This window comes from Sprattus sprattus, assembly GCF_963457725.1.
Source record: "Sprattus sprattus genome assembly, chromosome: 1".
Taxonomy (NCBI): Eukaryota; Metazoa; Chordata; class Actinopteri; order Clupeiformes; family Clupeidae; genus Sprattus; species Sprattus sprattus.
In genome coordinates, this window is record NC_137920.1 from 7383901 (window position 1) to 7455989 (window position 72089).

The 72089-nt window shown below is 41.6% G+C and overlaps 1 protein-coding gene across 1 annotated transcript; it reads right to left on the reverse strand.

Moving 5' to 3' along the window:
* Nucleotides 1-17823: 17823 nt before the first annotated feature.
* Nucleotides 17824-58346, reverse strand: LOC308371207 (uncharacterized protein; the record flags this gene model as incomplete). Its single annotated transcript, XM_080846053.1, has 7 exons — nucleotides 17824-17876; nucleotides 46117-46122; nucleotides 46378-46383; nucleotides 49438-49872; nucleotides 54180-54404; nucleotides 57264-57446; nucleotides 58088-58346. 7 exons carry the CDS (start codon nucleotides 58344-58346, stop codon nucleotides 17824-17826), a joined length of 1167 nt encoding a protein of 388 aa, XP_080702179.1.
* Between the last annotated feature and the right edge of the window lie 13743 nt (nucleotides 58347-72089).

Genomic DNA, 72089 nt, shown 5'->3' on the forward strand with positions numbered 1-72089 from the left:
ATGTTGGACTCTCTGACCACAAGTCCAGGTGGCAGGGTGAGTCTGGCTCGGTCTGGATCCCCTACAGGAGCTGGGGTGTCGTGGATGAAGTTAGGGGGACCATGGACCCCACATTCATCAAGATAGAAAGACTCACAGTCCTCACAGTCTGCAGAAAACAGGAACAAACCTGTGATTCATTTACATTTTTATGAAACCTGAAGAGCAAAGATTCTGTTGTAAAGAAGAATAGCCATCAACTGTGAACATGTTCATTTAAAATATCTGTAAGCAGTAAGGAGTCATCAGCAGATCAATGTTTGGAAGGGGGGTGTGTGTGTGTGTGTGTAATAGAGCATGGCAACCCGACCGAAGCCCGACGGGCCTGGTCGGAACCCGCCGGGCCGGTCCGGGCCGGGCTCGAAAAAAAAATGAATATCATATCGGACTCGGGTCGGGCTTGATGCAATCATATAGTGTGAAAATTATATATATATATATATATATTTTTTAAAGCAATTGAATAAGCATAAATGAAAATGTTGAGATTATTCTTCCTGGATCAAAATGCACGAATACATTGATTGTTCTTTTATGGCCGGAAATGGTAAGCCTATACGTAGCTGTATTCAAAATGCAAACAGAGCGGGAGTTACCATTGACAGCCTTAGTTTGGATGCTCACTCCACCAGCCGATTCAGAACGAAATGGAAGCCGAGCCAACTTGCTGGGTAGCCGAACTACATTGCTTTCTTAATAATATCCAAAATTATCAGTTGTCAGTGAAAATGGTGTATGCCTTCTTGGTTTTCTTGAAGGTAGAATATAATTATAAAATGACGACGCTTAGTAGTCAAGGCATTCGCCAAAGGAACACATATGCAGTAGCCTAGCCTATGGGCTAACAAGAAAATCATGGATAGCAGTAAGAAGATGCACACAGACGCTACGAAGTCGAACAATACAAGGTATGGGCAGAGGTTTACTTAAATCATGCGTCAGCCGTGGCATCATTTTGATATCATGTCCTTCACATAGGTTCTTAATTGTTGTCACTTGTTAGTTATTAGTCTCTGTCTGGCTAACCGAAAGAAACAAAACGCATTTTTCACGTAGGGTATGCTAACCTTTTTAGCTGGTGGTAGCCCAAGTTATGACAGGGCTGCTGAAGTTATTTCTAACGTTGCAACTCACTAATCATTCGAATTGACTGCTGGTCTTGCTGTCATTGTACAGTAGCTGCCTGTCTTTGCATTTAGCTTTGGTTGGCATAATTGGGCTACTGTTCTGAGCTGGGTCACTCTCGAGTTTCTACTGTTTTATTATTAGTCAACTTTCCCCCTCTGTGTTTAGTTTAGTGGGTGTTTATTCTGGTGTAAGAGTGCGTGTGCCTTTGTTATGGTGTACCGCTATAAATGTGTAGGCCTATGTTTTATAATGTATGTATAAAGTTCGTTGTCACCAATGTTACTGAATATGGTGCGCCGTCACCAATGTTCTTGTTGGATAACGTGCACCGCGCGTGCGCGCATCTCTACTACTGTGAATCTTCTTTGCCTATTTCTACCGCCCTATCCTGGCTTTTTATCACGTCATGTATTGAATATGGAGCCCACCTTCATAATCTTGCTTACGCTGCCCATCGCACTTGTCTCGGGCTTCGATCGGGCGCGGACACAAATATGTTAATTAATCACGGGCCGGGTCGGATTCGAGCACTTTTCTGTCGGTTGAGGGCCGGGCTCGAACAGAAAAAACCGGCCCGAGCCACGCTCTAGTGTGTAAGAGATAAAGAGAGGCAGCAGTAAGGGCAGCTCACAGAGGCGATCTTCATCTTTAGGCTCCTCTTCCTCTGCGTAGCTCACTCTGGGTCTGTTGCGCAGGCTGCCTCCACGCTTGTGGATGTTCAACTGGTCTTTCTGCTGTTTCAACCACTCGCTCTTTGACACACCTGACACACACACACACCACACACACACACACACACACACACACACACACACACACACACACACACAGAGACTTGCTGTTTGCCTTTACTGTTCATACAGCAAACTGTTATCTGCCTAATAGTGTGTGTGTGTGTGTGTGTGTGTGTGTGTGTTCACTCTCATGTGTAAACCCTCTCACCTGGTCTCTCTGCTGTTGGGTCTTGCTCTCTCCCTCCCTGTCCATCTCCACTCTCCACAGGGTCTCCCCCTCCACCCTGGTCCGAGTCCGCTCTGGGAACCTGAGGAGGAACAGGAGCCAGTTCTGTCAGAGAGTTTGATCATCAAACACCAGTTCTGTGTTCAGCTTGAGGATCTGGAGCTCCTATTCTGTTCATGGTCCGATGTGATTCTATCCAAGATCCTTAAATCCAAGATGGCCCCGCGCCCACGGGTCCAGCGGCTCCTTGCTCTCCAGTTTTGAAAAGCAAACCAAACCACGTCTACAGCCGCCAGGACTTAATTGATTAAGGATTGCATCACAAGGTGTATGTAAGTTTCAGTGGTCTCACAACATATCGTGGGATATAACACATCTCACATCTATCTATCACTCGGTTGCACACTACTGTAAGAAATATACTGCAGAGAAAACTAAAGAGAAAATAATTTCCTGACAGTGCTCAGGAAAAGAGTGTAACCCGATGGCGGCCATTTGCAGCTCCACCATCTAAGGCGAACTGCATTTCAGCGTGGCGCTGAGGTTGCACTGCGGCCCTCCAAAGGGTCATCAATACAGCCCTCTGTGAGTGACCGCCGCGGCCAGCCACGATTAGGGATGTGGACTTGGAGATGGTGGTAAAAGAATTGCCGGAGCAGTGGTTTACGTTTCAATGTAAACAATATTTATTTTCTTTCCAGTTTTGGAATTTTAGCAAAAACAATAATAAGTACAAACTAAATACTTTAGAGCAAAAACAAGCTTCAATAGCAAAAATACAGCGTAACAGGGTTACCTTGAGAACAACTCCTCACAACAGGAAAGCTGTCCTACTCCTTCAACCTCCTGAATCACACCGAGCTAGCCTCTTAAGAAGGCCTACCTTTTGCCACTGATTGGCCTAATAGGGCTGACTCATGAATATGGGGAAGCATAACATCTTGATTATATAATTCACTAAACCATTCAATCATGAATTATACATTTGAATAACATATCTCTATATAAATCACTCCAACACTATTTAACACAATAGCAAATCACCCTACAATGCCTAGTAATTAAAAGGTGAAATGTGAACATGACAAACACCCCTGTGACATAATGCCCTGCTCCCTCCACTGGTGACACAATGTAAAAGTGACATTCCAACGCGAGCGCGCTTTCGCGATGGGACCAGTATGTGCATGAGCGTGAGAACAAGGAAGTGTGAGTACATGTTAACCAGTTTATGAATCCTATTGCAATGCACATGATAAATGAATGAGATGGTGGGTAAACAGTTTGTATATCAGTATAATTGAGCAACAGCAGGTATGCAAATATCATATGAATGTGGTATATCGCGACAGACCAAACAATTCACCAAATTCGCGGTAAACACCCGACACCATTACAAACTCACACAGTGGAACAAACAAGCACAACAAACCCACAAAACACTCCCCAACACTCTCAACAATGTCCATGATTCACATATTATGTGATCTCCGGGAAAGATGCTGTGTAATGGTGGCTGCGTGCGTGCGTGTGTGTGAATGAATGGAGTCACCATCTCTTAGTCCCGCATTTCGCAGTAAAACATTGCGCAATGTCTGAAACAGTGAGAAGGGAAATGTTCAGCTTCTCACACATCACTGGCTGCTCACTGCACCTCCAAAGGGCCACATCACAACCAGACCACCACCTGTTTACACACACACACACACACACACACACACACACACACACACACACACACTCCTGCCCTCTGGCAGACGGAGCAACCTCGAGAGCAAGGACCACACGTCTAAAAGACAGTTTTTTTCTCGATGGCTATCAGAACATCAAACTCAGACTTTCACTAAAATGTGAAATTTCAATGTGCATTATTAACACAACAGTCACATTATATTACTGCACATCACTTATGCTGGACAATTTCTGGTTATTATCCCTTTTTTAGTTGTATGCATACAATCCTTTTCTATTTATAGTAATGGCCAAAAGAGTCTTGCTATTCACCTGAGTCGTCAGGACAGGAGCTTGACGCTGGCTGCGCCTCACGGAGCCGACTCTGGACTCAGCTGGGGTTCCTGAGGGAGATGTGAAGGCACGAGAGGCTGGAGGAGGAGAAAACATCATCAACTAAAGTCTTTGTGTTTATTAGAGATGCATTTTCACAAGAAAATGCAAAGAGTGATTACTCAGCAGGAGTAGAGGATGACTAAAAGGAATCGCATGGATCAGACATGGGAATGAGAGCAGTGTACAGAAAATAGTGACAGACTTGTGTTAAACAAACTGTAGATGAACACAGATATATGATCTCTAATGTCATCATTACATAGTCACTCAACATCAGCCAGCGTCTTCTATGTAGAGACAGGGGTGCACATGCAAGTATACAATAATAGACTAACGTAGCACCCCATTTAGTGCCTGCAGTCGATTATCAAAGGGAGGTGCTCTCCTTTGAGTTCCCACTCCAACAACACACGGTAGGCACTGAATGGGGTGCTAAGTCAGAAACCAGAAGAAGAGACTGAAAGTCATTTTCTACAGTTTCTTTAACTGACCAACTTCCTAAAACTGTATCACTTCACAAAACGTAAAGAAAATCCATCTTAGTAAACGAACACAGTTCCTAGTGTATCAGTGTGAACTTACTTTCCTGCGGAGAATCACAGTCTTGGTGTTCCTGCTCATCCTCTTCTTTCTTCGCCTCAACCCACACGGTAGTCTGCAGTAAGTGAAGGGGCCGGTCATTTGAGATTCATAGTTAATGAGGATATGCCATAGCCAATAATTCAATCTTATTTAAACCTAGTACAAATGTGACTCTTATTTGTATCTAACTAGCATGTCAGCATTTTCCTGGGTGAATATACTTGGTCTTGACCTGGGAGAGAGGTGTGATATTGCTCTCACCTTCCTCCTCCAGGTCGAGACAAAGGGGCCTTGTCCCAATGGCCTATTTGAATAGATGGTAACACCCCTTAATATCAGTGTATAAAACTCACTCAGTGCGGACACATGTGTCCAGTTTCCGAGCGTAGTCCGGTTTCAATCGAAGATCCAATTCATGTAACTCCCCAAATCTAGATTTCCTGTGTCCGACTGAAATCCGATGTACACCCCCAGATAAGTGATCGGATTACGCTGGAAATCGGACAACGCGCGCATGTAACTCTCGAATCTAGATTTCAACTGGACAACAACAACTTTTGCGCATGCTTGAGATCCTGTCCATAGACATATACATGCATCATATATGTCTATGATATGATAATCGCTGCTAGACGCTCACTGTTCTTATGCTCCCTCTCATTCACGTTGAAATACTGAAACAAAACTGAAACTGTTTTGGAGAGAACGCGCTACCACTTGTTAGTCATGTAATCCATTCATATCGATGTGAATCAATCAATACTAATACAACTTTAACTGTGATGTGTTTTTGTTTCATTGCACAACTTATTTACTGTATAATCAACGGTAGCAAATGCCCGCTTGTAAACATTCCACATTTGATTTGAACTGACGCGGCCTAGATCTGGATTTGTCACTGCCATGTACCGTGAGATAACGCAGTTAACCCCCCATGGAGAGAGAAGTCGGGGTTTGGCCGAAATCGGGGTACTGCCATCATGTGACCGCACTGAGTATCTCACAAGGGATAGGCAGATAAGCTTAGGTGAAACGCTGTGAGTGAGTGTGGAACTTCAAGCCTCAGTCTCAACATTTGTTCTAGAATAATTCTAGATCATGACTGACAAATCCAAGACTGAGTTTCAAACATATGGTATAAAACTAAATACTATCATAAGTCACTGTAACTGATGCTGGGTACCTGGGATGATTCATCACAGCCAAAGGTGGACCGCAGCCCAAGATTCATGTTAGCAACCGACTGAAGAGTAGTTGGATGTCGAATATCGAGCTTCCTCTATGTTCAAAAAAGAAAAATGTAACGTTAATGACTTTCAAGCTCACATTTCTACCTCAAACTGGATAGAGCATAAACATAGCAAAAAGGTGTTATTTCTTCTTTCTTTGGTATATTACTATTGAAATAAGCAATACATTAGGCTTGGGGTTAAAATTGCATAAATAATTGGAACAAAGAAACCCAGTGGTTTTCAATCTTTTCATGGCATTCCCCACTTCGGACAAGGGGGCCTTTTCAAGCCCCATCTGTCCCTCATCGCTCCAATAAAATGGTCATATGTATTGTCAAATCTATTGAAATTACGTCAAGTTCTAAATCTTACATCAGTTCAAAAATAGAGAAAATCAATAACAAACAACATCAAAAGGTTTGTTTTTCCTATTATCCCGCTGCAACTAATTCGCCGACGTAAATAAAAATGTTCGCACTGGATCCAGCTCAGATTTCATCCGGGTCCCCCATCTAATGTTCGTACAGTGTTGTATAATGGTGCGGCTCCTTTAAGAGCAACCGTAGGCTACAGGGTGGGTGTGGTAGAGCGAGAGTAAAAACAGTGACGCCAACGGATAGATCCAACGTAGCGAACAGAGCAAAGTTATGTTGCTGTAACGGTGAACTCTGTGCAACCAGTGTTGAGAATAAACCCTCCGACTAAATCAAGTTGCAATTAATTTGCTCATCAACCGCAGACCAAATGGAAGGGGAGATAACCCCGGAGTTTAGAATATATAGGCCCACACTTGGCCCCTGGAGCAATTTAAAAAGGTCCCCGTAATCTCCGACTGCAGTCAGGGACACAGCAGGAAAGGTTAACAACAGGCTAAATAATATAATACTGATTTATCTGTTTGCGTGTAGTTGTTCAGTGCGATGGGCGTGTTATCGTTATTGTCTATAAAGGAAGGCATTGCAACGGAAAACTACCCGTTTATCGCGTTCATTCGCGCCCCACCCTTCACGTCTCTGCGCACCACACTTTGAGAATCGCGGGAGTAACCCCAAGAGTTATTAAACTTTATTGCATTGTCGCAGTCTCTGGATCCTTTGCTAGTCTTCTGATGATCAATGATATAAATGAATCAAGGAATAACTAAGATGTTATAATAGTTTAAGAAAAAACATACCTGCAGTGCGTTCGAACGCTGAACTCTTCTTCCTGTTTTAATCCCAAAGTACACACGTTTGTAACGGAACAGTGTAGTCTCTTGAACCAACAAGAATACGGCGACATACTTCCACCGTGTGGACTGGAGTGTGTGTGTTTTTTTTTGTGCATCATTTTGTAAAATACCAACGTGCTCCTGTTTTTCAAGTCTTGTTGTGTTTTCTCTGCGTAGAACCACTCTCGTGTGTGATCTCTCTTTAGCAGTTCATATGATAAAATCTTACAAATTAGTCAGATCTGTTGGATAATCAACGACAGTATTTAACAGTCTACTCCAGACAGGACAGTGGAATACAAATGCAGGCTGTGAAAATACTGAACGGTTTATTTCAGAGCGGTTAACTACTACTGAGCGGGTCAATGGAGCATCTCCTACCCTTTGTGGCAAGAGCAATCTCGAACTAGAATCTAGATTTATCCTCTGTTATATCATTGTTTTTGCCAAGTTGGCCATATTATTTCATGATGGTGTGACTGCTGTGAAAGAGGCTATTTTGAAATATGCGGTGGTATTATAATCTCAACCAGGGGCGAATCTAGGTTCCGACTTTTGGGGGGGCTAAGCCCCTAGAGAAATCCTATTATTTTTCCTGTAACCCAACAGAACTAGGGGGGTCTGGGGGCATGCTCCCCCAGAAGATTTTTTTTGAAAATATTCTTTTAAATAGTGTCCTCTAGTGGGTTTTAGGTGAGAAATTAACAAATTTAGATTTAAAATATGGCACAACAACATATTGAAGACATCTGCTGAGAGGTGCTTATTATACTGTAGCATAATCATATAATGAAAAGAGACAGATTAGTTGCAGTTGTAATGGGCGGGCCTTGTTGTGTGTGTATTTACGATGAAACGTACCTTGTGATAAAGGCAGTCCGAGTACTTTTCTCCGGCGCTTTCTCCTTCCAATCCTCAGTATAATTCAAACTATTAACATGGAGCGGCATCAACGGTTAACGTTGTAGGCTGGAATTCACTAGCTAGTTATATCTGGCTGAGCTACTGAGTAGGCTAGCATACCCACAGGATCAATGAACCGGCATGATCTAAAGAGCCACGACATCAATAATAAATCCGCAATGATTTCACCATTTCGTTTAGTTTACCATTTTAAACTTAATGCGCTATATATAGGCTACCTTTGTATCAAGCAGCTGATTATGGCAACTTTCACAGCTTTTTTCCAGCTTGAGTCGGACAGTCGCTCCCAGTCTGTTTATTTGACGTTGTCTTGTCACCGTCTGTCTGCACGCTCTGTCTCACTCACTCACTCACGCACGCAGGCACGCACGAACTTATTACGTTCACAAAATCGGTTGATAGGTGTGAGTTTGACGATCTCAGAATAAAAAAAATTAAACCATTTTTGTTTGGGGGGGCTAATGAAACTTTTGGGGGGGCTCCAGCCCCCCCAAAAAGGGGCTAGATCCGCCCCTGATCTCAACAGTGTTTGTTTCATCTGCAGATTCAAAGTTTGATTGGGTTCAAGCTCTAGATGAGTTACTGGTCAAGTTACTTGACCATAAGCTGCCACCACCACCTTTAATTAAATCTCGGTCTGGTCCGGTCAAAGCACTCCGAACAGTCAGGCGATCTGTATCAATAATAATTATCTTCATAGTTGATAGAAATAGCTCACGTCGGCCTATACTCGCAACACATAACTTGTCTTTGCTATTACTGAAGAAATAACACATCACAGGTGAATAAGTTCTCTCCCCAAGCATCTACCCAGTCCGTGTGAACAACCAGCGGCTGCTTACAGCGTGCCCTCTCTCTCGTTTTCCGACCATTTTCCCTCCCCTCTATTAAAACCATCAATCTCATAATTTTCAGGTGCGTGAAGCCATAGCTGCAAATTAACGACCGCAGCAATCAGTGCAGTGTGTCCTGTCACAGTCAATCGTTCCATTTTCACGACAGAATTCAGCTTCACTCATACATTTCACCTGACAAATCATTAAAGGAGCAAGGCGCTCATTACGTGGCTTGTGTAATGTCTGTTTTCCTACGAATCTGGTGGTGTAAAACACGTAGCGGGTAAAGAACAGACAACATCCTCTTGGTTCGCTCACTTCAAAGTCAAACCAGTGACAGCGTCCCTCTGCACCCTGTCGCCGCCCCTCTACACTGAATGGTGTATGGTTATGTTTTGGATGTCATTTTTGTCCAAAGCGAGTTACAAAACATTACAAATACATCAAAATGACAGATGTGGATGTTTAGGCTCAACTTTAAACGTATCTTACTTCATTGATGAATAAGCGAATTTGGTGATTACAAAACCTGTTTATTCTTTCATTTTGTGCCTTTGACCTCGATATTTCTTACCCTCCCAACGTTATGATCAGTCTACAGGAAATGTAATTGAATCAATCAATTTTATTTTTATAAATAAAATACGGAACAGCAAATTTCACAGGGCATTTCACGTAATTATTAATGTATCATGATGTAATTAGCGCGTCCAATCCCAGGCGGCCAGGTTCGAGGGCGCATTGGAAAACTTGGAAATGTATTTTCACTCTTCTGGGAGACGAACATAGTATTGATAATAATACGAATGAGTTTGCAAATATATTTTTTTCTCAAATTAACAAAATATTGGTGGGGACTATTTTGTCTTTCCCAAACTTTGGTTGTGACCTATGGACCCTATGCATTGCAAACCTACGCCCTTGCATGGAACATTGTAAGAGAAGTCATGAGCATTTATTAGAAATCACAAAGAAAAGAGGACATCGTCTGACAGATGAATAAAGACAAGAATTATGACTGGATGTCACTTCCAACAGCTCCAGAGGTGATGCTTGAGCTGGTTCACTGCCCCTGCAAAAACTATGTTTGCCTGCAAGTTTAACCAACTTTGACAAAATGGTTATGAGAAAATGGGCAAAAATGTATGGTAACAACATCATCCCAACTGCACCTGAGTGATACCATGGCGATCAGGGCCGTTGCTAGGAATTCTGGGCCCCCTGAAAGAATATTGCTGTGGGCCCCCCCAACTTGTCATCGCCAAAGATCAATTTGACACAACTTTTTTTTCTTAGACTACTGTATATGTATTATAATTTGTTCTTAATTTTTCTGTTCCTCTATGTTCTTGGCAGTGCCTGACGCAATGCACCCAATTCATTTTTTTTTCTTCAATTAACCACTCAACAAAGAGTCACTGGGTATTATTATGTCCCTGCTTAAGACTCATGTCAATAGGCTACCATAGCAGTTTAGTTTTAGTAAACACTCATGTAAGAATGGAAAACTGTGTCCTACTGCTACTGGGATTTTATTGACAGCGTATTATAACGTTTGGCGAATTATAACCTTACTGATCTTTTCTTTGGATGATATTTAGTGATTTTGTACTGCCTTTCATTTTGTACTGACTTTCATTTTGTACTGACTTCTTTATGTTTTGACCTTGTGGTCAGCATCACTGATATTCAGGGTTTGCTTCAGTATCTTACGCCCCTCGTCCTTATCCGACAATGAATGGCAGGGAATAAAATCGGAGTACGGACAACTAATGCCCGTTGAGGATGCAGATTAGAGCGTGGATCGGGCCGAATTTTTCTGTCAGAGCCTGGCCCGGTCCGGCAGAATAGTAACCGAGCCCGGACCGAGTCCGACAGCCATTAAAATATTGTGATATCTTGTGATATTGTGTTCTGTGCCTGTTAGGTTTCCTGAAATGTTGTGTGCCTTTTAGGGGGATTTAGGGGGTGGAGTTAAGTGTGTGCGCAGGAGTGTGTGCGTGTGCAGGTGTGAGAGTGAATGCTCTCTCACACAAAAAGCGCCTTTAAACGCACAATGGTGCACAATAAGGCCAATAAGCATATTTAAATGAAATGATTCACATTGCAAGAACGTTTAGTAAAATGGTGCGGCTCCTTTAAGAGGAACACGTACAGGGAGGGAGAATGGTGACGCATAGTTTGGATGCAGCGACAAAGATTTATGTGCTGTAAAGGCCTTTTTACACTTCTACGATTCTCTCCGATTTAGTCGTAGAGGGACACTTTGGCACGCCTTGGCACGCCTTGGTAACACCTTCACCCAGGTGTTGACGCCCATCCGAGCCGTCGGAGAGCCGTCGGAGAGCTGGTTGGAGACAAACGCTTTTTTCAAACTTTTCTTAAAGAGTCGGAGAGAGTAGGATACTCCCTTGGCTGTGATTGGCCAGCTTACGGCATCATTTCCAAACTACATCATTTCCGTAATCACACATGTCAGGACCTCACATTTCCTGTTTTCTGTCAAAATGTTTTAGTACGACTTTGGTAAACTACAAAGCCTCACCGCTTTACCGCATTACGGCTACCGTATTTTATATAAACCCTCGAAAAGTACATTGCTCCCGACCACTGTTGGTCTCTTGGCTGGTGGCTCGGTGTTGAAAGTGCCTTCTCCAACCAGCTTGAACTGACATCTAACGTAATTTGCTACGGAGTAATGCTGGCAGCATTACTTTGCATCCATTAAATAGGAAGTGTATTTCATGTATGTGTAGAACCTATTTAGAATGTCTGACTTTACATAAAACGGCATGTGAAAGCCCTTGAGACAAACATTACCGTTGCCTCAATGAGGGTGGCGTGTGAGAGCATATATCAGCACGATAACATTGTACTTGTTAGCACGAGGCTAGCTAGCTACTATGGGTTTCAATGGGGTTTTGAGCATTAGCAGCACACTTTTGAGTGTTATTGTGAATACGCTAACGCTTGATTTAGCGGAAAATCTATTAAACGTACATACCACCTGCGCCTCTGTCTCCTGTTCTGTTGTTGTAGTTGTCGCCCAAAGAAAAATCGCTACAAGCACGTCCTCTGCTAATAACTCAAAGTCCAGCTCCACCATCAACCGCATTGTCTAGTTGCCATCGTTCGCTGTATGTGAGGATTGTCGGGAGGAGGTATTTATACAATAAACGACTACCACACACACAGCGATTTCTCTAAGATCGTCTTCTTGGGCATTAAAGGTGTCCAGGGAGAGGATCATAAGTAAGTGTGCTCCTGTATGTGTTTTTCAACATATTCATGGTTGAAAAGGCAGTCCCACAACTGTATGTTGAGGTATGCATGCTCTTGCTGTGTGTCTGATATAACTATAACACTGCATGTTGATTGGTATGATGAATACCGTGGGTTTATTTTTCTGGCCCTGTCCTCAGAGTTTGGGGGGTAATTTTGTTCGAAGTGTGCATGCTTTGTTTCATAGTGACACATTCACGTTACCACTTTTTGACAAGGGCAACCGTCTCGTGGCCAATGAGTGCATTGTCATAGCGTTGTAGTCAAAGCCATAGAAAACAAGGTTACCCAGCGATCATTGCAAATATGAATGTGACAAAAATACCAAAGAAAATAAGAACGTATTCATTTTATTGGATCGTTTTATTATAGTTTCTGTATTGTATGTAAGATAAGCATATTGTTTTGTTATAAATCGCTACTATGTTTTTGACAAAAAAAATGACCTCCACGATGGAGATACATTTGCCTTCTCAAGTGAATATATAGCATTAGCCATGCTAACATTGACTGAGCTAAATGTCTCCAAGGCCCATGTGACGACACCTGCCCGACAGGTCCAGAAGCAGCGTCTGTGTCATGTCATGTCAGTGACAGTTGGGTGGGAAAACAATCAATGACTTCCAATAAAGAGGTAATGGGGTAGCTACGGGCTCGACAAACAGTCGTTACCCCACCCAGCGGTCCAGGGTTAAACAGGCTTTAGGACGCATAGCCGTCGGAGTTGTATGTAAGCCCGACCAGTACGTTCAAATTTTTCTGCCCCCGCCCGCCCATTTTTTTTTCGAGGACGGAGAGGGATGCAGAAGTATATTAAGGCCTTAACAGTGTTAACCAGTATGTGAGTAACGTGAGTTTTAATAAAGCATAGCGTGTGTAATGTGTAGCTATTTCATTCCGTTTTGTAACTTTTCCTGCTGTCTGTAAAGGGAAGGAAGGTAAAGGAAAGGGAATTAACCCCGAAGTTAAAAACATTTAACTAATCTACTGAGGCCGTGGAGCATTTTACTCCCCTGCAATCCCCAACTACGGTCAGACAGACAACGGAACAAACGGAATGAAAAAGATACACATTACACACGCTATGCTTTAATAAAACTCACGTTTTATGATACACCAACGGAGGCACAACAGACAAATCTTACCATTGAAGATCTTTTTGCACGTCAACTTTCGTTATGAAACTATACATCCAACCATTGAGAGTTGTATCAATCATATTTCATTAAAACTTCACACTTCTTACATTGGACATATCCAACAGCCTAATTAGAATCTGCATCGTCTATTAAGCAGAAATATCTCCATACAGTAGATTTCCCTTCGTTTAGTATCATTTTAAACTCTCCATATGACAGTTTCTCTTTAACTTGCGCGAGTGTTAATGTGCCTATGGACCAAACCATATTTAAAAAAAGGGGGTTATTGCTCGGAAAAAAGAATATTTTTTAAAACATTTTGCTTGATTTTTTCGCTTTGTTTTAACTCTGATGCATTAGTATGAACATAAGATATGCCTATACATAATAATTTAGTCATAGAAAGGGAAGCTTACATAATAGGCTACTGGGGTTTTTGTGGGCCCCTATAATTGTCCCCACCTTTCACCCCTTTACGACGGCCCTGTCGGCAGGACAGAACAGTTGATTCGGGCAAGAACGGAGGAGGTGGTGTGTGTATCCTGATCAACAACCAGTGGATCCGAAAAAAAAATCGTCCGGCTGCTCACCTGACCTCAAATATCTAACGGTCAAGTGCAGACCATTCTACCTGCCCAGGGAATTCTCTGCAGTCGCTGTTTACGTTCCACCCCAAGCTGACACCTTCGGTCACATCCCACGCCTTCGCCTGCTTCGTGTTTGTCATGTCCTGGTACATGTCATGAGACTCCTGGCTATCCCTAGCGCCAATGTAAGTGGCAGCTTTTTCATGTAGCTCTGGTGTTTTGTATTCATGTATGTATTGTTTGGGAGTTGTATATGTACTGAGGTGTGTTTTATACTGTTCCCACACTGTACTCCTCTAGGAGCATAGGCTGGGTGTTGTCTTTTCTCTCCTACCCTCCCCAATGTTATGCTATAATTCTTCCCTATCTTTAGCCAGTTTCACTCTGGCAGGAGGACTGCCAATGGAAACTAGCCTTTTGTCTACAATTGGATGCATTTACATTTTAATGTTTTGATGGAAATTGATATAGTCATATAATTACCATTGCATACATGTATGCTCTTGTGTGTGTGTGTGTGCCATGTGTATTCACAGTCTGGCCTCACCCTCACTCATGGCCCATGTAATACACATCACCTTCTTACCAGGGTTCCTTTGGGTATGCATGTTCTGGAACATTCGGTGGGGGGGTGGTGGTCACCTCAGACCTTTGATTCACCTTGTGGTTCTATTGTCTGAAGTTTACTAAAAGATTGGCTAAGTTATTGTTATATCAGTTTATTAATGTACACTGTCCCTCTTCATCAAATAAACAAATCCAATCAAATCAAATCAAATCAAATCAAATCAAATCAAATCAAATCAAATCAAATCAAATCAAATCAAATCCAAATGTATTGTGTTGTGCTGATCTGTGTCGCATTCCAGGATCTCCTGCATGTATTGCGTTGTGCTGATCTGCGTCGCCCTCCAGGATCTCCTGCATGTATTGCGTTGTGCTGATCTGCGTCGCCCTCCATGATCTCCTGCATGTATTGCGTTGTGCTGATCTGCGTCGCATTCCAGGATCTGCTGCATGTATTGCGTTGTGCTGATCTGCGTCGCCCTCCAGGATCTCCGGCATTTATTGCGTTGTGCTGCTCTGGGTTGCCCTTGACGATCTCCTCCAGAAAGAGAACCATCTCCTCGGGCGGATCTCTCTCTGAGCGGCACGATCCTCTTCTGCTCTGGCTTTTTTCTCTTCCTTTGCCTTCTTTTTCTCTTCCATTTCTTTCTTTTTCTCTTCCATTTCTTTCTTTTTCTCTTCCATTTTTTTAACTTTCTTTTTCTCTTCAATTGCTTTCTTTTTCTCTTCCATTGCTTTCTTTTCTTCTTCCATTGCTTTCTTTTTCTCTTCCATTTCTTTCTTTTTCTCTTCCATTGCTTTCTTTTTTTCCATTTTTTTAGCTTTATTCTTCTCTTCAATTGCTTTCTTTTTCTCTTCCATTGCTTTCTTTTCTTCTTCCTTTTCTTTCTTTTTCTCTTCCTTTGCTCTGTTTTCCTCCAGTTTTTCAACTTTCTTTTTCTCTTCTTTTACTTTCTTTTTCTCTTCGATTGCTTTCTTTTTCTCTATTTTTTCATCCTCCTCTTTGTCCTCAGCCTGCAGCCTCTTAAGCTCTTTCCACTCAGCCTTCATGATTGTCTTATACATCTCCTCAAACTCCTTGGTCTTTATGGCTGCAGCTGCCCTGATTTTCTCTTCCTCTTTTGCTTTCTCTGCCCTGAGTCGTTTCATTATTTGCCCAGCTTTTTGTTCAATCTTGAGCTGCAGTTTGTGGTTCTGCTTAATGATCTTCTCAATTTCCTTGTGGCAGTAGAAGGTCTAAGAACAATAAAAGGCATAATAGTTCAATGATTTTAATACTCAATACAAGCAGTTTAATTATAACTTTTTTGTGTGATGAGGTACCTGGTAACTATCATTGAGGCAAGCCTTGTTATTCTGGAGCTTCCTCCATTCCTCCCTCAGCATCCAGGTTCTGAAAACCAGAGGGGCACCCTCTTTCCTACCGGTCTCTTGGGTAGAGGCGTTATACTCCTTAGGACCACACACACGCACGCACGCACGCACGCACGCGCACACACACACACACACACACACACTAGTCAGGGTGTCATGTGTAAGGTGTGTCTGTGTGTGTGGGTGTCACGTGTAAGGTGGGTGGGTGTGTGTGTGTGGGTGTCATGTGTAAGGTGTGTGTGTCTGTGTGTGTCATGTGTAAGGACAGGGGCCACGTCTTACCATCCACTTGCCAGCTTGGTGCTTAAGCTCCTTCATCAGCTTCTGTTTGTTGAGGACTGTCGTCACTGCTGTTGTCAGGGTGGCGTTCTCCATCTTCTCGGTCCACCTGTGTAAGTTGGCAGCGTCGGCAATAAATTCCTCTGTCTCCTCTGACCTCCTCTTGTCATAGGCATCGTCTTCCTTCAGCTCTAGAAGAAACCGCAGTCTCCTTTGCTCCTGCTCCAGGGCATACCTCTTGTCTCTCATCTTCTCCTTCTCGTCTGTCACCCTCTCTACCTCGCGCTTCATGATGGAGAGGGAGTCACGGCACTTCTCCTGCTCTTCGACTCTCACAGTCTTTGCAGCTGCTTCAAGCCTCTGAGTCTCCTTCTGCCTCTCTTCTCTCTCAGACTTGATGGTGGCCTCCAGTGTCACCTGGTCCAGCAGCATCTTCTCCATGGTCATCCTCATGGCCTGCTCTTTATGCCCGGTCTCCTCCGCCATGTCAGCAAATACCACCTCCAGCTCCCTTGCCAAGCTCTCGCTTATGTCTGACCTCAAAGCCTCACCAAGGCGATTCATTATGGAAATCTTGAGAAAATTAAAAAGTCAAATATTATTATCTTATTTAGTAATTGAATTACTTATAAAGTCTTTCTGTGGCCATCTCAATCAATGGATTCATTCATTTCTGAATAGCACCCCGGAACTTATTTTACAATTAACCACCCGTATTTTACATACAAAAAAACGTACAGGCATTAATTTGATATTTCCCCATACTGTAGCCTATGTGTATTTGAGAAATTAAATCCTGCTTAAATAAGTCTTGCTAGGTATTTAATGTGAACTACCTGTCAAAAGATGATCTAATCTCTCGTAGTCCTGATGAAATGCTATACTGATCCGATGTGCTTTGGTTCCGTCGTGAGTATGTGCTCAAAAAGATGATCTAATCTCTCGTAGTCCTGATCCGATGTGCTTCCGTTCCGTCGTGAATATGTGCTCAAAATGATGATCAATCTCCTACCTGCGCTTTTAGTCAAACGTGACGCAAACGTAGAACGTGACGCAACAATAGCCTGTTGCACGCTCGCATCAATCCAATCATTCTAAATGTACAGGTTTGCGTTATAGAAGTAGGAACGTTACCGTCCATGTTATTATTATACTAGTTATTATTATTAATACTAATTATAATAATAATAATAAACGTTATTTGTAAAGCACCTTTCATACAAACCAATGCAGCTCAAAGTACTTAACAGCAAATCAATGACGTGCACAAAGAAATTACATGCACAGTGATACACAAAAAATATAGGCCTACATCAAATAAACATAAAGACTAGATATGCTAAGTGATGGTCATTAAATATCACAAAAACCTGTCTTTTTCAACACCACACTAATACCTTGGTTTCATGGGCGAGGAAGAGCGCTTAACCTGCAACCATGCCATCAGTTTGTTGAATGAATAATTCCATGAATAATAACTAGCCTGTAGGTTATACATGATTTCAAGATATTTTGGCAACATCACTACATGTTACATAAAGTATTATTACTCTCACTTTCACGATATTTTATTGTCTAAAACTATTACAAAGTTGTGCGATATCGTTGTACAGTAGCCTACATTGCAGAACGGCACGGTACAGCGTCGTTGTAGAGAATCGTTGTGAGTCCTGTGTATAGAAGCGGAGATAGGACACAACACATCACACAGAAAACTGTATTTCATTTGTCAAGTTCATTTTTATTTAGTGGTTGCAACGATAAAGCACCTTTGTAGCCTTTCGTGAAAGCAGGGGCGGAGTGGGACACAAAAATCCACCGGGACAATTCTGACTGCACCGGCCCACCACCGGCCCACAACGTGCCCAAAACTGGCCCAACCCGCATCCCCTCCACCTCCCATATCAACTACACAAACAAACGGGCGGCTTTTGATCATTATTGTTAGATTTAGTGTTGATGTGTGGGTGACAGACATGACAGTGACAGTGACAGTGACAGTGTATTTGTATATGTACATTTATGGAAATACGGAACAAATCGCGTCCCGTATTGGCTCAAATGTTATGCTAATTCGCAACAATGTGTCCTGTCAACTCACTCGCATTTAGTTGACGGCTGGTTGAATAAATCCGTAATTCTTGTACATTTTGATGCACTTTCCTCAAGCATCCGCCTCTTTTTCAGTCTGGCCTTTTTGCCCCCTCCTTTCTCCTTTCTCTTATGTCCCTCAATCAGGTCCACTTCACCTGCTCTCTCTCGCTGATAGCCGCTAATTTATCTCCCTAGGTTCACTTGATAAAGGCACAACGATACGCATTTCCCATGAGGCAATTTGCTCCGACCATTCTACATTCAACAAAAAACGAATTCAATCGCTGGCCAATTTATATTTGTGGTCATGAAAGTAGCCTAATGAAGCGTCTGAATAAAAAAGAATTACATCAATATAGGAGGCTAAACAAAAATCAGAAGGTTGGATTAATGGGAGTGAGTTTGACACACACCATAGGTGTGATGTACAGAGACAAATAGAGCTATAAATAGTGGTTGGACTGCTGAACCACAGAACTCTCAGAGAATTTAGAGATTTTCACGGGACCATGATTTGACGTACATGTAATCTCGATGGGCCGCTCATGAATTTGACACGACGGCTGCGAAGGCCGGTCTGCAGGCTGGTTCTCGATAGATTATTGGCCGACCGGCCTACCGGGAAAAATCCCGGTCCTCCCGATGGCCACTCCGCCTCTGCGTGAAAGGATTCAGTTTGAAAGGTGGAACGATGTCAAACCAACAGGAACTCGGTGCTGCAAGGTACACCTCGCTGCCCTTCTAAATCAGGTGCCATGGTATGATTTAGCTGAAACTATACAGTTATCTTGCCTTTGCCAGTTGAAAGTAGACCTAGTGCAATATTATGTTTCTACAACTGTCAAAAGAGACTACAAGAAAGAGTGAATTCCAGCATCCTGACTTCTGACTACATTCTAAAATGGGACACAGCATTTTAGACAAGTTTATAGCTAAGTTAAACACATCCAAACCTTAGAACTGTTTACATATCCACTAGAGTACAGTAAAGATCAAATTATTTAACTGAATTGTGCTGCTGAGCTGCTTTGCCAATTAGCGGCTGGCTTCACTGTCTGTCGCGACGCTGCTTCACCGTCGGCTGCTTTTCTGCTACACGGCTTGTCTTCATTGTGCTCAGTGACCGTTGGTGCTGAGCTGAACCGGAGACGGTTTAAATATTAAGATAGCTGATAAAAACGAGTGGGAAAATAAGGCACTAGCTGCACTAAATGTGTACCGTAGCTGTTTAGTGTTAAAATATGGAAAGCCAAAAATGACATAATTAAAAATAAATACATATGGAAAAATGTGAGTCATAAATAAACAAAATGACTAAAAATGCACCAAAGAAAAGCATTAGAAAAAATATATCATGCAGTTATGTGAATGGAAATGGAAAATTAGTCCTTTTTATTTACTGTTACATTTATTTACGCTTACATTTATTCCCAAATACATTTCTTCCTCCTTTTATTTTTCTATTTACACATTTTTTACCGTACTATTTCCCGTACCGTATTTATTTCTTCTCGCGCCTTTTTACATTTCTTTCTCCTACATTTACATTTCTGGCTGCATTTATTTCTGGCTGCATTTATTTCCGTATTCATTCTTGTCTCAGTATGCAAATGAGGTTGGCTATCATTGGCCAGCGCACAGTGTCGCTCATTGGTCTCGCTAGGCCTCTGGCCTAAGTGTTGGTGAGAACTGAGAAGCTGTATGGTATGGAGAGATCGGAAGAGATTGAAAGCTATTTTGATGCAATTTGAATCACTATTTTTTTTAATGAATCCACCGATCACTTGGAGTATGGTGGCGAGGGAGCTTCGAGGCTTCGCAGAGATGGCTGAGCGTAATAGGATGTCTATGTGGCTGAGACCTTGACTCCAGATTTCTTACCCTGCTCGCTCGCTACAATACGCCATACTCAAACGAAGATTCCCGCTACCTGTTGTGCAGTGGGATGTAGCAACAAAATAGGGGACGCAAACGTCTCATTTTATAGCTTTGGTGTATAGTATTTTCATTGTAGATGCACGACAGTTCATTTCCACGAGGGATCAATAAAGAGACTATCTATCAACTTTTTGAGAAAGTTAAAGAGCTGCACACATTGCCTTAGAGTTATTACAATCCTCACGTTATGTGTGGCCTGATTTCATGGGTTTGGGTGACAAATCCAGCGATTTTTTTCTCACTTGTCATTAGGGGGAATATTGTGTTGACAAAGCTCTGCAAAAACTATATATCACGTCCTGCCGTTCACGTTACAACCGAGCTGACGAGAGCGGACAAGGATCTCAACTGCTGATGTGCACTGGTTGTGGTTAACTGGCTAAGCTTCTGTTAGCTAAACTAACGGTGCACTGTTTAACTTGGTTAGCTTCCGTTAGCTAAACTAACTGTGCACTGCTTAGCTTCCGTTAGCTAAACTAACTGAACCATGGCAAGCAAAACGATAAACCTCATACGTTAAGGTTGACAGCTTGGGTATGATCAGTGTGTGTGAAGGTGATATGTGTGTGTGAAGGTGACTAACGTGAGTTAGCTGGTTAGCTTGCATAGCTTTGGTTATAAGAATACAGAGCTAGGGGAGAGTGGGGTAAGCAGCTCGACCAATGAGAGAGACGGTGCGCTGGCCAATGATAGCCCACCTCATTTGCATACCGAGACAAGAATGAATACAGAAATAAATGCAGCCAGAAATAAATACAGCCAGAAATGTAAATGTAGGAGAAAGAAATGTAAAAAGGCGCGAGAAGAAATAAATATGGTACGGGAAATAGTACGGTAAAAAATGTGTAAATAAATAGAAAAATAAAAGGAGGAAGAAATGTATTTGGGAATTAATGTAAGCGTAAATAAATGTAACAGTAAATAAAAAGGACTCATTTTCCATTTCCATTCACATAACTGCATGATATATTTTTTCTAATGCTTTTCTTTGGTGCATTTTTAGTCATTTTATTTATTTATGACTCACATTTTTCCATATGTATTTATTTTTAATTATGTCATTTTTGGCTTTCCATATTAAAATGCCCACGCTTTGTGCACCAACAGGCAGAGGCACGGGAAGTCAGATTTTGTGATTTTTAGATGCAATTTCCTGCATTCTAATACATTTTAGGGTGAGGAATTGTGAATCCCATCTGATTTACACCCTCAGATTTGCACAGTCAAGTTTACCGCAGACATAGGCATTTTCATTATTATTATTAGGAATTGTGAATCTCCATCTTCTAACTCGTCGCATTTTTGCCAAAATACTCCAAGTTCGTCTACGTTTTTCTTCATCCGTTACAGTTCCAACTTCAGCACACACACGTGAACCTCATAGCAAGATCTCCATGCATACCTGTGATAACTAAAAACTAGCAAACCCATTTGTTTAACATTTATTTTCTTACCCAAAGCAAAAATATGAGTTAAACCGTTTTAATATATATTTAATACATAAACATTAGTAAGAGCTTTATTTATTTTTCCCTGCCTGGAGCTAGGGGGTGCTGGAGCACCCTCAGCACCCCCCCTTCCCGTGCCCCTGAAGTGAGGGAGGAAGGACTGTGCGCCTGGTTGCCATTGCCCTGCTTATTCCGTTGGTGGCATAAGTATGTGAGATACAAGTTGTTTCAGAGTGTTTTTGTGGACTACAGTACTACAAAATAGCAGGCAGGAATACAATTGATACAAAGCCACCAGTGTGGTACCATTGTACTTAAAAAGCTGGTGGACAGCATGTCTTTGGACTAGACAAGGCCAGAAGGAAAGGATGCAAAGCCAATTAGTCAAATCAGGCCTACTCTTGATTTGAAAAACTACATTCTAAATGCTGGGCCTACCATTTGGCCTTTTTTCCCCCTCAATTACTAAAGCTATTGGTTATTATTTGACCAATTTACAGCTGCAATTGTTTTAAGAAAAATTAAGACACAAGACCAAAAGTGATGCATCATGCTCTGAATCATTCACTAACATCCTTTCCAAAATATTAAACAACAAGTAAAAAAGGCAACAAGTAAGAGAACATTATTTTTCACTAACTATAACATGGGCTGTTGTTGTGGGTAGACGATCGATTGACTCCTAAAACGATCGGTTGACAACCAATCAAAATTCTAGAATTCGTCTACGATTTAGTTACCAGGCAGGAACTGAAAACACCATTTATTTGATTGACTATTACCAGGACCTCTACTTTTTTCACTTAGCTGCAACGACTTTGCCTGACTTTTAATGGTGTGACACGCTTAACGCTGCTGTTAAACATTAAAAGCAACTGAATTACACTTGTGTTAGTGTAACAGGTTTAATTCTCCCCACTTGCCATTGCTTGTTGTTGGTAGCTGTAGCTGTAGCTGTAGTGGTGAGTTTGGTGTGTTAGAGCTCCCTCTATGGGACTGTAGTTGTAGTATACCTGGCATTGCCGCGTCCTCTCCTCAGTCTGCGTTTACCCTTACTGAGAGAGGTACGTACCCAGAGCAGGTGGATCATAATGTACACTTTAGTATAGCTTAAACATGAGTCTGAGTGCTGTAACAGTGTTTTAGTGTATTTGATAATTAGTATAACAGTATAGTGTATTTCGGAGTTGATATCTATATTTGTTAAGTGTATTTGAGAGTTTAGGATTGCTAGCTTTGCTAACCATGCGGTTTTGTTTCTATGCTACTGTTATATCTCAATGAAAAGCTGCTTCAGCTTAATTGTCTCTTTCTCATGTTAGGCTGTCGATCTGGGGATGTGTGATCACTTTGCTCTGTGTTTTGTATTACGTGTCAGGTATGTAACCAACTCATTGCCATGTAAATGAAATAGTTTGTATTTTTCTTATAAGAGTACGTTTTCTATTCAATGTTGCTGAATAGCACAGGTTAGCATAGAACAGTGACCATGAACACCATGAGGGCAACTCTCCGGTGTATCTATACTCAGTCTGCGTTTACCCTTACTGAGAGAGGCTGTCGATCTGGGGATGTGTGATCACTTTGCTCTGTGTTTTGTATTACGTGTCAGATGTCCTCAATAAACGGCTGGGTGCCAAAAGAATCACCGTGTCGGTATCAAAATCACAACGCAAGACAGAGTACTATACCGCTACATTAGGTGTAATGTGTAGCGGTAAATAACATAAACGACAATAACGTGAGTGCTTGATAAAGGATACATGTTACACTTCACAAACACACATAATCGAGGTTTTTTTTTTTTTTTTTTTTTTGTGGGAAAGTTATTCAATTGGTTAGCTTAAATAACTGTTTCGTACGTGAGCTAACTGGCTATCGTAAGTGTTAATTATATCTGTCCTATAGGACAGCGTGTGTCATATTAATCCATTAGTAAACTGAGCAAGCATGACGATTGTTGATTCATTATTTAATTCAGTATTTTTACTGTTTAACTGAATGGCCGATGTGTGACAGTCTGATAGCAGACATGGCTACGCTAGCTACTGTACTGTGTTTGGTAAACTTAAGCTAGTACTCTTACAAATACACACACACACACACATAATCGATGTATACAATTGTTTATTGTTTAGCTTTAATTACAGTAATGTATGCGAGCTGACTAACTAGCTATATACTGGCACCTGCTGAGTCTGTCACCCTATATACGTTTGATACAGCCCGCTAAACGGTTGAGCACTGCCTGACGTTACCTGAGGGAAAATATAACTGCAAGATTGCGCGCCTAAACTTTATCGATTATATTTAACACGACTCATTCACGCAAATGCTGTGACACGGAGGCTAACATTTCCCCATGCTATTGTAATTGATTTTCCACAGGGGGTGCATCTGTGTTTTTCCCCCTGTTATTTCACTTACTAGAGCTAACTAGCTATATGCTGTACAGTGTTTTGATAAGGTAAAGCTATCATGCACACACACACACACACAGCCCACCATGGAGTTTGCTTATTAAGTCATTTGGTTGGCCCTTAAAAGGGCCATTTTTGTGGCTCAGAGGACTAAAGGACTACATTTAAATGTTCAATGATGTTAGCCATGAGCAAGGCGTTACCCGAGGTGTTCAAATGAACCCCGTCTTTACGGTAATGTTTTTGTGAGCCATACAGCTCATGCCCGACTTAAAAAGCTGGTGGACAGCCCGACCAGTATACGTTCAAATTTTTCTGCCCCCGCCCGCCCATTTTTTTTTTTCGAGGACGGAGAGGGACGAGAAGTATATTAAGGCCTTAACAGTGTTAACAAGTATGTGAGGAACGTGAGTTTTAATAAAGCATATAGCGTGTGTAATGTGTAGCTATTTCATTCCGTTTTGTAACTTTTCCTGCTGTCTGTAAAGGGAAGGGAGGTAAAGGAAAGGGAATTAACCCCGAAGTTAAAAACATTTAACTAATCTACTGAGGCCGGGGAGCATTTTACTCCCCTGCAATCCCCAACTACGGTCAGACAGACAACGGAACAAACGGAATGAAAAAGATACACATTACACACGCTATGCTTTAATAAAACTCACGTTTTATGATACACCAACGGAGGCACAACAGACAAATCTTACCATTGAAGATCTTTTTGCACGTCAACGTTCGTTATGAAACTATACATCCAACCATTGAGAGTTGTATCAATCATATTTCATTAAAACTTCACACTTCTTACATTGGACATATCCAACAGCCTAATTAGAATCTGCATCGTCTATTAAGCAGAAATATCTCCATACAGTAGATTTCCCTTCGTTTAGTATCATTTTAAACTCTCCATATGACAGTTTCTCTTTAACTTGCGCGAGTGTTAATGTGCCTATGGACCAAACCATATTTAAAAAAAGGGGGTTATTGCTCGGAAAAAATAATATTTTTAAAACATTTTGCTTGATTTTTTCGCTTTATTTTAACTCTGATGCTTTAGTATGAACATAAGATATGCCTATACATAATAATTTAGTCATAGAAAGGGAAGCTTGCATAATAGGCTACTGGGGTTTTTGTGGGCCCCTAGAATTGTCCCCACCTTTCACCCCTTTACGACGGCCCTGATGGCGATGCCACCACACAAGTAATCTAATGATTCAGTTCAATTATGATTCTTTGGTAGCGATTAGCCTTATCGTTAGAAATACAATAATCATCCAAACTTTAGAAATCCATCGAGGGGGTTGACTTTTCCTCTTTGATCTGGAGCACTCACACCTAATTGTAAGCCCTGTCAGACCCTCATCTGAAATTGTGATTAACATTAAATAAGCGTTAAATACATTATATCAATAAGACACAGCACAAAATACAAAAGTAATTAGGATGATTAGTGCAACGGCCCAGTGTTTGAGAAACACTGCACTAGGACATCAAGTCTGAAATGCCATCAGCGGTTGCACAGTGAAGAAAAGCCACGTAAATGCTTGAATTCTGAAGTCTGCAGTTGTGAAATGCATATGTTGATACTCATGCCAATGTGGAAACATTTCTAAACAAGCTGGGTCTTTAAAACGTCACCTGAATGTACATGGCAGGTTTGGTCCACATAAATGTGCCTGACTTCTCATATGTTTACAATATGAAAAGGCATTTTCACTGGCATTTTCACATGCAAAAACATACTATGTGGGAAAACATTTACAAGGTCTTCAACTCTGTTTGTGTGTGTGTGTGTGGAAGAGAAGACAGGAGAGAAGCCTCGTGAAGGTGCCCAGTGTGTGCACACTCACACTCACACACACACACACACACACACACACACACACACACACACACACACACACAGGCCGATAGCACAGAACAGGATCCCAAATGAACCTTCCCCCTGTGGTAACTATGGAGATCTCAATCAAATTAACCTTCACCCTGTGGTAACTATGGAGACATCAATTACATAAACCTGTATTTCCTTTGTGGTGTGTGAAGCTGAACTGGTACTATATGGTAAGAACAACATGGGTTTGGTCTCCAGAATGCGCATCAACAATGGTGTCTTCTAATGAAACAAAGGCAATGTGAATATGGAGTAGAATATCTGTGTCAGTCCTGTGGTACCTATGGACACGTGCCAATGACCAAAGGTATACTCTACCTGTACAGGAAGTGGTTTGGGGTCAAAGGTATACTCTACCTGTACAGGAAGTGGTTTGTGGTCAAAGGTATACTCTACCTGTACAGGAAGTGGTTTGGGGTCAAAGGTATACTCTACCTGTACAGGAAGTGGTTTGGGGTCAAAGTGTCTGATAAGGAAGCAGAGGCAAGGTGAATGTAGAATGCAGATTATCTCTCGTAGTACTACACCTTGAAATGTCACAACAAGGTGATAAATCATTTAAATGAATGCTTTGTTTGTTTATGTTTAACTTTACCAGGATATCGTTGATGGCAGGAATGTGTATATTAAACGCTCCAAAGTGAAAATAAATGCATAAGGCTGTGCTGTGTTTCATCACTTGTTTAGTAACAATTCAATTTGACATCAGCAATGAGAATTCCACAGATTAATGACAATTTACATGACAATTCCACAGATTAATGACAATTCAATAGGCAAACAAAAAACAATAACAAATAATAAACAATACAAATAATTGAATTTCTAACATACACCCTATTAAAACGTTTAAAACATTTTTGTATTAGATTTCCACACAGCAAATGTTGATATGATTTGTCTCCTATGTATAATGATCACTAAGAGTTGATTTGTTAGCATGTGCTTTCCCCAACTGTGCACATAAATCACTCTTTACTTGAAAGAAAAACATAACGGAGCACTTTGTTATATCACTCAAAAGCTTCTCATTGATTTTCCACCTGTGTACTTTTGTTAAGTTGATTTGCTGTCATGTGCTTTCCCCCACTGAGAACATGCTTTACTGTAGGATTCAATTCAAGAACAGTAAGGATCGGTTTGTGTATGTAAATGCTTTAAATCACAGAGATTGTTAAGTTGATTTACTGGCATGTGCTTTCCCCCACTTAAGGCTTATACTGTGTGATCTTAAGTTTATGTTGCTCCTCTCCAGTGTGTATTCATATATGGGTTTTAAGATTTGAGAAGGTTCTAAAGGCTTTTCCACACTGGGCACATTTATGAGGCTTCTCTCCAGTGTGTACTAGCATATGGTCTTTAAGATATGAAATGCGTGAAAATGCTTTTCCACATTTGGCACATACATGAAGCTTCTTTCCAGTGTGTATTAGTATATGCCTTTGAACATTTGAGGAATAGCAAATGATTTTCCACAATGTGGACAATCATGAGACTCCTCTCCAGTGTGTATTGACATATGTGTTTTAATTGCTTTGCATGAAAATGCGTTTCCACACTGGGTACATTGATATGTCTGTTAAGGTTATTAAGGGGTGCAAATGTTTTCTCACATTCTGTTCATTTATGAGGCTTTTCTCCAGTGTGTACTAGCATATGTGTTTTAAGAATACTAATGCGTAAAAATGCTTTTCCACACTGAGCACATACATGAAGCTTCTTTCCAGTGTGTATTAGCATATGGTCTTTAAGATTTGAAATGCGTTTACATGCTTTTCCACACTGGGGACATTTATGAAGCTTCTCTCCAGTGTGAAATAGCATATGTTCTTTAAGATATCTAATGTGTAAAAATGCTTTTCCACACTGGGCACATTTATGAGGCTGCTCTCCAGTGTGTGTTAACATATGTTTTTTAAGATATGAAAGATTTGAAAATGCTTTTCCACACTGGGCACATTTATGAGGCTTCTCTCCAGTGTGTATTAACATATGGGATTTAAGGATTGAAATCTGTGAAAATGCTTTTCCACACAGGGCACATTTATGAGGCTTCTCTCCAGTGTGTGTTAGTATATGCCTTTGAAGCATTGAGAAACATGTTAATGCTTTTCCACACTGGGCACATGTATGAGGCTTCTCTCCAGTGTGTATTAACATATGTTTTTTAAAATGTAAAACCCTTGAAAATGCTTTTCCACACTGGGCACATTTATTAAACTTCCCTCTAGTGTGTATTAACATATGTGTTTTAAGATGTGAAACGCGTGAAAATGCTTTTCCACACTGTACACATTTATGAGGCTGCTCTCCACTGTGTATTAGCATGTGGATTTTAAGACTTGAAATCTGTAAAAATGCTTTTCCACACTCGGTACATTTATTAGGCTTTTCTCCAGTGTGTATTAGCATATGTGTTTTAAGACTTGACATCTGGGTAAATGCTTTTCCACACTGGGCACATTTATGAGGCTTCTCCCCAGTATGTATTAATATATGCCTTTGAAGACTTGAGGAACATTTAAATGTTTTTCCACAGTGGGCACATTGATGAGGCTTCTCTCCAGTGTGTATTAGCATATGTCTTTTAAGATGTGAAACATCTGAAAATGCTTTTCCACACTGGCCACATTTATGAGGCTTCTCTCCAGTGTGTATTAGCAAATGGCTTTTAAAAAGTGAAACGTGTGAAAATGCTTTTCCACACTGGGCACATTCATAAGGCTTCTCTCCAGTGTGTATTAGCATATGGCTTTTAAAAAGTGAAACGTGTGAAAATGCTTTTCCACACTGGGCACATACATGAAGCTCCTCACCAGTGTGTCCTTGACCTACCATATGCCGTCGAAGATTTGAGGACCATGAAAATGCTTTTCCACACTGGACACATTTATGAGGCTTCTCTCCAGTGTGTATTAACATATGGTCTTTAAGTTTTGAGGAGGTGGTAAATGCTTTACCACACTGGACACATTTATGAGGCTTCTCAAAAGTGTTCTGCTTTTGATTAACACTAAGAGTGTGTGTTTCCTGGTGTTTTTCGAGTTCTCTCAGGACCGTGAAACTCTCTCTGCAGACTGTGCAGTGGTACGGCCCTCCATTGAGTTGCTGGTTGAGTTCATCATTCTGTCCATGGAGCTTCTGTTGGGTTCCATCTGAATGTTCTGCACCTGAAAGAGATTCATATGGATTTAGAATGACAGAAAGATGTTCTACAGGCAGCAATTCATTGTTACCCGATGAGGAGATATTCCATTGTTTGAATATTCTGATACAACTAGAGGAGTTAGATTGGTCATTCAACTTGCTTTTCTGGCTCTGCATGGGAGTGTGTTTGTATTTCAACCCCCTTCACTAGTAAAACAAAATAATTTTCTAACTCACATTGACTGTGCGCTTACATTTGGCATAGTAACCACACCATTTGGCATAGTAACCACACCATTTGGCACAGAAACCACACAAATGTTTGTGCTTGTGTGTCTGTGTGTGTGTGTGTCTGCGTATGTGTCTGGGGTGTGGTGTGGTGTGTGTGTGTGTGTGTGTGTGTGTGTGTGCGTGTCCATGGATCTTCAGTGGAGTTGTGTTGGGATGTTCTGATGCATCTGGAAGAGTTACCACATGTTCTGATACGGTTTCAATTTCATATACAGTTCAAAATAAATGCTAAAATAACAATCAGTGAGTGTGTGTGTTTGTGTTTGAATAAGAAGCCTGTTCTGTGCTGCCTGTGTTTGTGTGTGTGTGTGTGTGAATAAGAGGCCTGTTCTGTGCTGCCTGTGTGTGTGTGTGTGTGTGTGTGTGTGTGTGTGTGTGGTGTGGAAAAAATATATGACTGCTTTACCTGTAACCACAACAATTTGGCATAGTAACCTCATCAATTATTTGATTGGTCTTGCCACTACTTAAAGCAACTGTGCATTTTGGTACCACTTTACAATAAGGCTCCATTATAAAAGATGAAGATCCCCATCTTGGCAACCCACTGTCTATCCCTTAACTTGCTCATCTTGGCAACCCACTGTCTATCCCTTAACTTGCCCATCTTGGCAACCCACTGTCTATCCCTTAACTTGCCCATCTTGGCAACCCACTGTCTATCCCTTAACTTGCCCCATCTTGGCAACCCACTGTCTATCCCTTAACTTGCCCCATCTTGGCAACCCACTGTCTATCCCTTAACTTGCTCCACTAGCCCAATTGCACACTCCCTACCATTCTTGTATCTGTTACTAGAGATTAAACCCCAGGACATTTTTATATTTTTTCGCAGGGCATCTGTTTATGTATTATTTTCAAAAATCAGTTTGACGGTATGGTCGTGGGAAGGACACAAACACAACTGCCATCCCCAGTAGCCGCGGTGCTGTGGTCCGAGAAGGAACTCCCCTATAAATGTAAGTAAAGCTTGGTAATACTTTACCTATTATTCCTCACTAATTCATTAATAATGAAATAAATAAAAAACATCCATCTCCAAGTTTCCTCTTCAACACAATTTCCTGACTAAAAAAAGAGTCACAATGTAGCCGTCCATCTGTATCTGCATCAAATGAATGATATATAAAAAAATACACTTCTTTGATTGGTTGTGAAAGGTCAGGCTTGGTCAGTGGCCTTCACTGATTGGCTGTGAAAGGTCAAGCAGGGTCTTTGATTGGTTGTGAAAGGTCAGGCTGGATCAGTGGCCAGGATACTGTTCGGCGTAGCTCGCTAAGCGGTTTAGCGAGCTAGATTCCAGACTAAAAAAAGAAAATGCCCCTTTTTTTGGTTTGGCGAAGCACCTTCTAATTAATTACCATAGTAACATAGCACTAAGCACTAACCTGCTCCAGGGCAGGCTAACCTAAGTTTAGCTGGCTAAGCTTGCCACACCCCCGGCAAAAGGAGGGATCCCATTGACCAAAGAGTCATGTTAGATAGTTTGATTAGCGTAGGGAGTGAGTTATTTGCGATCGCCAAGATCCATTTTTCCATCATGATGAGTTCTTGTATGAACGCTACCGATTCAGCCGACAAAGATTCATTATTTTAAAAGACCTTCTTGATTCATCACAGTCGAACACCACAGTCGAACATTGAATGTCTTCACTGGTCTGCGAGTGGTAGGCTTCACTTTTGTAATGTCGGGGATGTGGAGAACAAAGCATTCATAATTATATGACCATGGTATTAGTAGGGAAGACTGAGTACAGTTGATACACCCGAAATAACTTGCATGCGCAGCAATCCTGAGACGTGTTTTTCAGTTTGCACATGAATACTAACGTCTTCTTTGATCCCAGGAAAATTGAGCACATAACCCATCTCCCTTACGGAGATATTGGCGAAGTTGTTATACCTACTTTAACTTACGTCATTGCAAACTTCTAGTTTTGCAAACGTGTCTTGATTTTGTGCAGTAGTAAATAAAGTCTCAGTCTACTACACCATACATAGCACATACATTTTGTAGAAAATGATTAAGGTGGATGCATGATAAGAAGAGAGAAATACACAATTTCTTTTCATTGCTTCAATTTATTTAATTTCTTATTAATACATTTACATTCAGTCATAGTCATTTTATTCAAAGCTATATACAAGGATATGTAAAACTATAATTGATGCGGAAGTGATCAAACTGGCACTCTATTGAGTTCAAACCATGAGCTCTATCCACTGCACCAAAGTCACATAATCCTTTATCAAAAGATATCACCCAGTACACAGCCAATAGACACTTTCTTGTATTGCTCTTGCAGCGGCGGCAATGTTGGATTTTTCCTTGATAATGGTCTTGAATTCTCCATAACACGTTCATGGTCATCTCCTGCCTTAGCGTAGACAAAAATTAGTCTTTTTCTTTGAGTTTAGGCTATTGTACCGTTAAAAAAAACATGGTTTTGGTGATCAACCCTTCCTGGCTTTTGAAGCAGGACTGCACGCGCAATTTAGCTGATGAGTATAGCCTCTGGGACATTAGCTTCACGATTAAGTAGTTTAGCACCCGTCGGCAGATTGGTATAGCCTGTTCTCATTTAGTGTGCTAGATTTTCTCACTTAGCGAGCTATATTGATTAACTTAGCTTCCGTTCTACACCGAACAGGGCCAGGAAGAAGACAAATAGACATGGCCTGTGATATTGGTTTTGTTAATCCTGTGTGAGGGTTAAGACAAACTCGCACAAACACACAAACACACACACACACATTGTATAGCAAAGGGTGGTTAGACTGTCAGATGCTTCTTGCTGTGCATGCTGGGAGTCGGAGGCATGCCAAGAGGCTTTTCCTCCCTCTCTACCTCTCCCTACCTCCGTCTTTCTACCTCTCCCTCCCTCTTTCTACCTCTCTCTCCCTCCCTCCCTCTCTCTCTCAGCCTCTTTCCCTCACTCTCATTTCCTCTCTCTTCCTCTCTCACTTCCTCCCTCTCTGTCTACCTCTCTCCCCCTACCTCCGTCTTTCTACCTCTTTCTACCTCTCTCCCTCCCTCCCTCTCTCTCTCAGCCTCTTTCCCTCACTCTCATTTCCTCTCTCTTCCTCTCTCACTTCCTCCCTCTCTGTCTACCTCTCTGTCTCCTTCTCTGTCTACCTCTCTGCCTCCCTATTCCTGTCTTTCGCTCCCTCTCTCTCCTTCACTGGCTCCTTCTCTCCCTCCCTCTGCTCCCTCTCTCTCTAACTTTCCGGAAACTTTCCATGGGAAGTTTAGCTGGGGGATTTTGCATTGTTTCTGCTTAATAGCAGTCGTACATAAGCCAGATTGGAGTGCACTACCATGTTTTATAGGGCTGAATTTGAGAGAAATTGTATGGTTCTACACATCGCATAATAACCATTCATGGCTTAAATTAAAGAGGGCACTTGGGCCATCAAATGCAATCAGTTAAAGTGTTTTATTATGTCATTTAAGTTTACATTTCAGAGCGGAAAAACAATTGTCAGAAAAAAAACATAAAACGCCTAGTGTTTTTTTATGTTGCAGTGTAGAACTGGGTTTTGAATGCCATCGGAAACTAACAGTAACATTTCCTGATGCACCAACATCTTGGCAGTGTGTGTTAAAATTGGAAGCGTATTGCCAAAAGTTTACAAGTGTTACACATCAGATTCCATATGGTATCTTTAGACGTCTCCAAATGCTTTTCCACGCTGGGCACATTTATGAGACTTCTCTCCAGTGTGTATTAACATATGGGTTTGAAGATTTGAAATGTGTGAAAATGCTTTTTCACACTACACACATTTATGAGGCTCATCTCCAGTGTGTATTCGCATGTGGATTTTAAGATTTGAAATGTGTGAAAATGCTTTTCCACACTGCACACATTTATGAGGCTTCTCTCCAGTGTGTATTCGCATGTGGATTTTAAGACCTGTAGTCTGTGAAAATGCTTATCTCGGCACATACATGAAGGCACATACATGAAGCTTCTTTCAAGTGTGTATTAGTATATGGGTTTTAAGACTTGAGGAACGAGTAAATGTTTTACCACACTGGGTACATTCATGAGGCTTCTCTCTCGTGTGTATTAACATATGGGTTTGAAGATTTGAAATCTGTAAAAATGCTTTTCCACACTCGGCACATTTATGAGACTTGTCTCCAGCGTGAATTAGTATATGCCTTTGAAGACCTGAGGAACATGTAAATTCTTTTCCACACTGGGCACATGTATGAGGCTTCTCTCCAGTGTGTATTAACATATGTGTTTTAAGATGTGAAATGCGTGTAAATGCTTTTCCACACTGGGTACATTTATGAGGTTTATCTCCCGTGTGTATTAACATATGGGTTTGAAGATGTGAAATCTGTAAAAATGCTTTTCCACACTCGGCACATTTATAAGGCTTCTTTCCAGTGTGTATTAACATATGTGTTTTAAGATGTGAAATGCGTGTAAATGCTTTTCCACACTGGGTACATTTATGAGGTTTCTCTCCCGTGTGTATTAACATATGGGTTTGAAGATGTGAAATCTGTAAAAATGCTTTTCCACACTCAGCACATTTATGAGACTTGTCTCCAGCGTGAATTAGTTTATGCCTTTGAAGACCTGAGGAACATGTAAATTCTTTTCCACACTGGGCACATGTATGAGGCTTCTCTCCAGTGTGTATTAACATATGTGTTTTAAGATGCGAAACCTTTGAAAATGCTTTCCCACACTCGGCACATACATGAAGCTTCTTTCCAGTGTGTATTAGTAAATGGATTTTTAGACTTGAGGAACGAGTAAATGTTTTTCCACACTGGGTACATTCGTGAGGCTTCTCTCCAGTGTGTATTAACATATGGGTTTGAAGATTTGAAATCTCTGAAAATGCTTTTCCACACTGGGCACATTTATAAGGCTTCTCTCCAGTGTGTATTAACATATGTGTTTTAAGATGTGAAATGCGTGTAAATGCTTTTCCACACTGGGAACATTTATGAGGTTTCTCTCCCTTGTGTATTAACATATGGGTTTGAAGATGTGAAATCTGTACAAATGCTTTTCCACACTCGGCACATTTATGAGACTTGTCTCCAGCGTGAATTAGTATATGCCTTTGAAGATCAGAGGAACATGTAAATGCTTTTCCGCATTGGGCACATTTATGAAGCTTCTCTCCAGTGTGTATTACCAAATGGGCTTTAAGACTTGAGGACCATGTAAATGCTTTTCCACATTGGGCACATTTATGAGGCTTCTCTCCAGTGTGTACTAGCATATGGGTATTAAGATATGAAATCATTGAAAATGCTTTTCCACACTCGGCACATACATGAAGCTTCTTTCCAGTCTGTATTAGTATATGCCTTTGAAGACTTGAGGAACGTGTAAATGCTTTCCCACATTGGGCACATTTATGAAGCTTCTCACCAGTGTTCTTCTTTTCATTAACACTAAGAGTGTGTGTTTCCAGGTGTTCTTCGAGTTCTCTCAGGAACGTGAAACTCTTCCTGCAGACTGTGCAGTGGTACGGCCCTCCATTGAGTTGCTGGTTGAGTTCATCGTCCTGTCCATGGAGCTTCTGTTGTGTTCCATCTGATGCACCTGCAAGAGATTCATATGGATTTAAAATGACAGACAGATGTTCTAGATGCAGCAATTCATTGTTACCCGATGAGGAAATATTCCATTGTTTGGATGTTCTGATAAACCTGGAAGAGTTAGATTGGTCATTAAACTTTCTTTTCTAGCTCTGCATGGGAGCATGTTTGTGTTTCAACCCCCTTCACTAGTAAAACAAAATAATTTTCTAACTCACATTGACTGTACGCTAGCATTTGGCATACTAACCACACCATTTGGCATAGAAACCACATCAATTTGGCACAGTAACCACACAAATGTTTGTGCGTGTGTCTGTGTGCGTGTGTCTGTGTGTGGTCTGGTGTGGTGTGTGTGTGTGTGTGTGTGTGTGTGTGTGTATGTGTGTGTGTGTGTCCATGGATCTTCTGTGGAGTTGTGTTGGGATGTTCTGATGCATCTGGAAGAGTTACTACATGTTCTGATACAGTTTCAATTTCATATACAGTTCAAAACAAATACTTGAATAACAATCAGTGAGTGTGTGTTTGTGTTTGAATAAGAAGCCTGTTCTGTGCTGCCCTTGTGTGCGTGCGCGTGCGTGTGTGTGTGTGTGTGTGTGTGTGTGTGTGTGGTGTGGTGGAAAAAATATATGACTGCTTCACCTGTAACCACAACAATTTGGCATAGTAACCACATTAATTATTGATGGTATTGATTGGTCTTGCCACAACTTAAAGCAACTGTGTGCAGACATTTTGGTACCAATTTACAATAAGGCTCCATTCCCTATCTTGGCAACCCACTGTCTATCCCTTAACTTGCCCATCTTGGCAACCCACTGTATATCCCTAAATTTGCTCTACTAGCCCAATTGCACACTCCCAACCATTCTTGTATCTGTTACTAGAGATTAAACCCCCGAACATTTTTTTATTTTTTCGCAGGCCACCTGTTTATGCATTATTTTCAAAAATCAGTTTGACGGTATGGTCGTGCAAAGGGCACAAACACAACTGCCATCCCCAGTAGCCGCGGTGCTGTGGTCCGAGAAGGAACTCCCCTAAAAATGTAAGTAAAGCTTGGTAATACTTTACCTATTATTCCTCACTAATTCATTAATAATAAAATAATTGAAAAAAACATCCATCTCCAAGTTTCCTCTTCAACATAATTTCCTGACTAAAAAAGAGCCACAATGTAGCCATCCACCTGTATCTGCATCAAATGAATGATATATAAAAAATACACTTCTTTGATTGGTTGTGAAAGGTCAACCAGGGTCTTTGATTGGTTGTGAAAGGTCAAGCAAGGTCTTTGATTGGTTGTGAAAGGTCAGGCTGGATCAGTGGCCAGGGTACTGTTCGGCGTAGCTCGCTAAGCGGTTTAGCGAGCTAGATTCCAGACTAAAAAAAGAAAATGCCCATTTTTTTGGTTTGGCGAAGCACCTTCTGATTAATTACCATAGTAACATAGCACTAAGCACTAACCTGCTCCAGGGCAGGCTAACCTAAGTTTAGCTGGCTAAGCTTGCCACAACCCCCGGCAAAAGGAGGGATCCCATTGACCAAAGTGTCATGTTAGATAGTTTGATTAGCGTAGGGAGAGAGTTATTTGCGTTCGCCAAGATCCATTTTTCCATCATGATGAGTTCTTGTATGAACGCTACCGATTCACCCGACAAGGATTCATTATTTTAAAAGACCTTCTCGATTCATTTATTGCAAACACCACAGTCGAACATTGAATGTCTTCACTGGTCTGCGAGTGGTAGCCTTCACTTTTGTAATGTCGGCGATGTGGAGAACAAAGCACTCATAATTATATGACCATGGTATTAGTAGGGAAGACTGAGTACAGTTGATACACCCGAAATAACTTGCATGCGCAGCAATCCTGAGACGTGATTTTTAGTTTGCACATGAATACTAACATCTTCTTTGATCCCAGGAAAATTGAGCACATAACCCATCTCCCTTACAGAGATATTGGCGTAGTTGTTTTACCTACTTAAACTTGCAAACATCTAGTTTTGCAAACGTGTCTTGATTTTGTGCAGTAGTGAATAAAGTCTCAGTCTACTACACCATACATAGCACATCAATTTTGTAGAAAATGATTAAGGTGGATGCATGATAAGAAGAGAGAAATAAACAATTTCTTTTCATTGCTTCAATTTATTGAATTTTTCATTAATAAATTTACATTTAGACATAGTCATTTTATTCAAAGCTATATACAAGGATATGTAAAACTATAATTGATTCGGAAGTGATGGGATTCAAACTGGCACTCTATTGAGTTCAAACCATGAGCTCTATCCACTGCACCAAAGTCACATAATCCTTTATCAAAAGATATCACCCAGTACACAGCCAATAGACACTTTCTTGTATTGCTCTTGCAGCGGCGGCAATGTTGGATTTTTCCTTGATAATGGTCTTGAATTCTCCATAACACGTTCATGGTCATCTCCTGCCTTAGCGTAGACAAAAATGAGTCTTTTTCTTTGAGTTTAGGCTATTGTACCGTTAAAAAAAACATGGTTTTGGTGATCAACCCTTCCTGGCTTTTGAAGCAGGACTGCACGCGCAATTTAGCTGATGAGTATAGCCTCTGGGACATTAGCTTCACGATTAAGTAGTTTATCACCCGTCGGCAGATCAGTATAGCCTGTTCTCATTTAGCGTGATGGATTTTCTCACTTAGCGAGCTATATTGATTAACTTAGCTTCCGTTCTACACCTAACAGGGCCAGGAAGAAGACAAATAGATATGGCCTGTGATATTGGTTTTGTTAATCCTGTGTGAGGTTTAAGACAAACTCACACAAACACACAAACACACACACACACACATTGTATATCAAAGGGTGGTTAGACTGCCAGATGTTTCTTTCTGTGCTTGCTGGGAGTCGGAGGCATGCCAGGAGGCTTTTCCTTTCCTCTCTCTTCCTCTCTCACTTCCTCCCTTTCTGTCTCCCTCTCCCTCCCTATTCCTGTCTCTCTCTCTCAGCCTCTTTCGCTCCCTCTCTCTCCTTCACTGGCTCCTTCTCTCCCTCCCTCCCTCTCTCTCCCTCTTTCTTTAACTTTCCGGAAACTTTCCATGGGAAGTTGAGCTCGGGAATTTTGCATTGTTTCTGTTTAATAGCAGTCATATATAAGCCAGATTGGAGTGCACTACCATGTTTTATAGGGCTGAATTTGTGAGAAATTGTATGGTTCTACACATCGCATAATAACCATTCATGGCTTATATTAAAGAGGGCACTTGGGCCATCAAATGCAATCAGTTAAAGTGTTTCATTATGTCATTTAAGTTTACATTTCAGAGCGGAAAAACAATTGTCAGAAAAAAAACATAAAACGCCTAGTGTTTTTTTATGTTGCAGTGTAGAACTGGGTTTTGAATGCCATAGGAAACTAACAGTAACATTTCCTGATGCACCAACATCTTGGCAGTGTGTGTTAAAATTGGAAGCGTATTGCCAAAAGTTTACAAGTCTTACACATCAGATTCCATATGGTATCTTTAGACGTCTCCAAATGCTTTTCCACGCTGGGCACATTTATGAGACTTCTCTCCAGTGTGTATTAACATATGGGTTTGAAGATTTGAAATGTGTGAAAATGCTTTTCCACACTGTTCACATTTATGAGGTTTCTCTCCAGTGTGTATTCGCATGTGGATTTTAAGATTTGAAATGTGTGAAAATGCTTTTCCACACTGCACACATTTATGAGGCTTCTCTCCAGTGTGTATTCTCATGTGGATTTTAAGACCTGTAGTCTGTGAAAATGCTTTTCCACACTCGGCACATACATGAAGCTTCTTTCCAGTGTGTATTAGCATATGGGTTTTAAGACTTGAGGAACGAGTAAATGTTTTACCACACTGGGTACATTCATGAGGCTTCTCTCCAGTGTGTTTTAACATATGGGTTTTAAGATGTGAAATGCGTGTAAATGCTTTTCCACACTGGGTACATTTATGAGGTTTCTCTCCCGTGTGTATTAACATATGGGTTTGAAGATTTGAAATCTGTAAAAATGCTTTTCCACACTCGGCACATGTATAAGGCTTCTCTCCAGTGTGTATTAACATATGTGTTTTAAGATGTGAAATGCGTGTAAATGCTTTTCCACACTGGGTACATTTATGAGGTTTCTCTCCCGTGTGTATTAACATATGGGTTTGAAGATTTGAAATCTGTAAAAATGCTTTTCCACACTCGGCACATTTATGAGACTTGTCTCCAGCGTGAATTAGTATATGCCTTTGAAGACCTGAGGAACATGTAAATTCTTTTCCACACTGGGCACATGTATGAGGCTTATCTTCAGTGTGTATTAACATATGTGTTTTAAGATGTGAAACATTTGAAAATGCTTTTCCACACTGGGCACAATTATGAGTGTTCTCTCCAGAGTGTATTACCAAATGGGCTTTAAGACTTGAGGACCATGTAAATGCTTTTCCACATTGGGCACATTTATGAGGCTTCTCTCCAGTGTGTACTAGCATATGGGTATTAAGATATGAAATCATGGAAAATGCTTTTCCACATTGGGCACATTTATGAAGCTTCTCACCAGTGTTCTTCTTTTGATTAACACTAAGAGTGTGTGTTTCCTGGTGTTCCTCGAGTTCTCTCAGGAACGTGAAACTCTTCCTGCAGACTGTGCAGTGGTACGGCCCTCCATTGAGTTGCTGGTTGAGTTCATTGTCCTGTCCATGGAGCTTCTGTTGGGTTCCATCTGATGCACCTGAAAGAGATTCATATGGATTTAGAATGACAGACAGATGTTCTAGATGCAGCAATTCATTGTTACCCGATGAGGAAATATTCCATTGTTTGAATGTTCTGATAAACCTAGAAGAGTCAGATTGGTCATTAAACTTGCTTTTCTGGCTCTGCATGGGAGCATGTTTGTGTTTTAACCCCCTTCACTAGTAAAACAAAATCAATTTTCTTACTCACATTGACTGTGCGCTAGCATTTGGCATACTAACGACATCATTTGGCATAGTAACCACATCAAGTTGGCACAGTAACCACATCAAGTTGGCACAGTAACCACAAACATTCTCTGATTGGTCTTGCCACTACTTATAGCAAATGTGTGCAGACATTTTTATATTCTTTAGGTTATTTCACAGGTAACCTGTTTATGTTTTATCTTCAAAAGGTTTGATGGTATGGTCGTGCAAAGGACACAAACACAAAAGCCATTCCAACTAGCGGCAGTGCTGCGGTCCGAGAAGGAAACACCACAAAAATGTAAGAAAAGCTTGGTAACACTTTACTTATTATTCCTATATAATTCACAAAGATTACAATTCTTTTCCACATTTCCTCTTCAACACAATTTCCTGCCTAACCAAGAGCCATAATGTAGCCGTCCACTCTATCCCTTTAACCTGTTATAGAAACGACTTCATTAACTATTTCAATACAAAAAGATTAACAACCTTCTTTCCACTCCCAGTCCCCCTTAAGGCCGAATTATGCTCTGTTTTAGATGTAACGCGTAAGCACGTAAGATACACAACCCCCCCTTGCGCGGTAAAATACCCCCCCTTACGTGCTTAAGTGCGTCGCCCAAAATTCCTGACTATGCGACTAAAACACTACGGCCCTACACAGCTCGCTAAGGCTGTGATTGGCCGGCTACCACAGCCTTTCACACAGAGTCTCACGTTTCCGGGTTAATAGCATACAGTCTTTTTTAGACCCAGACATTTTTTTAAATCATGAATACCCTGCAGACCGTCTCACAAGCCTTTTCTTATGGATTAGGAACAAACATAACAGAAGAGGTCCGAAGACATGAACTCCTTTACAAATCCTCTTTAAACACTTATAAGGACGCTCAAATTACCGCGAATATCCCATTCTCACCCGCGATTGTTTGGAGAGAATGTGGTCATTCACGAACAAATAGGTACTTTCATATTCATTTTCCGCCACTTGTGAGTCATGGTGATATCTTTCATTGAGTTTATATTGACGTGAATCCATCAATTGCACCAGCGAGTTTGATAGAATGAGCCCGGTCTGTTCATACAAAGTTAACAGTAACCTGCCGTTACCTTGTGGCCAGCACCATTGTAGTTACAAGCATTGACAACATGATGAGATTCTTTCGCCGTTTACCACCTCATCTTTGAATAATGTAACTCATAAACACATCGTTTTAAAGCCTGTCGCAGTCATTAAAAGATGTCAATAAACAAACTTTTGCGTCATGTGCTGTCTTTTTCGCCACTGGTACTGAATTGCCAACATTTGTATTTTGTGTAACACATGTATTCATAACATCAAGCCTTTCGCCCACTACACTTTCATGCTCCGGTAAGTTTTTTTCCTTTGTCCTGCTGCAATAAATAGGCTTACTTAACTCAAAAAAAAATCTACAGTTCTGGCGTCAATTTGCTTTGCAACACGCAACACGGCTCACAAGCCTTGCAACACGGCTCTGCGTCTAAAACGAACCTTAAATCAAAACTTGTCTAAAACAAGTTCCTTGTGTAAATTACGTGCTTACGCGTTACGTCTAAAACAGAGCATAATTCGGCCTTTACTGAAACTACGCCAGAAACACCCATGTGACCTGGGGTTTTCCCAGAATCCTTCACACCTACTGACGTCCCAAAATATACCTCCCTCTTCTCATGAAAATCCCCACTATGCCTATTAGACCCTGTCCCTGAGAATCTGCTTAAGAACACTCTAGAACACCATCTTAAGAACACTCTAGAACACCCTCTTAAGCACACTCTAGAACACCCTCTTTTCAACCCTGTCCCTGAGAATCTGCTTAAGAACACTCTAGAACCGTCTACTTGAAGAGACTAATAATAATAATTGCTAAAAATAATTAACTCTGACGTCAGGATATGTTCCAATATCTCATCAAGACAGCGATCATCTAACCATCTCTTCAAAAGCCAGCTTTGGCTCTGATTACTAATTACAGACCAGTCTTCAGAGCTCTACATTTTTTATATATATATCAGGTTTTGCATTACTTCTGCCCTCACCACCTTCTTCAGAGGTGCTATTGAGAGCATCCTGACCAGCAACGTCTCTGTCTGGCATGGCAGCTGTCTAGCTGCAGACAAGAAGGCACTGCAGAGGGTGGTGAGGACAGCAGAAAAGATCATCAGGTCACCCCTACCAGCCATTCAGGAAATGTACACTTCACACTGTTCCAAGCGGGCAATGAACATCATCAAAGACACAACTCATCCAGCACACAGTCTGTTCTCCCTTCTACCATCACGGAAGCGGTACCGCAACCTGCGGGCCCGCACAAGCAGACTGAGTAACAGCTTCTTTCCACAAGCCATCAGACTCATCAACACAGTGAAGAAAACCACATGAACATTCCATAGTCACTTCACCATGCCACTGGCACTTTACTGTTGCACCTTGTGACCACTGATTGTACTTCTGCTGCTGTGTGTGTGTGTGTGTGTGTGTGTGTGTGTGTGTGTGTGTGTGTGTGTGTGTGTGTGTGTGTGTGTGTGTGTGTGTGTGTGTGTGTGTGTGTGTGAGTGAGAGTGTGTGTGAGAGAGAGATTATTGTTAATGCCTTATTTAAATGTGTGTGTGTGTGTGTGTGTGTGTGTGTGTGTGTGTGTGTGTGTGTGAGAGAGAGATTTTGTCAATGTCTTATTTAAATGTTTTAAACTGCACATTGGAGACTGGTCAAACGCAATTTCAAACTTCTGTGCTAACCCTGTTACATAGATTTTTGACAATAAAGTACACTTGACTTGACTTGGCATTCTCATTTACATTTGTTCAGCCCACTGAAACAGAAACAAGTCACAAGTACACCCCTCTCTCTCCACAGATCTCCAGGTCACATTTCGTGAAATTTATAAAGGTTGCAAAAGCCTGGAGAACACCCAAAGACATCAAATCTATTAGTCAATTAATGATGACATCAGCGTAATAGATTTGACTCTACAATTATTAGTCTGAAATACTCACTTTCCAGAAGACAATCGTTGTGTTCCTGCTCATCCTCTTCTTTCTTCACTTTAATCTCAACTGCTGCGTGTAGTGTTTCATTACGAGTGGAGCTTAGTGACTCTGTGAAGTCTGATTTAATTTTACACTGAAGATCTGCAATGGGCTTTTCTTCTTCATCTTGGCATGTAATCATATGTCCATATTCCTCTTCTTTTATGTCCTCTTCTTTCACTCTCAGTCTCAGGGGTACCTGGTGTGTTTCATCACAGCCAGACCTCAACGGTAGTCCAAGATTCATGTTGGAAACGGACCAGAGATGATCCCGTCCAGAGTTTCCTATATAGTTAGGGGAAAAACACAAATGAAATATAATGTTATATAAAAATATGCTGGCTTTCAAACTGTTTTCTTCTCGAAAAAGAGAACAGAAAGCAACATTACACATCTCTCAACCACATCTCTCAGTTGCGTAGGGCTGAAGCATTCGAGGAGGCAGTAGGACCTAACATGGTATGATACTGTGACTTAAAACGTACCTCACAAAGGTTTGCACGTGGAGATCTGTTAATTTGGTTTTTACCTATTAATAATAAATGATCAGGCCAGATCATTAGTCCTATGCATCATAAGGTTTAGTATCAGGCCAGATCATTAGTCCTATTGATCATAAGGTTTAGCATCAGGCCAGATCATTCAATTACACACACACACGACTTAAAATACACACACACACACAACAGATGACTAAAAATACACAAACACACACAAACACACACACACACACACACACCACAAATACAAATTGGGGTTTAGTATCAGGCCAGACCATTAGTCATATTAATAATAAAGGGCCACCCCTAGATACCCCTTTGCCACCCCTGAAATTACCATCATTCATAGCTATTAGATGGTTGTTTGGTTTGGGATAAGTAGTGTTGGGCAACAACCTGAGCACTTCATTCAACAGCCGTATCTGTACACCACTTCCCTATCAACAAAGCCAGATCAACACATGATTTTAACAGGTCACATTTTTTAAGGAAACAAATCTATATTCTGTATCCTTTTAAATCTATATTACGTTAACGCCTGGACATTGGAATGTATCACACAAAAATATTTGAGAGCACTCAGAGAATGCCAGCACACAAGCAGAATTGTGTTGGTCTCAATACACATCACAATAGGCCAGATACATGAATGATTATTAATCGACCATTGAAAACAGCTCTTAGTGCATCATTATGAAATACTAACTTTCCAAAAGACAATCGTTGTGTTCCTGCTCATCCTCCTCTTTCTTCACTTTAGCCTCCACTGTCTGTAGTGTTTCATTATAAGTGGAGCTTAGTGACTCTGTGCAGTCCGATTCCGTTTTACAGTGAAGATCTGCAATGGGCTTTTCTTCTTCATCTTGGCATGTAATCATATGTCCATATTCCTCTTCTTTCACTCTCAGTCTCAGGGGTACCTTGTGTGTTTCATCACAGCCAGAGCTCAACGGTAGTCCAAGATCCATGTTAGCAAGAGTTCCCGATATAGTCAGGGGAAAATCATAATGGAAAACATACAATGCCTTTCAAGCTGTTTCCTTGTTTGTAAGAGTTCCAGATAACGAAATTATATAAATAACTGATACGTCATATTTTGCACGGAGGAGTTCACTTCTACATTGTCGCGGTCTCCGTATCTCTCACTTGCCTTTGGCTCATACATTTGAGTACGTGGGATCTAACGAAGACGGCTAAGATGCTATAATACTGTGACTAAAAACGTACTTCAAATACGTTAGCATATTAAGATCTGTGAGGTTAGTGTTTAGTTCAAGCAGTGTTTATCACAGCCAAATTTGAAGACAATAAACCAAAATCGGAAACACACGGACGTGTACTTCAACCGTGGACTAGGCTGACATGTTCTTACGTGTCGATTTCCGGTAGGTAGCAAGCCAAGCAGAAAACTTTGTATTACTGCCACCGTCTGGTAAGGAGTTTGACTGCAGGACTCTCTGTCGGTGTGTGTGGTTGAAAAAGTATGAGTTGGAATAAAGTCCCAGTTTACTTTGTTTGGCAGATCTACCAGAATAAATTGTCCACAGCCTCAAACATAAAAACATCTTCACACCTGAAAAACTATTTGATTCAAAAAACACCAATGTTACCACCACATTGAGAAATGTAGTGAAACTGAGAGAATAAGCGTGGTGAGGGATTGAGAGAGAGAGAGAGAAGGAGAGAGGGAGTGAGGGAGAGAGAGGGATGGAGAGAGAGAGAGGGGAGTGAGAGGGAGGGAAAGAGAGAGGGAGATGTAGGGAGACAGAGAAAGGGAAAAAGAGTGAGTGGAGAGAGAGGGAATGAGGGAGGGAGAGAGGGGGAGAGAGGGATGGAGAGAGAGAGGGGAGTGAGAGGGAGGGAAAGAGAGAGGGAGATGTAGGGAGACAGAGAAAGGGAGAAACAGTGAGTGAAGAAGAGAGAGGAATGAGGGAGGGAGAGAGAGGGATGAGAGAGAGGGGAGCGAGAGGGAGGGGGAGAGAGGCTGAGAGAGAGAGGGCGGAAGAGAGGGAAAGAGAGGAAAGGTGAGAGAGAGATGGAGAGAGAGGGAATAAGAGGGAAGGAAAGAGAGGCTGAGCGAGAGAGGGAGAGAGAGAGAGGGAGAGAACAGGAGGGAAAAAGAGAGACAGAGGGAGAGAGAGAGAGAGGGAGAGAGAGAGAGAGAGAGAGAGAGAGAAAGTCTCCTAGGCATGCCTCCGACTCCCAGCATGCACAGCAAGTAGCAACAGACCAACCACCCTGTGCTGACGTGACATATTTAATACCTGCAGTACCTGTAAAACCACATCAATACACTGTGTCTGTGTGTAAGTGTGTTTGTATGTGTGTGCCTGTGTGTGTGTGTGTGTGTGTGTGTGTGTGTGTGTGTGTGTGTGTGTGTGTGTTTGCCTTAACCCTCACACAAGATTAACGAGACCAATATCACAGGCCATGTCTTGTTGTCTTGACCCAGCCTGACCTTTGACAATCAATCAGAGAAGGCGGGCTTGCTAAAGTATCATATTTTTAGTTTTGTTTATATATCATTCGTTTGATGCAGATGCAGATGCAAGGTTCTAAGTAAGAGGGTAAGGGGACACTCACCAGGTGCTGGACACAGGAGGGATAAGGGGAAACTCACCAGGTATTGGGACACAGGAAGTGTAAGGGGACACTCACCAGGTGCTGGACACAGGAAGGGTAACAGGACACTCACCAGGTGCTGGACACAGGAAGGGTAAGGGGACACTCACCAGGTGCTGGACACAGGAAGGGTAAGGGGACACTCACCAGGTGCTGGGACACAGGAAGGGTAAGGGGACACTCAACAGGTGCTGGCCACAGGAAAGGTAAGGGGACACTCACCAGGTGCTGGACACAGGAAGGGTAAGGGGACACTCACCGGGTGCTGGACACAGGAAGGGTAAGGGGACACTCACCAGGTGCTGGACACAGGAAGGGTAAGGGGACACTCACCGGGTGCTGGGACACAGGAAGGGTAAGGGGACACTCACCAGGTGCTGGACACAGGAAGGGTAAGGGGACACTCACCAGGTGCTGGACACAGGAAGGGTAAGGGGACACTCACCAGGTGCTGGACACAGGAAGGGTAAGGGGACACTCACCAGGTGCTGGACACAGGAAGGGTAAGGGGACACTCACCAGGTGCTGGACACAGGAAGGGTAAGGGGACACTCACCAGGTGCTGGACACAGGAAGGGTAAGGGGACACTCACCAGGTGCTGGACACAGGAAGGGTAAGGGGACACTCACCAGGTGCTGGACACAGGAAGGGTAAGGGGACACTCACCAGGTGCTGGACACAGGAAGGGTAAGGGGACACTCACCAGGTGCTGGACACAGGAAGGGTAAAGGCTAATTCATGCTTCCTTACGTAAGCGTAAGCGCAAGCGCAAGAGGCCGCGCAAGCCCCTTGCGCGACCCTTGCGCGACTTCTTACGTCTTGCGTGCGTCGGCCCCTTTTTCTAGACTTGCGTCATTTTTTACGTAAGCCCTTACGCGAGCCTCGCAGCCTGCATTCTATCAACGAATGATACGAGATGAGGTTACTAAAATATTCTGCATGTCTTCTCAGTTTTACAGTGCTTCCCAAGTAAAGGTTTCAAAAGAACTTCAAGCTTCAGACTTTCTGTTAGGGAACCTGTTATCTATCTGCAGAGCAAATGTCAGGCTCATACAAAAACATTAACGTGAATTACTTGATGCTAATACCTAGCGCGGTGTCTATAGGATTTTCCATATACGTTAGCATTAAGCTAACGTATTTTCTACCACAGTTAAACATGCAATACTATGTGATTGTTTTTAGAAAACGAATGTTACGTGATGAGATTACTCAAATGTAGTATGCATGTTGTCTGCTCAGTTTAACAGTGCTACCCAAGCAAAGGTTTGAAAAGAACTTCAAGCTTCAGACTTTCTGTTAGGGAAACAGCTTTGTATCTGCCAGGCAAATGGCAGGCTCATGACAACACGCGCAACCTTTGGGAGCATGAACTGCACCGAGTAAATTTTGCGCAACCGTTAACCCCCAACGCTGTAGCATGCAGCCGCCTTAAGGGGACACTCACCAGGTGCTGGACACAGGAAGAGTAAGGGGACACTCACCAGGGACACTGCAGTTGCTCCAAAAATTATTTAGATGAAGTTTCGGATTGGTCAGATAGCTGATATATTTAAAAATGATGACTTGAGGGCAGTAATGTTATTTAACCCTAAAAGGAAACTATATTTGAGTAAAACATGTGATGGTAAGTAACCTTCATTCTGAAGATTTCAATTAAATGGACCATCACCCTGTGGTTATTATGGTGATGTCAATCATATGAATCTTCACCCTGTGGTAACTATGGTGATGTCCATCATATGAACCTTCAGCCTGTGGTAACTATGGCGATGTCACTCATATGAACCTTCACCCTGTGGTAACTATGACGATGTCACTCATATGAACCTTCACCCTGTGGTAACTATGACGATGTCACTCATATGAACCTTCACCCTGTGGTAACTATGGCGATGTCACTCATATGAACCTTCACCCTGTGGTAACTATGGCGATGTCACTCATATGAACCTTTACCCTGTGGTAACTATGACGATGTCCATCATATGAACCTTCAGCCTGTGGTAACTACGGAGATGTCAGTCAAATAAACTGTCAGCAGCCAGGTACACCCCACCTGTACAGGAAGTTGTTTGGGATAAACTTTTCTGATCATAACAGAGGTAATGTGAATGAATGTAGAATATTTGTGTTGCCTTCAATTTCACTTCAAGGTGATAACAGAGTAAAATAAACAAATGCTTGGTTTCTTTAAATAACACTTTATTCTGTATCTTTAATGGCAGTCAGGTTACATAACATGCATCAACAGTGTAGAGAAAAACGTAACAGTCAGCTATATTATTCGCTCATTTAGCACAAAGACATTTTAGAGAAAAACATAAAGATGAGCTGTGTTATATCACTCATTTAGCACAAAGACAATTTTACTTCACAGAATTAAGGCAAAGAAAAACGTAACGTGTGTGTTTCCCACATAGTATGTACTGTAAATCCTCAAATAAAGACCGGAGGCCGGGCTTCAGATAGCAGCCGCGGGAATGGCCCATACGGACGAATAAAGGAGTAAAATAAAGACCCAGCTTGTTTAGAAGTTTTTCCACACTGGCATGAGAATCAACATATGCATTTTACAACAGTAACCTTCGTATTTCAGAATTCAAGCATTTACGTGGCCTTTTCTTCACTGTGCAAACGCTGATGGCATTTCAGACTTGATGACCTAGTGTATGCTTTTCCACACTGGGCACATTTAAGAGGCTTCTCTCCAGTGTGTATTAGTATATGTCTGTTGAGGTGATTAAGGCGTGCAAATGCTTTTCCACACTGGGCACATACATGAGGCTTCTCTCCAGTGTGTATTAGCATATGTCTGTTGAGGTGATTAAGGAGTGCAAATGCTTTTCCACACTGGGCACATACATGAGGCTTCTCTCCAGTGTGTATTAGTATATGTGTTTTAAGATGTGAAACACTTGTAAATGCTTTTCCACACTGGGCACATACATGAGGCTTCTCTCCAGTGTGTATTAGTATATGTTTTTTAAGACGTGAAACACTCGTAAATGCTTTTCCACACTGGGCACATTTATGAGGCTTCTCTCCAGTGTGTACTACCATATGCTCTTTAAGATTTGAGGAATCTCTAAATGCTTTTCCACACTGGGAACATTTATGAGGCTTCTCTCCAGTGTGTATTAGCATATGTGTCTTAAGACCTGAAACGCATGAAAATGCTTTTCTGCATTGCACACATTCATGAGGCTTCTCTCCAGTGTGTATTAGCATATGTCTGATGAGGTTATTAAGGCGTGCAAATGCTTTTCCACACTGGGCACATTCATGAGGCTTCTCTCCAGTGTGTATTAGCATATGTGTGTTGAGGTGATTAAGGCTTGCAAATGCTTTTCCACACTGTGCACATTCATGAGGCTTCTCTCCAGTGTGTTTTCGCATATGCCTTTGAAGTTTTGAAACGTGTGAAAATTCTTTTCCACACTCTGTACATTTATGGAGCTTCTTTCCAGTGTGTATTAGTATATGCATTTGAAGATCTGAGGAACGTGTAAATGCTTTTCCACAGTGGGCACATTTAAGAAGCTTCTCACCAGTGTTCTGCTTTTGATTAACACTAAGAGTGTGTGTTTCTTGGTGTTCTTCGAGTTCTCTCAGGACCGTGAAACTCTTTCTGCAGACTGTGCAGTGGTACGGCCCTCCATTGAGTTGCTGGTTGTTCTGTCCATGGAGGTTCTGTTGGGTTCCATCTGATGCACCTGAAAGAGATCCATATGATGTTCTCATACAGTTTCAATTTCATATACAGTTCAAAAGTGTTTGTGTTGTGTGAGTGTGTGCATGTGTTTGTGTGTGTGTGTGTGTGTGAATAAGAGGCCTGTTCTATGCTGCCTGTGTGTGTGTGATATGTTCCAATATCTCATCAAGACAGCAATCATCTAACCATCTCTTCAAAAGCCAAGCTTTGGCTCTGATTACTAATCACAGACCAGTCTTCCAGTCAGGCTTCAGAGCTCTACATTTTTTACATATTTTTGGTTTTTCATTATTATTATTTTTTTCAGCCCACTGAAACAGAAACAAGTCAAAAGTACACCCCTCTCTCTCCACAGATCTCCAGGTCACAAGGTTGCAAAAGCCGTTTGAGAACAGACAAATACATCAAATCTGTTAGTCAATTAATGATGACATCAGACTACCGTTTTTTCCGCACTATAGGGCGCACTGGATTATAATAATAAAACGTCATTTTATTTTTAACGCACTTTTCATTATAAGGCGCTCTGTCAATGAATGGTCTCTTTTGGATCTTTTTTCATATGAAAAGCGCACCAGGCTATAAGGTGCATTAAGCAAAACAACACAGTCAGTCAGTCAAACTTCATAAAACGTGTTGTAACGATACCCGGCTGACAGGCATGAAACATGAAGGGGAGGCCACGCAGAACTTATAATAATAACAATAGTTTTATTAAATTGTAACAGTTATGTATCTAATAATTATAGCAAACGTGTGGTGAAGGTCAGTGCTGTGAATAGAAACAAAAGATGTTGTGTAAAGTCAGTTAAATGGTAATATAAACAAACATCAACAACGACAATCCAACACCAACGACAATTCCAAATCCAATTCAATCACTATCCAAATCCACACTCCAACGACACATCCACAGTTCTAATCCAATGCTCTACCGACTTCAGTCTGATCAGGGCTTTTGTAACCCAGCCAATCCAAGATCCACCTATGTCCAATCACCTGCTGTACATCTGCTTCCAATGACCTGCTGTAAAGACAGAGACAGACAGGCATGCAAATACATTGGGGTGGGGCCTAGACCCGCCAGGGTCATGACAGTGTTCACAATAACTCTCAACATTGTACAAACGTTAATGATACATTAATGCAACGTAAAATCCAACACAATACACTCACTTTTTCAGTTCTATCCACGTCCACAAATCCCTCAAATTCTTCATCTTCAGTGTCCGAGTTTAACAGTTGGGCGATTACGGCATCCAGCATGCCCGGATCCCCCTCGTCATTATCCGAGTCAGTGGAGTCAGTGTCATTGCTGTTACCTGGCAGTTCAGTGATGATTCCGGCCGTCGTGAAAGCTCGGACCACAGTCGAGATTGATACCTTAGCCCAGGCAGCCACGATCCATTGGCAGATAGTAGCGTAAGTCTCCCTGCGCTGTCCCCCTGTCTTGGTGAATGTGTGTTCGCCTTCTGTCATCCGCTGCTCCCACGCAGCTCAGAGTTCTTTAGTTAATCCACCCGGAACGATGGCAAGCACCGAATTAGTTTGCTTCACTTGGTTTTCGACAACATAGGTGAGATGGGCGTGCATGGAGTCGCAGATCAGGGGAGGGACGGAGATTTGTGGAAAAAGCCATCCGGTCTCTTGATGTAAACTTCTCTCAGCCACTCATTCATCTTTTCCTTGTCCATCCAGCCCTTCGGGTTAGCTTTGACGATGACGCCGGATGGAAACTTCTTTTGGCAAAGTCTTCCTCTTGAAAATGACCATATGTGAAAGTTTCTGGCCATTAGGGCTGAACGATCTATCGTTTTCGACCGAAAATCGCGATCTCAAGCATTACGATTTTGGGATCGTCAAAGCTGCGGTTTTTCTTGGTGCATAATAATATCCTAAGCCTAATAATTTCGTCAATAATTCCCATGCATGCTCAATGGCGGTGAAGAAAGGCTCTGTGCAGCTACCAATCACAAAGCTGCAGGCTGCGCGTGACCAGGTGACGTTTGCTCCACTCCAATCAGTGTAGCTCGACATTCAACCTCAAGCATGGCTGAAGCGGGAGACGCAGAGCCGACGAAATTATTGTCTGAGAAAAACAGCACGTCGGTCATTTGGCAGTATTTTGGATTTGAGGCCACTGATGAACACCAGAAACAGGTGATTTGCCAAACATGTCGTGGAAAAGTGGCTACAATCAATGTCAATGTGTGTGTGTGTGTGTGTGTTTCCAAATGTACAAGTGTAAGAGCGCCGATAAGTTTGTTGTCAAGCGTCATTAGCTGGCCAACTGTTAGGTTAGCGCAATGCAACCATTTATCCTAGGGGTAAAACCCTTTCATGGGTAAACTTTGAAACCTCCCAATAAGCTACTGCTTGCTTCTGTTTAACTGCGGAATGCCAAGGAACAGAGAGATACAAATGCGGTTCCCCCTATTTTTGAAGCCCTTAATAATGGGCCAATGACGTTTTTGTAGCAGATATCAGGATGTTGCAACCACTGATGCCACTATACTATTACGGATTTAAAGTTGTTTTTTGTTTTTAGTGGAATATCTAAGAAGCATATTGCTGCAAATGAATTACCAATTACAAATGAATTCATGGGCAATAACTTAATGTGGTAGTACCACCTGACGTCTGCTGTTAAAAAACGTAATTGATCATATGACAACAGATGATATGTTATGAATACTGTGTTTTGAGGTATCCTTATGGCTTAGTTTTCAGACTGTAATATGTAACCATTTTGACATCTTTTGTTGTTGAGGAAAATGTAGGGTCATTTTATTATTACAACTTAAGTATTATTATTATTTATTACCTTTTTTTTTTTTACTATGTTTCACTTCGTCTTGCCACTTTATTTGAAGAAGAAGCACAGGTTTCTGAGAATATGGGTTGAATTTCTGTAACTGCTGCTGATGTTCATAAGCTAGCTCCTTTGGGCCATTTTGCACTACTTTTAAGGTAAGACCTCTTTTTTGCTCCACTTTGTTGTTATATTTTATAATTTTTATGTAGCCTACGTTATTTTACAAAAGTGCAATTATTTTGATGCTGATGAGCCATTGAAGCAAAAGTTTACTTTAGAAAGAGGGCTCCCATTTTATTTACTTTTTTGGTTGTTGTTTCTTAGGTACTTGAATAAACAGTCTAGCAGTTTTCATTCTTGCATTACCTTAATGGAATTCATTGGTTATATTAATTTATACTGAAACTTGATTTAAAGAAAATAAATCGTGGTTGAAATCGAAACCGCAATCTCTACCAGAAAAATCGCAATTTCAATTTTTTCTTAAAATCGTTCAGCCCTACTGGCCATTAGCCTGGCAACCGAGAACTACAGTTAAGGATGACTTCTCGTTCTCTGTGGTGCGTACAGACACCGTTCTGGTCCCTGTTTTCTCCACGGTGCGGTTCACAGGGATGTCAAAGGTGAGGGGAACCTCGTCCATGTTGGTGATGTGCTCTGGCCTGATCTTTTTTTACGTGATCTTGCTTTGGCAGTTTGTGCGGAAAGAGGCCAGCTTTTCTTCGTAATGTTTTGGCAGTTGCTGCGAGACGGTAGTTCATGTGCGGATGGAGAGATTACGTCTTTTCATAAAACGAAAGCACCAAGAAGGACCGCCTCGAAAGTCATTGATATCCATGTCCCGTGCTAACGCTGTTGCCTTCAGTCGGATAGAGACTCCAGAGACGCGTCTACCTGCTGCTCTCTCTTTAATAACCCACTGATCAATTTTGTCCTCTAACTGTGGCCATCTCGCTTTGTTCCCTCGGAAACTCTGTGTGGTCTTCTTTACTTGGCGCAGGTCATCTTCTTGCTTCCTCCACTTTCGTACCATTGATTCATTAATGTTGAATTCTCTCGCAGCTGCTCTATTCCCATGTTCTACTGCGTGACTGATAGCCTTGAGTTTGTAGTCCGCGTCATAAGCATGTCTCTTGACAGGTGCCATTTTGGAGTCATTATACTCACACACTGTAATATTATGGGGAAGCACAGTATATATTACGACGGTGCGGCTATGTAGTTTACCAAACAAATAGTGCGGCTTTGTAGTTTATCAAAGTTCTTAAACATTAACAGAGCGCCGTTTACCACACAAAATCGCTTCGAGGTCAGTAAGCACAACCAGAATGAATCCATATATATGGCGCTCCGGATTATAAGGCGCACTGTCTTTTTTTTTTTAAATTAAAGGCTTTTAAGTGCGCCTTATAGTGCGGAAAATACGGTAATAGATTTGACTCTACAATTCATTATCATTAATCAACCATTGAACACAACTCTGAAATACTCACTTTCCAGAAGACAATCGTTGTGTTGTTGCTCATCCTCTTCTTTCTCCACTTTAACCTTCACTGAGTCTTGGCATGTAATCATATGTCCATATTCCTCTTCTTTTACGTCCTCTTCTTTCACTATCAGTCTCAGGTGTACCTGGTGGGTTTCATCACAGCCAGAGCTCAACGGCTGTCCAAGATCCATGTTACCAACGGACCAGAGATGATCGCGTCCAGAGTTTCCTATTTAGTTAGGGGAAAAACACAAACGAAATATAATGTTGGTTATTGGTTTTATACCATATATTATGAGATCCAGTCTTAGATTTGTCAGTCATGATCCGGGTTTATTCTTGAACAACGGCGGCCGACCACTGTGAGACAAAGACTTGAAGTTCGACTCGCCCAGAGCTTCACCTTAGCATATCTGACTATCCCTTGTGAGATGGTCTGTTAAATACTCTGATATTAGGGGTGTTACCATCTATTCAAATAGGCCATGGGGACAAGGCCCCTTTGTTTTGACCTGGGGGGGGGCAGGTGAGAGCAATATCACACCTCTTTCCCAGGTCAAGACCAAGTATATTCACCCAGGAAATGCTGACATGCTAGTAAGATACAAATAAGAGTAACATATACAGTGCCTCTTTAAAGTATGTGAACCCCTTGACCACTAAGGAGATTTCTGTTGTTTTACCATGATTTTTCATTTTTTTCATCACCAATTTTCCATAGAAGGAATGTCAGGTTTATGTTTACCATTTGCATGTACTTTTTTTAGAGGGAATTGTTTGAGTAGCCAAAAGACTACATGAAACATGGAATTAGTCCATTTCAAAAGTAAGTGAACCCCCAGCTGAATTGGTAAAGTCAAGCAGGAAACAGATTCAGTGAAACTTATTTGGGTGCTTAATTAGTCAATTAAGTAAACCGATCATCTGAGACATCCTTAGGCCACTGCCAAACTAAGCCGATTTTCATACTTTCCGGAACGGATTCGGGGTTAGTCAATCGCGGCCAGACAAAGCTGTGCTGCGCTGTGGCCACACACACCCATTGAAACTGGTGAATCTGCTGTAGTACATAATCAAGGCCTGTTGGTGGCGCTGTGAAGGGTGCTACCGGAAACGGAGAAGAAGACTCGTAGAAGAAGACGACGACAAGTTACAACTAGTTAAGTTAGTGACAGTTCAGTTTGTCGCCAAGTAGTTGACCATACTGTGCCTTATACATTTCCAATGCTTAAATCATCATTGTTCGACCTGTATGTGATGCATTATGTGCATACCTAATCGAAGTAAGGGTTTTCATGAAGTTGCTACTGTGATAGACTGGTATTAAATACCACATTTTGGGCTACCTTCTAGTGCTATTAGTAGTGATTAGCATGCTAAGCGGAGATTTAGCTATGTTCTGTTCTTATGTTGATACGCTGAAATAAAGATGTGTTCAATCCTGCTAAGATTTCGACTGGATGAGATATGAATGAGATCCATGTTGCCTAGTGTAATGTCCACTATTATATGTATCTAGTAATATTAGTTGAGTTATTGCTACACAATAACAATTACACATGTTAATGTAATTCAGTGCAGTGCTAATTAGTCCCCATAAAGAAGACTGCTTTGGTAACTCAGTGAATAATACGTGCCCTTCTTAGATTGATGTTTGCCAGCCATAAACAGAACAGAAGACTTATATTTTTTTGTTTTTATTGCGATTGGGAAGATGAACGTGACTACTTGACAGCTTCCAGCGTTCACGTGGGATAATTACGTCATCAGATTCGCGGATTCAAACCCGATTTGCGGTCAGACAGGCTCTGATAGCAGGGTAGATTGCAACCTTCCCACTCTGGAGAGGGGATTCTAACCTTGACGGTAAGAGACGCTCCAAATGGCAGATTTGTCTGGCCGGGAGGCCAGTTTGTCAAGGTTCCGTTCCGGAAAGTATGAAAATCGGCTTAGTGTGGCAGTGGCCTTAGGGAAAGGTTTGGGCAACACAGATTAAAAGAGAGAGGAAACCAACCAAACTACTGTAGTGCCAAGGTGTACCCACACAGATCAACAATGCCGAAAGGAAACGAGATATCCGAGAACATCAGGAAGAAGGTTCTGACAGCCCATCAGTCTTGGGGAAGCTATAAGACCATCTCCAAAAGATTCCAGCTCCATCCATCCATCCAAGACAAATAATTTAGAAATGGAGGGCATTCAACATGACCGCATCTCTGCCTAGAAGTGGACGCCCATCAAGACCATCACCAAGAAGCACCAGAAGAAGAATAAATCAGGTAAAAGTCAACACACACATAACCTCTAAAGAGTTTCAGACCTCTCTGGCAGCATCTGGGGTAAATGTCTCAGATGATCGGTTTGCTTAATTGACTAATTAAGCACCCAAATAAGTTTCACTGAATCTGTTACCTGCTTGACTTTACCAATTCAGCTGGGGGTTCACTTACTTTTGAAATGGACTGATTCCATGTTTCATGTAGTTTTTTGGCTACTCAAACAATATCCTCTAAACAAGTAGATGCAAATGATAAACATAAACCTGACATTTCATCTATGGAAAATTGGTGATAAAAAAATGAAAAATCATGGTAAAACAACAGAAAACGCTTAAGTGCTCAAGGGGTTCACATACTTTCAAGTGGCACTGTATACTAGGTATAAATGAGATTTAATTATTGCCTATGGAATATCCTTATTAATTATGAATCTCAAATGACCGGTCCCTTCAAAAAAGAGAACAGAAAGCAAACATTACACATCTCTCAACCACATCTCTCACATACACACCCACTCATCTCTCTCACACACACACACACACACAAACACACACACACCCCACACCCACACAAACACACACATGTATGAGGCTTCTCTGCAGTGTGTGCTACCATATTTGTTTTGAAAGGTTGAGGACCTTGTAAATGTTATCCCATAGCATGTAATTGCCAGTGAGAATGCCTTAACATATTGTAAACATATAAGAGGTCAGGCACATTTATGTGGACCTTCACTGCCATGTACTATCAGGTGACGTTTTAAAGACCAAGCTTGTTAAGAAGTGTGAATTCAGAATGTAGCTTCTTACCAGGGTTCAGCCTTTGGTTATAAGCACTAAGAGTGTGTGTTTGCTGGTGTTCCTCGAGGTCTCTCAGGACCGTGAAACTCTCCCTGCAGACTGTGCAGTGGTACGGCCCTCCATTGAGTTGCTGGTTGAGTTCATCATTCTGTCCATGGAGCTTCTGTTGGGTTCCATCTGAATGTTCTGCACCTGAAAGAGATTCATATGGATTTAGAATGACAGACAGATGTTCTAGATGCAGCAATTCATTGTTACCCGATGAGGAACTATTCCATTGTTTGGATGTTCTGATACACCTAGAAGAGTTAGGTTGGTCATTAGACTTGCTTTGCTGGCTCTGCATGGGAGCATGTTTGTGTTTCAACCTCCTTTACTAGTAAAATAAAATCAATGTTTACTCACACTGACTGTGCGCTAACATTTGGTATAGTGAACACACCCATCGGCAAAGTAACCACATCATTTGGCATAGTAACAACATCAATTGGCTTAGTAACCACACAATTTGGCATAGTAACTACATCAATTGGCATAGTAACCACATCATTTGGTTTATCATTTGGCATAGAAACCACATCAATTGGCATAGTTGCATCATCATTTAAAAAATTGAACTGTCGGCCAATAAATATTTAAACGTGGTCCGAGAAGGACCTCCCACAAAAGTATTAGAAAAGTTTCCTCTTCAACACAATTTCCTGACTAACAAAGAACCACAATGTAGCCATCCACTATATCCCGTTAACCTGTAGCCTATTAGTAACTAACTGTTCAAAAGCATTAATCGACCATTGAACACAGCTCTTAGTGCATCAGTCTGAAATACTTACTTTCCAGAAGACAATCGTTGTGTTGTTGCTCATCCTCTTCTTTCTTCACTTTAACCTCAACTGTTGTGTGTAGGTTGTCATTATGAGTGGAGCTTAGTGACTCTGTGCAGTCTGATTCCGTTTTACAGTGAAGATCTGCAATGGGCTTTTCTTCTTCATCTTGCCATGTAATCATGTGTCCATATTCCTCTTCTTTCACTCTCAGGGGCACCTGGTGTGTTTCATCACAGCCAGGTCTCAACGGCAGTCCAAGATCCATGTTAGCAACGAACTAGAGATGATCCCGTCCACAGTTTCCGGTATAGATAGGCGGAACACAACAAAGGAAAAATATACTCTGTTTCTTTCTTTGTTAAAATACCAGAGAGCAATTGGCACGTCGCATTTCGGACGGAGGAATTCACGTCTATATCGTCACGGTCCCCGCACCTCTCACTTGCCTAGGGCTGATATATCGAGTACGAGCTAATGAAGAAGGCTACGATGTTAAAATACTGTGCGATCTAAGGCTACTGTGGGATCTAACGAAGACGGCTAAGATGTCATGATACTGTGACTAAAACGTACTTTTAATAAGTTAGCATATAAAGATATGTTAGGTTAGTGTTAGCGTCAAGCAGTGTTTATCACAGAAAAATACGAAGACGAAATTGTATTTACAGAGGGAACTTCGGCAACACGCTGAACTTCTCCCGTGGACTCTTCTGAAATGTTCTTACTTGTCAACATCCGGTAGCTGGCAAGCCAACCAGAAACCTATGCATCACTGCCACCGTCTGGATGGGAATGTGACTGCAGAGTCTCCAGTTCGGTCTGTGTAGTTAAACGAGAGAGCGTACTGCAGTCACACTCCTGTCCAGACAGTGGCAGTAATGCAGAGTTTTCTGGTTGGTTTACCAACTACTGGGAGTTCACAAGTAAGAACATTAGAGAGGACTCCACGTGAAAAATCTACCGTGTTGCCGTTGTTGGTTCTGTAAAAGTAATTTCGTCCTCATATTTTGCTGTGATAAACACTGCTTGACGTGAGCACTAACTTGATCTTTATGTGCTATCTTACTGCGACAATATAGAAGTGAATTCCTCCGTGCAAATTGCGACGTGTCAGTCGCTCTTTGGGAATTTTACAAAGAAGGAAGAAAACCGAGCCTGGTAGCCATTGTTTTGTTTTGTTTGTGGTGTTCTCCTGACCATATAGGGAACTCTGGACGGGATCATCTCTGTTTTTTTTTTTAACATGAATCTGGGACTACCGTTGAGCGCTGGCTGTGATGAAACACACCAGGTACCCCTGAGACTGATCGTGAAAGAAGAGGACATAAAAGAAGAGGAATATGGACGTATGATTACATGCCAAGATGGAGAAGAAAAGCCCATTGCAGCTCTTCACTGTAAAACGGAACCAGACTTTACTGAGTCACTAAGCTCCACTTATAATGAAACACTACAGATAGTGGAGGTTAAAGTGAAGAAAGAAGAGGATGAGCAGGAACACAACGATTGTCTTCTGGAAAGTAAGTATTTCATAATGATGCACTAAGAGCTGTTTTCAATGGTCAATGTATGATGACGTCAGACTCCAGGCAGGGTCTATGATGAGGATTAGTTCGATGTCATCATTAATTGACTTATAGATTTGATGTCTTTTCAACTCCAGGCTTTTGCAACCTTAAGAAATGTCACAAAATGTGACCTCTGGTAGAGAGGTGTATGTGTGACGTGTTTAAGTTCTGATCTGGAGATGGAGAGGTGTGTGTGTGACTTGTTTAAGTTCTGTTTCAGTGGGTTTGAAATGTGTTAGGGTTAGTGAGTGTGATAAAAGAAAAAACGTATAAACTTATATATAAATAATAAATTAATCATTTTCATCATTCATTTTCTGTTCCCCTTTTAAGCAAGACAAATGTTCTGGAAAAGTGGCTGAAAAAATCTAAATAATAATGAAAAACAAAAAATATATATAAAAAATGTAGGCTAGAGCTCTGAAGCCTGACTGGAAGACTGGTCTGTAATTAGTAATCCGGGCCAAAGAATGGCTTTTTAAGAGATGGTTAGATGGTCCCTGTCTTGATGAGGTATTGGAACATATCCTGACGTCAGAGTTAATTATTATTAGCAATTATTATTATTATTATTATTATTATTATTATTATTAACTACTTACTAACCGAGCCATAATGTACTGTACCGCCTGTGTATATTTACTTCAGCGTTCCATATCAGTGCGCACTCAAAATAACGGTAGATTTGGTCTCGGGAGCCTGTTAGAAGGAAATATTTTTTGTGAATTAAGCTATCTAAACGACTTTTTATATGTCTACATTGACTCTGTTAGTTATAAATGTGCTACACGAATGTTGCAGAGTATTGTAGGTGTTAACTGAAGCTCTCAACCATTATTGTTAGGTTGCTGCTAATGCTTAGACCAAATCCATTGAAACACATAGTAGCTAGCTAGCCTCGCTGCTAATAAGTATTACGTTAGCATACTGATATTATCTCATACTCCATAGCATAGCTTGCGGAAGAACGCACTTCCAACACCGAACCACCAGCAAAGAGAGCAACAGTGGTCGGATGCAATATCATCAGAGACGAAGGGGACATGAGAATCGTTTTCCACGGATGCACAATTAATGGAGGTATCCAAATCAACAAAAACAAACGTTAACAACAGCTTACTGTAAGTCTATCGAATCACAAGTCTTTCTTAACTTTAGTTAATTAAGTTTACACAGCTTTGGCTATTTAGGTTACGTTTATTAACTTTACGTTGTTAGCCTATGCCCAGTGCCTACAAAGCATTTATGATTGATTTCGAATGTTTAGGCCTGTTTAAATTAAATATAATTGTATTGAAAGTGTCCCATTGTCATTTTTGTTATTTTTATTGAAACTTTTATCAAATGTGAATAAATTAGATGGTTTGAGATTTAGCAAGGAGACATGGGATGTTTTCAGACGACGCACAAATTAATCGCAACAAATTGTCGATCTCCTAGCTAATTATCAACAAACTTTTGGTGCTAAGCTTACCAATGTGATGTTCCCAATGTTGTTTGTCTGTTCCATAGCAACAGACACACATAGTGGGACTATTTTCTCTAGGTTCCTGAAATGTGATACACAACATTTTGGTGGCTATATCTATTTTGTGCTAAAAGGCAGCTTGCTATTTACTTACTATTTATAATGTCGCTGGCAACTGTATTATAAAAGCAATAAGGCACTAAAGGCAGTACTGTAACGTCAATAATGTACTGCTCGAGGGTTTGCCGACCCTCCGCCACGCGTCAGGCCTAACAACACCCTCGAACAGTACATTATTGATGATGCAGTACTGCCTCAAGTACCTTATTGCGTAAGTAAAGTCTCATCAAGTGGACTGTGCTTAAGAGGGTGTTTTAGAGCAGGGTTTCTCAACCCATGGGTTTAAGTTTTGCTGCTCTGGAATGTAAACTAAAATTACATAATAAAACACTTGCATTGCATTTGATGGCCCAAGTGTCTTCTTCAATTTAAGCCAGGAATGGTTATTATGCAATGTGTAGAACCATACAATTTCTCACAAATTCAGCCCTATAGAACATGGGTGCACTCCAATCTGGCTTATTTAATCATATCATATACTAATACACACTGGAGAGAAGCCTCATAAATGTGCCCAGTGTGGAAAAGCATTTACATGTAACTCAGATCTTCAAAGGCATGCACGGCGGCAGGATTTTTTTCTCTCCCGGTGCTAAGGGGGGGCTTGACCGATACATGGGGTAGCTAAGAAAATAATGTATTTTCAAGACGTCACTTACTTTATAAAGAGGTTCTTGTTTTTTTTTTCAATAAAAGCAGCCATGATTCACAGCACGAGAATGTAATACAAGCGGCAATGGCAGAAATGTTTCACGTGCGTGCAAAGGTGACATTCAGCTCCGGACAGCGACCATGCGCCTGCCCATAACCAGACAATACATCCAAAATGCAACAAGTATTTATTCCATATGCATAATAAATGAAAACAAACAACTATGCATTGACAATATTGTCTCGGATCACAACATCATAACTTACATTACATTAATAGTAAAACTCATAACATGGGCTACAAAGTGCTAGCCTGGTGACACCAGCCTACGTATTTCCGCATGAATTGATTTCAAGCTCATACTCAGTCTGGCCCAACCCCATTGACAATCGTCTCCAGAACTCAAAATTTTGCAGGACCAATCAGCGAACAGCTCAGAGCTGTGACGCAAAACTCGCCTTGGAGGAAAAGACACGAAAAGCTATCGGAAAAGTTGTCTCAACTCTCGAGAACATCAGAAAATTAAAAGGAGAACAAGAGTATTTTCTTGTAAGTTTTATGATTGGAAAGGACGTCGTAGCTCTTCTCCCAACTGGCTTTGGGAAGAGTTTAATCTACCGAATGCTTACTAAACGTTGCTGATTGGTTAAGGGAACTCCAATGATTTTAAACCTCAAGATAAGCACCCGCCCATCTCGGAAACCAAAATGCATTGGGTTGGCCCAGACTGAAAGACGGAATGAAATGGAGTCACAGGCTGGTGTCACCAGGCTAACAAAGTGCAGCCGCAACGAAGCGAACAGCTTGTTTGAATGATTAAAAAAAAAAAAAAACTCACCAGCGTTGTTTTACAGTAGGACGATGCGTCTATTGCTGTGGTTAAGTGCAAATGAGTCCATGATCTTCTGGTCCATTCTTCTTGGACGCAGCTATGTATACAGCACTAATTAGAATCAATGTAGCCCCCATTTGAGGATGTTCGGGTGTCTTCCTTTAAAACAAAGACGTGTCGGCAATCGACTGGAATTTCAGCGACGAACTTTTTTTTGGTAGGTAAGCAGGACTCGTTCTTATTTATGAGCTAAAGATTGTGTAGATGCCAGACAGTGGATTGGGTTGAAACGAAAACAGTGTTTACCTTACGGCCTACTCCCCCCTCTTGTCCCCTCTCTCTCTCTCTCTCACTCACTCACTCACTCACTCACTCACTCACTCACTCACTCACTCACTCACTCACTCACTCACTCACTCACTCACTCACTCACTCACTCACTCACTCTCTCACTCTCTCACACACACACACACACACAGCAAAGGGTAAACGGGGTACAGGCGCAGTACAAACACGCAAGCGTGGATTGTATTGGAACAGAATGCATACGTATGAACCTTTACAGTTTTTCTCAGTCGCTTTGGTACACTTCTCAAATCATCCTCGACATTTGCAAAACAGTGCTTAAATGCTAGAGGGGCTTAACTGGGGCTACACATTTTTTTGCCGGGGCTATAGCACCCCTTAGCCCCGGTGTAGCGCCGTCGCTGTTCAAAGGCATACACTAATATACACTAGAGCAGGGTTTCTCAACACATGGGCCGCGGAGCACTATCATTGGGCCGCGAAAATGTTTCAGATTTTTTTTCTCCCATTGGTGGGCCGCGGAGCGAGTAACTGATTTTAAATTGAGAACAATATTAATTAAGGACGTCAAAGTTAACGCGTACATCTATGATATTATTGTGGCCGAGATTAATGTGATACACATTTTTAATGCAGTTAACGCAACTTTGTTTACTTCCGGTGTCCGTTGACACGAAACCGATGGTGCCTGCAGTCAGTTAGGCAGAAGCGACCGACGGTAGTGAAAGTTGGAGAGAGCTGAGGGACTGTTTGGCGGAAAGTTTCTGTTTAAGAGGCAAAATCTAAAGTTGTATGTAGCATTTGTCAAGCTGAATTTAGCTGTCACTGAAGCAACTCGTCTTTAAGTTATCACTTTAATGCACAGCACCCGACAGAAAGCAACCCCAGGTTAGATGGTCGCCACCCACACTATTCTAACGATTTACCGTCGAGTGGCAACATTGTGTTTCGCATATTCCTTGCTTGACGGCGAGAGAGCACGAAACATATACCATTAAACAACAGTGTCTAAAATACACGCTGTCTGAAGTGATTACTCGTAAATGTATAGGATTCGACGGACGTCAGTAACGTTGCATTAGTGTTGTTTTTGTGCGTTATCATTGGAGTGGATATGCTTTTCTGTGGACAGTTACCAACTCAAACGACTGCCCAGGAATGATTGGTGCTATTTATGTTGAGAATAGATTGCAGCCACAGATTTAATTCATTATTTAAATTATTCTAATCATTATATTGACCTATTTGAACCTATTTGTTTGCATGTCTGGAGCATCACTTATTTGAATTAGGCCTAGCTGAGTGGTCTTGTTTGCATGTTCCATCACTTGTTTTGAGTACATGCTATCTTTTGGGTCCTGACTTGCTTGTTGTGCAGAAATAGGCCTAGGCCTACTGCAATTCAGTTCTCTGTGTGTATTTATGTTATTTTCGGGTGCACAATACAATTTTGATGCCATATCTAGAGTTAGATTTTCTTTTATTTCTTTCTAGGCTTCCACCTGTGGCAGGTGCTGATGTTGCTTTTTCTCACACATAACAATCGCTTATTAATTAGAATTAATGGATTATAGATTCAATTAGCCTAATGGAATATAGATTCGCTAAAATAAGCGGGGTGTCAGTTGTTTGTTGGGCTCCCTTCTCAGAATGCAGAATCGCCGCTAGTTTGAATGGCTTTTGTGTTTGTGTCCTTTGCACGACCATACCATCAAACTTTTTGAAGATAATACATAAACAGGTCACCTGTGAAATAACCTAAATAATATAAAAATGTCTGCACACAGTTGCTATAAGTAGTGGCAAGACCAATCAGAGAATTGATGTGGTTACTGTGCCAAATTGATGTGGTTTCTATGCCAATAGGTGTGGTAAGTATGCCAATTATTGTGGTTGCTATGCCGAATTGTGTGGTTAGTATGCAAATTATTGTGGTTACTATGCCAAATGGTGTGGATAGTATGCCAAATGCTAGCGCACAGTCAATGTGAGTAAGAAAACTGATTTTGTTTTACTAGTGAAGGGGGTTGAAACACAAACATGCTCCCATGCAGAGCCAGAAAAGCAAGTTTAATGACCAATCTAACTCTTCTAGGTGTATCAGAACATCCAAACAATGGAATAGTTCCTTTTCATGTAACAATGAATTGCTGCATCTAGAACATCTGTCTGTCATTCTAAATCCATATGAATCTCTTTCAGGTGCATCAGATGGAACACAACAGAAGCTCCATGAACAGAATGATGAACTCAACCAGCAACTCAATGAAAGGCCTTACCACTGCACAGTCTGCAGGAAGACTTTCACGGTCCTGAGAGAACTCGAGGAACACCAGGAAACACATACTCTTAGTGTTAATCAAAAGCAGAACACTGGTGAGAAGCTTCATAAATGTGCCCAGTGTGGAAAAGCATTTTCACGCGTTTCAAATCTTAAACAGCATATGCTAATACACACGGGAGAGAAGCCTCATAAATGTGCCCAGTGTGGAAAAGCATTTTTACGCGTTTCAGATCTTAAACAGCATATGCTAATACACACTGGAGAGAAGCCTCATAAATGTGCCGAGTGTGGAAAAGTGTTTTCATGGTCCTCACGCCTTAAACTCCACATGCTAATACACACTGGAGAGAAGCCTCATAAATGTGTGCAGTGTGGAAAAGCATTTTCACGCTTTTCAGATTTTCAAAGGCATATGCAAAAACACACTGGAGAGAAGCCTCATAAATGTGCCCAGTGTGGAAAAGCATTTTTACGCGTTTCAAATTGTAAACAGCATATGCTAACACACACTGGAGCGAAGCCTCATAAATGTGCCCAGTGTGGAAAAGCATTTTCACAGATTTCAAGTCTTAAAACCCATATGTCCAACATTGGACGCTGCTGTAGTCCCTCCACCTGGTCTACCTGTAGAAACCCTCGGCCAATTGCACCCGCCGCCACCACATTGCCATTCACTTACTCTAACCCATACCCTATGCTAGCATTTATATACAATACAAGCCACCACTGAAATGTTTGTCTGTCCCTACATCCCTTACCCCTGTAACAGTAACCCTATTAGTACAGTTTAAACCCATTAAACTGGTCTTGCCTGTATCACATTTACCACCGGATGTCTGCATTTAAACTATGTACATCGACCAAATGCTGGCTTTGTACAACCCCTGTTGTTTCCCTTCCCCTTCTGCCACACAACCCTCCCCCTTCCCCCCTTCCTATCTCCACCCGGCCGACCTCAAGCAGATGGGTCCCCCCTCATGTGCTGTGTTTCTGCTTAAGGTTTCTCCTGCCTAATAGGGAGTTTTTCCTTGCCCCTGTTGCCATTGTGCTTGCACCAATGGGGTTTAGGCTCTACAACCTCCTCAAATCTTAAAACCCATATATTAATACACACTGGAGAGGAGCAACATAAACTTAAGACCACACAGTATAAGGCTTGATCTTTCCCCTGTATTCTCTCACATGACTGAATGTTATGAATGCCAACTTCTTCCTGTTATCAACACCCTAAAGAAGCCCCATTAATGCACTCAGGAACTGATTTACTAACATTGCGCCCGCAGCCCAATCATCCTCTTTGCCAAACCGCATTTAGCGCACTGTGCCAAAACCAAAGACGTTCACAGGAATTTTGAAGGGCAGTTCTTTTTTTGTGACAGCCGCTGCCACGCCCCCGTCATCTGATCGCAAATTTTGCCAATATCATTTTAAACGTTCACTATCCCTTGTGCACTGTGTTTTCCCTATTCTGCGCGGTATTTTTCAAACCAGATCCTCGTTGGGCAATCGGCGCCTTACTCCGCCCATTGGCTTTGCATCCTTTCCTTCTGGCCTTGTCTAGTCCAAAGACATGCTGCCCACCAGCTTTCAAAGCACAATGGTGCAACACTGGTGGCTTTGTATCAATTTGATCCCTGCCTGTTATTTTGTACTGAAGTTCACAAAAACGCCCTGAAACAACTTGTATCTCACATTCTTATACCACCAACCGAATAGGCAGGCCAATGGCAGCCTAGCGCGCAGTCCTTCCTCCCTCACTTTAAAAACCACCAGCTGCCACTAATATACAGTGACAGGTACATGCTTTTGCATTTGGTGAGGTTGGAGAGGTTCTGAGAACCTTGGAGACGTATTTCGAGACACCATATGGAAACTGATATGTAACACTTGTAAACTTTTGTCTATCTAGACACTAGGCGTTTATGTTTAAGAAAAAATGGCGCAAATGTTTAAGTTTTGCTGCTCTGAAATGTAAACTGAAATGACATATTAAATCACTTTATCTGATTGCATTTGATGGCCCCAGTGTCTTCTTTAAAGTAAGCCATGAATGTATGGTTCTACACATTGCATAATAACCAATCTCACAATTTCAGCCCTATAGAACATGGGTGCACTCCAATCTGGCTTATTTTACGACTCCTATTAAGCGTAATAGGCTATCTTTTGCAACAAAAATGCTAAGAATGAGGGAAAGAGAGACTGAGATACAGATACCTGTAGATTGCCTGCAGGAGTCACACCACATCAATACAAAGTATGTGTGTGTGTGAGTGTGTGTGCCTGTGTGTGCCTGTGTGTCTGTGTGTGTGTTTGTCTTCACCCTCACACAGGATTAACGAGACCAGTATCACAGGCCATGTCTGGTTGTCTTGTTCCTGGCCCGACAGGCCTGGCCACTGATCCAACCTGACCTTTCACAACCAATCAGAGACCCTGCTTGACCTTTCACAACCAATCAGAGAAGGCCACTGATCCAGCCTGACCTTTCACAACCAATCAGAGAAGTTTTTTTATATATCATTCATTTGATGCAGATGCAAGGCTCTAAGTAAGGCTCTAAGTAAGAGGGTAAGGGGACACTCACCAGGTGCTGGACACAGGAAGGGTAAGGGGACACTCACCAGGTGCTGGACACAGGAAGGGTAAGGGGACACTCACCAGGTGCTGGACACAGGAAGGGTAAGGGGACACTCACCAGGTGCTGGACACAGGAAGGGTAAGGGGACACTCACCAGGTGCTGGACACAGGAAGGGTAAGGGGACACTCACCGGGTGCTGGCCACAGGAAAGGTAAGGGGACACTCACCAGGTGCTGGACACAGGAAGGGTAAGGGGACACTCACCGGGTGCTGGCCACAGGAAAGGTAAGGGGACACTCACCAGGTGCTGGACACAGGAAGGGTAAGGGGACACTCACCAGGTGCTGGACACAGGAAGGGTAAGGGGACACTCACCAGGTCCTGGACACAGGAAGGGTAAGGGGACACTCACCGGGTGCTGGCCACAGGAAAGGTAAGGGGACACTCACCAGGTGCTGGAAACAGGAAGGGTTAAGGGACACTCACCAGGTGCTGGACACAGGAAGGGTGAGGGGTCACTCACCAGGTGCTGGACACAGGAAGGGTAAGGGGAAACTGCAGTTGCTCCAAAAGTGATGCAGAGGAAGTTAAGGATTTGTCAGATAGTTGATATATTTAATGATGATGACTTGAGGGCTGAAATGTTGTAGTTTAAAAAGTTTGAGATGAAAGCACAATGTGCGGATATTATTTGAGTACAAATGTGTCTGATGGTAAGTACCTTCATCTTGAAGATTTCAATTAAATGAACCGTCGCCCTGTGCTTACTACGAAGATGTCAATCATATGGACCTTCACCCCGTGGTAACTATGGCGATGTCACTCATATGAACCTTCACCCTGTGGTAACTATGGCGATGTCACTCATATGAACCTTCACCCTGTGGTAACTATGGCGATGTCACTCATATGAACCTTTACCCTGTGGTAACTATGACGATGTCCATCATATGATCCTTCACCCTGTGGTAACTATGGAGATGTCAGTCAAATAAACCGTCACCAGCCAGGTACACCCCACCTGTACAGGAAGTTGTTTGGGATAAACGTTTCTGATAATAACAGAGGTAATGTGAATGAATGTAGAATATTTGTGTTGCCTTCAATTTCACTACAAGGTGATAATAGAGTAAAATAAACAAATGCTTGGTTTCTCTACATTACACTTTATTCTGTATCTTTAATGGCAGTCAGGTTACATAACATGCATCAACAGTGTAGAGAAAAACATAAAGATGAGCTGTGTTATATCACTCATTTAGCACAAAGTCAATTTTACTTCACAGAATTAAGGCAAAGAAAAACGTAACGTGTGTGTTTCCCGCATAGTATGTACTGTAAATCCTCAAATAAAGACCGGAGGCCGGGCTTCAGATAGCAGCCGCGGGAATGGCCCATACGGACGAATAAAGGAGTAAAATAAAGACCCAGCTTGTTTAGAAGTTTTTCCACACTGGCATGAGAATCAACATATGCATTTTACAACAGTAAACTTCATATTTCAGAATTCAAGCATTTACGTGGACTTTTCTTCACTGTGCAAACGCTGATGGCATTTCAGACTTGATGACCTAGTGTATGCTTTTCCACACTGGGCACATTTAAGAGGCTTCTCTTTAGTGTGTATTAACATATGTGTTTTAAGACTTGAAATCTGTGAAAATGCAGTTCCATACTGGCCACATTTATGAGACTTCTCTCCTGTGTGTGTTAGTATATGCCTTTGAAGACTTGAAATATGTGTGAATGCTTTCCCACACTGGACACATACATGAAGCTTCTGTCCAGTGTGTACTACCATATGCCTTTGAAGATTTGAAATCCATGTAAATGCTTTTCCACACTGGGCACATTTATGAGGCTTCTCTCCAGTGTGTACTAGCATATGTCTTTTAAGAATTGTTTTGCTTGAAAATGCTTTTCCACACTGCACACATTGATGAGGATTCTCTCCAGTGTGTATTCGCATGTGGGTATTTAGACCTGAAACCTGTGAAAATGCTTTTCCACACTTGGCACACACATGAAGCTTCTCTCCAGTGTGTACTAGCATATGCCTTTGAAGACTGAAGGAACAAGTAAATGTTTTTCCACACTGGGCACATTTATGAGACTTCTCTCCAGTGTGTACTAACATATGCTGGTGAAGATTTGAAATCTGTGAAAATGCTTTTCCACACTGCACACATTTATGAGGCTTCTCTCCAGTGTGTTTTCGCATGTGGATTTTAAGAACTGAAACGTATGAAAACACTTTTCCACACTCGGCACATACATGAAGCTTCTTTCCAGCATGTATTAGTATATGCCTTTGAAGATCTGAGGAACATGTAAATGCTTTCCCACAATGGGCCCATTTATGAAGCTTCTCACCAGTGTGTTTAAACATATGGGTTTTAAGATGCGAAACGCATGAAAATGCTTTTCCGCATTGCACACATTTATGAGGCTTCTCTCCAGTGTGTATTAGCATATGGGTTTTGAGGTTAATAAGGTGTGCAAATGCTTTTCCACACTGGGCACATTCATGAGGCTTCTCTCCAGTGTGTATTAGTATATGGTTTTTAAGATGTGAAATCTGTGTAAATGCTTTTCCACACTGGGCACATACATGAAGCTTCTTTCCACTGTGTATTAACATATGGGTTTTAAGACTTGAAATCTGTGAAAATGCTTTTCCACACTGAGCACATTTATGAGGCTTCTCTCCAGTGTGTACAAGTATATGCTTTAGAAGACTTGAGGAGGTTGAAAATGATTTTCCACACTGGGCACATTTATGAGGCTTCTCTCCAGTGTGTATTAGCATATGTGTTTTAAAATTCGAAACGTGGGAAAATGCTTTTCCACACTCGGCACATACATGAAGCTTCTTTCCAGTGTGTATTAGTATATGCCTTTGAAGATTTGAGGAACATGTAAATGCTTTTCCACACTCGGCACATACATGAAGCTTCTTTCCAGTGTGTATTAGTATATGCCTTTGAAGATTTGAGGAACATGTAAATGCTTTTCCACATTGGGCACATTTATGAAGCTTCTCACCAGTGTTCTGCTTTTGATTAACACTAAGAGTGTGTGTTTGCTGGTGTTCCTCCAGTTCTCTCAGGACCGTGAAACTCTTCCTGCAGACTGTGCAGTGGTACGGCCCTCCATTGAGTTGCTGGTTGAGTTCATCGTTCAGTCCACGGATCTTCTGCTGGGTTCCATCTGATGCACCTGAAACAGTTCCATATGGATGTTCTCATTCAGTTTCAATTTCATATACAGTTCAAAAGTGTTTGTGTTTGAATAAGAAGCCTGTTCTGTGCTACCTGTGTGTGTGTGTGTGTGAGCATGAGAATGTGTGTGGTAGTATATGTGTGAGTGTGTGCATGTGCGTGTGTGTGTGTGTGTGAATAAGAGGCCTGTTCTGTGCTGCCTGTGTGTTGTTGGAAATTTCTTTATTGGGAATAACCCCTTGAGATGTAACATCTCGTTTTCGAGGGGGTCCACAACACAACATGTGTGTGATATGTTCCAATATCTCAGCACACTTTTAACTTACTTTTCATTATAAGGCGCTATGTCAATGAATGGTATATTTTCCGATCTTTTTTCATATGTAAAGCGCACCGGACTATAAGGTGCATTAAGCAAAACAAAACAGTCAGTCAGTCAAACTTCATCAAACGTGTTGTAACGATACCCGGCTGACAGGCATGAAACATGAAGGGGAGGCCACGCAGAATTTATAATAATAACAAATATAGTTTTATTAAATTGTAACAGTTATGTATCTAATAATTGTAGCAAACGTGTGGTGAAGGTCAGTGCTGTGAATAGAAACAAAAGATGTTGTGTAAAGTCAGTTAAATGGTAATATAAACAAACAACGACGACAACGAGAATTCCAAATCCAATCCAATCCAATCACTATCCAAATCCACATTCCAACGACCCATCCGAGCTCTAATCCACTGTCTCTCGACTTCAGTCTGATCAGGGCTTTTGTAACCCAGCCAATCCAAGATCCACCTGTGTCCAATCACCTGCTGTACACCTGTTTCCAATTACCTGCTGTAAAGACAGAGCCAGACAGGCATGCAAATACATGCTGGGTTGGGGCATAGACCCGCCAGGGTCGTGACAGTGTTCACAATAACTCTCAACATTGTACAAACGTTAATGATACATTAATGCAACGTAAAATCCAA